Source organism: Oncorhynchus kisutch, linkage group LG29 (assembly GCF_002021735.2).
Source record: "Oncorhynchus kisutch isolate 150728-3 linkage group LG29, Okis_V2, whole genome shotgun sequence".
Lineage (NCBI taxonomy): Eukaryota > Metazoa > Chordata > Actinopteri > Salmoniformes > Salmonidae > Oncorhynchus > Oncorhynchus kisutch.
Window position 1 is genome coordinate 32,536,317 of NC_034202.2, and position 71,606 is coordinate 32,607,922.

Here is a 71,606-nt window from a genome sequence, read left to right on the forward strand (position 1 = left end):
AATACTATAGACATCAAGAAAGCCAGTCAGTTGATTATTGGCAATTTTTTTTCAACACTTTTGATAAACAGGGTAAAATAGAAATAGGACCAGCTTGAATCCCCCTTTAAATAAAGTACGAACCATGGCTGCCTTCCAAGCAATGGGAACCTCCCCAGAAAGGAGAGACAGGTTAAAAAGGTCAGAGATAGGCTTGGCGATGATAGGGGCAGCAACCTTAAAGAAGAAAGGGTCTAAACCATCTGACCCAGATGTTTTTTGGGGGTCAAGTTTAAGGAGCTCCTTTAGCACCTCGAACTCAGTGACTGCCTGCAGGGAGAAACTTTGTAGCGGGGCAGGGGAAAAAGAGGGAGAAGCAGTGGGGATAGCCGCATTAGAAGGGGTGGGAGATGAGGAAATGTTGGACGGGCAAGGAGGCATGGCTGAGTCAAATAGGAAACCTGACTTAATGAAGTGGTGATTAAAGAGCTCAGCCATGTTCTTCATGTCAGTAATAACAACATCATTAACATTAAGGGGCATGGGAAGCTGTGAAGAGGAGGGTTTATTTAACTGTTCTTCAGAACCTCTTGGGGTTAGACCCACAGAGAGAGAACTGCTCCTTAAAGTAACTAACTTTGGCCTTTCAGATAGCCTGAGTGCACTTATTTCTTATTTGCCTGAACGAGAGCCAGTCAGCCTAAGTATGCGCGTGCCAAGCTTTTCGCCAAATGCAATTCTTGAGGTGGAGTAACTCTGCACGATCACGGTCGAACCAGGGGCTGAACCTATTTTTAATCTTCATTTTCTTTATGGGGGCATGTTTGTTAACAATACCACCTAAAATATAAAAAGGGGGGGATCAAGCTTATTCTATACCTGTTCATGAAGGGAGGCTTGCTCATTAAAGTTTTTTAGCAAGCGTCTATGACAACTGACGGATATTATCACAACTGAGCAAGAGGACAAGTACATTAGAGTGTCTAGTTTGAGAAACAGACGCCTCACAAGTCCTCAACTGGCAGCTTCATTAAATAGTATCCGCAAAACACCAGTCTCAACGTCAACAGTGAAGATGCGACTCCGGGATGCTGACCTTTTAGGTAGAGTTCCTCTGTCCAGTGTCTGTGTTCTTAATCTTTTATTTTTATTGGCCAGTCTGAGATATGGCTTTTTCTTTGCAACTCTGCCTAGAAGGCCAGCCACTTCTACATTAATGTGGATGCTACCATTATTAGGAATAATCCTGAATTAATCGTGAATAATGATGAGTGAAAAAATTACATATGCACAAATACCATACCCCCAAAGAATTCTGTCATGTCTTTGGGGTAGGATATATAAACTCACTCATCATTATTCACGATTCATTCAGGATTTTCCGTTAATGTAGAAGTGTTTAGAAGCATATTCTATTCTTATTTACAAAATGACACAATACATTATTTACCATTAATTTCTATTGGGGACAAAATCATCTGAAACACAACCAAAACAAACAGCAAATGCATCTAACAGATGTGTAGTCACAAGCTTGATGTAGTCATTGTGTGTTATGAATATGGGACCAAAGACTTTACTTTTTACTACTTTAATAGACATATAAGAGAATTTGTCCCAATACTTTTAGCCCACTAAAATGGAGGGGACTAAGTACAAAAAGTGCTTTAATTTCTAAACGGTTCACCAGATTTGGATGAAAATACCCTCAATTTAAAGTTGACAGTCTGAACTTTAACCTCAAAGTCCTTCTATCATTTCAAATCCAAAGTGTGGGAGTACAGAGCCAAAACAACAACCAAACATACTTTGGAGCTCAATGTACCACTAATACAAATTGAAACTAATAAAGCTGAATTATTCAGTCCTGTGAGATAAGCCTAAAACAGCCTTTGTCTGACTGTGAATGTAGGCCTGCCTTATAGACATGGGAAGTAGGGGTGCTGCTGCAACCCCCTGAAAAATCGGAATAATGACAACAACAAAACCGACATAGCCATCTGCAGTGCGGGCAAAAAGTTTCCCCCGTCAGACTTCTATGGCCTCCATCCTTCCATCAGGCTTTATGCCTTGGTGATAAATGTGCACCTTTTACATCTTATTATTTTTAACAACCACAACAACAGAGCAAATAATAAGCCATTTGTTTTGCTTGCCATTCATTTAATATTATTGATGTAGCCTATTGAATACATTTCAATACAAAAATACACAAACATTTGAAAACTAAATGGACTTCTATAACGCCAGAAAAACATATTGTATGGTCGAGTAATAACAATACAATTGTGGAAATGGTAGCCTATGCAGAACGTGTTCAACTGACCACTTTCCCATTGAAAGTCTTGGTCACTCTGAAAACCTGTTCTAATACTGCATGTCCATGTAACGTAAAACCATGAAGAGGTGCATTCTGAGATACAGATATTCATGGATGTTTAGATGGCTTCATGACCACCAGTCAGTTTGAAGAAGAGCTCCTGGTTCAACACCACGGCCTGCTCTTTGGTGCGTGTGGCCATGAAGATGTAGCCCCCAATGTACTCGTGCACAATCTTGCAGGTTGCAGTCACACAGCTGAAGGCAATGTTCACATTACCATTGAACTCAATGGCCATCTGGAATAAAGAAAAGAGGTTTAACAATCGATTCCACTTATAGGTCTTCTTCAGATAAACATTTAAGTCATAATTAGTTGGTACATATTTGATACAATACAGTAGACAGACCTAGTAAGATATAGATGAAGACACATTAGGCAGACAGTGAGATGTCTCACCTGTTGAATATCCCAGTTGACATTCCACTGCCTCATGGTGTTGTATCTCCATGTCTTCACCACATCTCCTATGCTGAGGTCAATGCGGATGAGACGGTTGTTGGTGACCCCAAGGACTTCATCTTTACGGCCTCCCTTAAATCTGTGATTATACAGGAAATGTGTAGAACTTGGGTCATTTCAAGTGAGAAAAGATGTAGTGCTATGCTGACAAGGCGGATAGATGGAAAATATTTGACAAAAGGACAAGTACTCACCTCACCACAAAATAGGACACCCCAAAGTCAGGTAGACCCTGCCAGATTTGAAGAAACCTGAGGAGGGCATCTGTTAGAGGGAGCTGGGCCACATTCTGATAGGCTTCCAGGATGCGTGGAGTTAGCTGACAGAACAGAGGAATGGTTAGAATCACTGGAGTCAAGTTTGAACGTTATGGTTGATTCTATTATCGTACATTCTGTAATATTACACGAGTTTCCCCCAGATCGCCATGACTCTTACCTGTTTGGCTTTGTACTTTTTGTGGTAGCGTGGGGATACAAGGCTGTATGTGTTGATGCTGTCATCAGTCTGTGCAGTATTGGCCCCAGGGTTGGTTCGCTGCATGGCCAGGAAGGACTGGATATTCTGCACCTCACTAGAGAAAGAGCTGTCTGCTAGTGTCTTCCCTTTGGAGGCTAAACGGCAAGCTGCCATCCACCTGCTGTACTGCAGCTCCTAGTGACAGGAGATTAATGGACATAAGATGGAAATATACCATAGCCGAGCATGACATAGCAGGACTTAGTACATTTATATGTAGCAGTTGAGTCTATTCCTTGGAAAAGGCTGCATAGGATGATATGAATAGCTTCTCATTCATGGGAAGACTTCTCTAAACAGAGTGAGCTGAGAGTTGAGTTCCTTACATTCTCACAGCGTAGGTAGACTTCGTTCATGCCCTCAGCCCCAGGGATCAGCAGTCTGATGCAGAACTTCTGACCAGCCACACTAACGTCTGGGGCCACCTCACAGCCTGGGGAGCACAACAGTGTCTTAAGTGGCCAGGTTAGACTCACTTGGCTTATTGAAGTCATCAGCGATTCATTATATCTACAATAATATTGATTGACCCAGAAGTGAAATCTTGTGTCAAACGTCATTTCTGAAGCTCTACGTACTAGAATGGATGCTGTATGTACACATCTTTGCAGTGGTATAAGCTTGTGTGGTTGCGAAAATGTGGGCTGAGTGCATGTGCATGTAGCTAGGTGTGCAGTTTCCCAACAGCGTATGTCAGTGCATTTTACCTTTGAGGTTCATCTGCTGAATGGGTTCCTTGAGGCTCTCCTCTTTACTCTTGTAGTAGGAGATGGATGTGTTGTTGAATGCGAACCAGAACTGTTTATAGCCCTTTAGTGTCAGTCTTTTTGGTCTAGGTCGGAGAAAGTGAGATAAAACAAAGTACTACTAAAATGCTAACGTTTTTCTGCAACATTGGAAAGGGTATGCAGTTGAATGTGTGTGAGTGTGCATGTCAATATAACTGTGGCTGCATCGGAGTGTGTGTTTGCTTGGGAGTGTGTGGGTGAGTATGCGTATGTCTCATAGAAACTCCTCAAGACTATCCGAAAGTCTCATATATCTTGCGTGATCGATATCCAATCTAAAATCCAAGGCAGGAAAAGGTTGTCACCGGCAGAAAGATGGATCTGAAATCAGAGGGCATTCAGCCAGCCAACAATGATGTACATTGTCAACCCATCTTACCTGAAGATTTTCAAGTAGTCCTGCAGCTCTGGTGCTACTGTCATTGTTTCCTGTGTAGAGATAAAATCACGTGTCTATTTTGTGTTTTCATGTGCAGTTGCAATTCAACTTCTTTCCTGCTGCCTTACAAATCGGCTATGGCCACAGCTACAGACCGTTACAGTATAGTGTTTTGCATGTCAACAATCAAGTTTTCAAGATATAGAACTTTAAAAATACTGAAATACAGCCTGTATGATGCATTTAGCATCATATGATGCAATATGATGCTAAATGCATCATACCGGCTAAATGCATCATACCGCTGTATTTCTGCATTTTGAAAGTTCTATATCTTGAAAATTTGATTGTTGACATGCAAAACATTTTGGGACGATATCAACAATGGACTAATGAAACAAATACCTAACCTTAACCTTAACCAAACCCTTAACCTTAACCCTAACCTCATTTGAACCAATTCTGAGATGAAAAATTGGTTTGCAGGTCAGGAGTGTCCGTATAGCCTTTACCGACTCAGAGGGACTAACCAGCATGTCCGCAGTGATACTCTCCTCCGCTTCCATCTTCACCTCCAAACACTGAAGGGCAGAGTCAAGATCATCCATGGCAGGACATGATGTCATCGGCTGGGGCTCTGACAGAGACACCTTACCAATGTGGTACTGAGGATAGTGTACACACACACAAAGCACATACACAAACGTATAACATTGTGAAAGAGAAGGGAAGCAATGTGTCACAGACAGGGAAAAACCTTTGGTGACATTTCAATCAGTCATTGTTTACCTGAAGGGCAGCAAAGAGCATCATCTCTTCCTCTGTGCAGTCAACATCCTCCAGCAAGATGGCCCAGCGAGCCTGCTCATACAGCTGGGTCAGACGGACCGCATCATACTGGAGACGGAGACAAGGCAGATAAAGTGACAGATTACACACAGCCAAATTCATGGCCACCATGAGGTAAACAAAGGAAATAATCGATAGCCCCTCAGAAAGTGTGGTGCAGGCCTACCTTGGGATCCAGATCATGGAAGCAGTAGTATTTGAAGCGTAGTAGCAGCCTGTCATGCTCCTGCACTCCCTGTTGGAGCAGAGAACGAGACGAATCCAGCCATCTAATGAAATTAAGAAAACACAGATTTAATTACACCCTCTATCGCACAGAGTAACCTACATAAACATATCTATGTGTGCTGTGCCCACATAAACAAGACACGCACCTGCTGTGAACTTGTGCCTTGTCCATAAGGCTGGTGGGACGGGGCATCTTGGTGATAGTCTCAGGAGCAGGTGCAGGTAGGCTGACAGACAACATCTTATACACAGCCTCAGTCTGCAGTGAGTCAGCAAAGTGCATAGGCATGCCATTGGACAGGGTGTGAGCTGGACCTGTCGTTATTACATATGCAGTTAGGATATGTTACACAGTATTTGGTATGTGCTGTACAGTGAAAGATACTGTACGGAATGTTACTCAGCCATTTAGAAATTTGAAGTGTACCTCCAATTCGACTGGACCTACCTGATGAGGTCCGAAGGCCTGTTAGATCGTATACTACTTCCTCTTCTGCCTCCTTGTCTTTTTTCTTTTTCTTCACCTCCATTGGCCGTAACAACGACAGCTCCTCTGGGTGACGCAGGTCTGAGGATGACCAGAGGGAAGCAGTGTAAGGGGCTACGGATTAACATCTGCAACAATAAGAAGAATCTCTTACTTTATTTAGGTGGGAACTCTTCTTCATATATTTACTTACTCAGCAAATGACAGACCCCCATGACCGTTTGGAAGACTGGACGAGAGAAGCAGGCCTGAAGCCTCAGGGTGGTTCCGTTGGGTAGCCCCAGTCTTAGAGGCTTGTGCTGGCGGGTGAGGCTCAGGCGAGCGTCGGCATGGATTTCATACTTCTCAAGGGTCCAGGATGGTCGGAGCAGCCACTGCTGCTTCTGTTCCCACCACAGGGCATGGTCTGACCAATCCTTCTTTATCTCTGGAGTGGACAGAGAGGTGTCTGGCCATGATGTATATGAACACATCTATGGTGCCTGGTGGTGATCATATTTCACACTCCAAATACAGTACAGTCTGTTGTTTTCATTTGCATAGATATCTTGAATGTTGTTTTGTCTGACTTACAGATGTTATGGAGTATGAAGGAATAATAACTTAATACTCTACACCCCACGGTTGTATATGAAATAGATGTTCATATGCAATCTGAAATTATAAACTGGGTGGTTCAAGCCCTGAATGCTGATTGGCTGACAGCCGTGGTATATCAGACCATGTACTACGGGTATGACAAAACATTAATTTTTACTGTTCTAATTACGTTGGTAACCAGTTTATAATAGCAATAAGGCACCTCAGGGGTTTGGGATATATGGCCAATATAACACAGCTAAGAGCTGTGTCCAGGCACTTGTGTCATGCCTAAGAACAGCCCTTAGCTGTGGTATATTGGTCATATAACACAACCCCTCGGGCCTTGTTGCTTAAATATACTATTATCTTTAATATACTACCAAGATGGATGGAAGTTGAAGTGTACATTGGTAGGGAACTCACGTGTCTTCTCCACAATTTTGAGAATGACGCCACCAATGTGCAGGTCTGAGGTCACGCTAACTTTGAGGGGTGGGGCCTCTGGGCCAAGCTCCTCCACTGTCACAGACAGATCCCAGGCAGCCATACTTACAGAGAGGGAAAATATAGCACTCATCATCACAGTGAACAATTATCACTCAATTATCAGGTGTTAATTGTGATAGCTGATGCTACATCATAGAACTAACGATCAACTCTCATTTCTAAGGTATTATAGTGGTAATAAATCCATCTGTATTAACACATTTAAGATAGAAACACCCAATATTAAAATACTTTTCAATTAAAGCAAAAATGATTGTTTTCTCATTGAAAGTGAAATACTGAACATTGATAGACAATGTATGGTTATTAGATCAGACAAAAAAGTGTGAGATCAGGTAATACAGTGAATAAAACTACAGGAAAAATCATGTCTGCTCTGCACGTGACCTTCTTAGCAAACCCCCACATTAAAATATATTGAAATGAAGTACTCCACCAGCATAAACCTCATTATGTTGTAATTATAAGATAGGAAACCAAAACCGTATTACTTCCTGTAAATGAATGACCCCTTTCTCAATCATCTGTGAAATAACACCCATACTCCTATCCAATCTTTTCTATCTTTCCTTTCTTTACTTTTAGACTATCATAGGCATAATAAAATGTTACATCAGTAATTAACTATTCAGAATCTGTTCCTCAACATCACCCTGTCTTCATTTTCATATAGCATACTTGTACTCTCTGCCCTGACAGGACATTGTTGTTCCCTTACCTAGTTGTGAGTCCCAAACTAATTTTCTTCAGTCAAACAATAGGTGCCCTCTGCCTTTCTTTGCAGCTTGTGAAATCTGCCTGTTACTTCCTCCCGTCTCTCTCACAACGTCTTAGTTGCTGCGGTCTCATCCTGTGTGTGAGCAAATGTCAAGAGAGCGGCAACTGTTCCGCTTTTACATGCCATTTTTCTTTAAGGGGGAGTTTATCATCAGATATTGTTTCTGAGAAACATGTGAGTCAATAGTTACGCATATGATATACAAATCAAATCAACTAGTAAACACATATTGGAATTGGGATAGTTAGAACACCTTGATTAGTTGCCATCTAAAATATGTATGCTACCATTTTTTATATCATGATGAGAACTTGGCTAGTTTGTGAACGGGTAGGTAGGGTGAATTTGAGACACTCCTGAGGGCTTGGTGAGTAATGCCCTCTAGTGGTTAATGAGAGGCAAATCATGAGTTTAAGATAGATCCAAGGTTAAGATGCATAAAAATGGCAAGTCTTGTCATAAGGTCAAGGTTTGTTTTCAGGGCATTGGATAAATACTTCTCATACATTTATACTGAACAAAAATATAAACACATGTAATGTTTCATGAGCTGAAATAAAAGATCCTGGACATTTCCATATTAACAAAATTCATATTTCTCAGATTTTGTGCACACATTTGTTTTAGTCCCTGTTAGTGAACCTTTCTCCTTTGCCAAGATAATACATCCACCTGGCAGGTGTGGCATATGAAGAAGCTGATTAAACAGCATGATAATTATACAGGTGCCCCTTTTGCTGGGGACAATAAAAGGCCAATCACGTGCAGTAGTCACACAACACCACAGATGTCTCAAGTTGAGGGAGTGTGCTATTGGCATGCTGATTGCAAGAATGTCCACCACAGCTGTTGTCAGATAATTGAATGTTCATTTCTCTATCATAAACAGCCTCCAATGTCATTTTAGAGTATTTGGCAGTACGTCCAAACGGTCTCATGACCTCAGACCACGCCAGCCCAGGACCTCCACATCCGCCCTCTTCACCTGCAGGATCATCTGAAAATGAGGTCTAATTCTGTCTATAAAAGTTTTTTTGTGGGGAAAAACTCATTCTGATTGGCTGGGCCTATACCCTGCCCAGTCGTGAAATCCAGATTAGGGCCTAATGAACTTGTTTAAATGGATTGATTTCCTTATATGAACTGTAACTTAATAAAACCTTTTAAATTAGTGCATGTTGCATTTATATTTTTGTTCAGTTTAAAAAGTGGGATTTTTTAATTAAGCAGTCTGCAAATCCATGCAGATGAACACAATCTGAATATGCTTTGAGGGGTCTCCCCGTTGGAAGAGTAAGGACATAACCACAGACACAAATTAACTTAAAAATACATTCAGATATATTTTGCAGAACAGGATTCAATTTCACTTGTACATTACACTTCTGGGGATTTGTCTTGACATAAAGCATGTGTGGGTGCCACTTCTGATAATGGACTGGTTGTGTAATCACAGACTCAAATCTGCCATGTCTAGTCTACTGGCACCCAGAGTCCTGAAGAACTCTAGCATAGCAAGGCTATGGTGAAATGTGAAAGAAAAAAAATAAGCTTGGGGAACAGTACATATATTTTAACACAACCCTCCCACATTACTGTCAGAACCTGACAAACAAAACATCCTTGAGTATGACATTAAAGGTCTTAAGAAACAATATCCTGCAGTTGTTGGCTGGCAGATTTTTTGTGCACCATGTGAAGCAGAAGAGCTTTAATACAAGCGCCAACTAGAGATGATACTTCTCTCTGCTCTGTATTACCAGTCAAAGGGGTTTAATGACAAGAGAAGATATTCAAAAAAGTTAAATCACCATTTAACTTCCACAGCTGTAATCCAATGCGGATCCCAAGATCAGTACTTCTATGACCAAGCAACATTCATTTCTAAAGATCTGGAAAGCACAGTATTGTGAGCTCGTAAGCCTGTACACCAGTAGCACAACTACATTGACCTGAATTTATGAAAGATATCCTGTCCAGAAAGGGAGAAATCTTAGTCAGGCGCCCTACACAGTTATTTAAGGCTGCTGGTCTCAGCAGGTCTTAAAATAAACAAAGGAAGAGAAAAATGAAGCAGTCATATTGCACCTTGACATCATGGTTCAACACCCAAATAGAACTTTACTTGTTTTGTTATAAGCTGCAGCACTGATATGAATGCAGTGTCATTGTGCCAACCAAAGCTCTAGCCTGGTCTGCTGCTCCAGTAATAGGTGTTTGATAAGTTTGCCCAATCAAATGATTTGTTTCAGAGAGTTCTGTGATGAGGAAGACACTAAGTACAATTTCATTAAGGCCGTAAAAATGGACAAAGAAAATGAAACCCTTTGTTGGTTGAAGTTTGGGCGAGATGGCATACAGTATCATTTTGAGGGTATAAGGGAGAGGGGGGGGGGTTATATCTTAAGGGAATGGCATCTTGATCCTCTGGTCTTGCGGTTGGTTCTTCATGGGTTCTGGCCCTGTTCTCCTCACTCATCACCGGATGGCTATCAGTCCCACATCTATCAGTTTCTGGATCTTCTGAGCAATGCCTGGATTCTTAAGGTGACTGAAAGGGTCCAGGGAGAAAGAGAGAACAAATTAACTCAATTTCAAGCTCATTTGGCCAATTACAGTGTGTGATTATGGTGCATGCGTTGTATACTATGTAGACAGTGAGTGTGTAAAATGTGTAGCTGCGGAGCTGGCCTGCTTACTCGCTGAGTGCCTGTGGGTCCTTCTGCATCTGCTCTAGTATCATGCGCATGGCTGGGTCACTCATGATCTGCTGCACCTCCGGGTCAGCCATGGCCCTCCTCTTCACGTCCTCTGGACTGTCGTCATTCCTCACGTGCTGGCTCATCATGCAGCGCTGGATGCCCTCCGTGGCCTCCTGCACTCGGAACAGAGATGGTTTAACTGTTAGCCTCAGTCCGCTCAGTGACACCAACAAAACAAGGTAGAAGGACCATAAGCCATGGCTTAATATTTAATAGAAACCGCATACAAAATAAACTTCACTTTCAGTTTCTTTTAGAGTTGGTTGGTAAAGGAGATCATGCTAGTGCACCAATGTAAATCTGTCATACTGTACCTTGGAAGTAGAGTCCAGCTCCAGAGCCTTCTCGTAGGCAACCATCGCTTTAGAGAAATCTTTCATGGCCTCCAAAGCAGCGGCCTTGCGCGTGTACCCTTTTACTGTGAAGAGAAGTTAGATGAAGTCTATGCTTTTAAAGGGCCTAAGTTTGATACAGTTCAAACAATTGCACATCAGCAGTCAAGTTTTCAAGATGCAATTTATCTTCAGTTTTCTGATGACCAAAATCAAGTAAGAGCAAAACATAAACATGGCTGCTATTAGAAAAGCTAGGAGGCCTGTATGTACTAAATCAATTAAATGGTGTACTGACCATTTCATTTTAAAGTAAAAAGGTTTAAGTTCAATACGTACTGAAGGTAGGATCAAGTTTGATACAGTCCTCACAATCCTAAAAAGAGAGAAAAAAATATCAGTCCTAGTCCTTTGACTGATAAACACTTGATATCCACTTTATTAGTTAGTAATGAGGATAAAGCTCATATACATGCATGGCACCACAGTAGTCAGGTGTGCTGTACCTTTAGGGCAAGCTGGAACTCCAGCAGCTTCGTGTAGCAGGCAGCTCTGTTGCTGAAGAGCTTGGCGTCATTGGGGTTCCTCTTGATGGCCTCAGAGTAATGTCTCATGGCTGAAGGATAGTCTCCTGTAGAACAGAGAATAAACACAGCATGTCAGATATCCTAACACTACCAGAATCTAAAATGGTATGAAGACAACTAGAGAAACCTTACCACTAAGAGTACACACAGGCATGACACATATTTAATACTTTCAACCGCCGTAGACCCTCCATTTCACAGACACACACCTTTCTGGAAGGACTCGTTGCCCTTGTTCTTCTCTTCCAAGGCCTGATCTGGGTTGATGTAGGCCAGCTTCTCCTGCTCCTTCAATACCTTCTCCGCCTGCAGACATAGAAGGGATGGCGAGAGTGACAGGACAGTGATTAACAGACTGGTTAAAGAGTCGTTATCGAACCCAGCATAATCTACCCTGACAGTCCTCATTCAATAGGGTCAACACTCTCTGTACCTGCTGGCACTTCTTAAGGACATCAGGGGTACGATGCTCTGTCAGACTCTTGTTGTAAAACTGAACTGCTTCCTTGTATTTCTCCTGCTTGAAGTATGAGTTGCCAACCCTAGCCAAGGCCCTGAGAGAGGAGGATAGGGATAGAGACATTAAGCACAGATGACTCAAGCTCTGACATTCCATTTCGCCGGTTTGTAGCAGAGCCCACCATTACCGAAATGTGACCTGCCAATGGTGAATACAAGGATTTAATTGGCTGCTTATTCAGGAGACCTAATCTCTCCTCATACGCCATGTGCAACAGTCCCCTTCAGACTCCCAGCAGTTTATACCCTAGAGGGTGACTCACGCGTAATTATTTTCAGTGAATTGACGAGGAACTCACTTGGCAATGTGTCTGTAGTCCTCCCGGTTCTCTCTGCCCACCTCGATGGCCTTGTCACACAGCTCCCTGCACATCTCATACTCAGCCTTCTCAAAGAACACAGCTGGGATGGGAAAACGGACAAATGCAGACACCTTAGAAAGCACCTCATTATCCAATCAAATATTACAGATCATAAAAACTACGCATATAAGAATCATATGACATTGTCTGCATGATGGTAAGCTAAGATAGTATTTTATTAGATCCCCATAAACTACTGCTATGGTAGCAGGACAAATCTTAAAAGCAGGACAAATCTATTCTGAAAAATGACTTGAGGACCCACACAAATTGGTAAAATGCTATGCTGCTTTATCTGCCCTTAATCGTATGGAAATAGAAAATTGTACCCAGGATTAGGGGGTAGAGATATTCACTCAGTTAATCGCATTTGATTCTGATCAAGCCAATTAGTTCTATCATGGATATAATATGACGTAATTTTCCCCATATACATACTTCTGAGATAAATACAACTTGACAATTTGTTAAATGGAGGAAAACTACAAGTTTAACTCATTAAATATGAACCTCTATTAGCATATTTAAGACAACTGTAAATAGGAGCCCAACAAGGCACTGAGTTGGGAAGATTCTAGAATTCAATCAATGTATAATATTAAGATATCAATTTAGAATCGTCTGATTTTAATTAGATCTTCAAGGCCATTTTATCAATCCAACAGTATTTTTCATTTAGAGATCCTTTTTATTTTATTTAACTAGGCAAGTCAGTTAAGAACAAGTTCTTATTTACAATGACAGCCTACCCCGGCCAAACTCTAACGACGCTGGGCCAATTGTGCGCCACCCTATGGGACTCCCAATCATGGCTGGTGTAGTGACGCCTCTAGCACTGAAATGCAGTGCCTTAGACCACTGCGCCACTCGGAAGCCCCTTTCATGTGTCCTACCAATTATTATTGGATTATTCACCATAGCAACCACTCGTTAGCATAATTATATTTTTTTTAAATCTCAGTTCGTTGGCTTTCTTGGAGATCTAACGTTTTAATTTGCAGGGATATTTGTTTTTGTAAGTCAGAAAAAAATACTTATTTAACTTTTATAATATTCCTGTAGCTATTGTTATATGTACATACAATAAATGTGTATGTAGAGGAGTAAGTTTCTTCACCAATTCCCTTACCATTTTGTACAATTATGTGATTAGCCTACCAGTTGGTGTAACTAATGTTAATTCTCGAGAGGAATTATGGTGTGTTAATTTTCTCTTTTTTTAACTTGCGTATAGAAATTGCTGACATGACTGTTTAATGTAATATTGTTTATTGGATTTACATTATAGTAATTTTCTATTTATTTTACTACAGCAGCATACCACCCTGCATCCCACTGCTGGCTTGCTTCTGAAGCTGGGCGGGGTTGTTCCTGGTCAATCACTAGATGGGAGACCAGATGTTGCTGGAAGTGGTGTTGGAGGGCCAGTAGGAGGCACTCTTTCCTCAGGTCTAAAAAAACTAACATGCCACTGCCCTGTGTAGGGTGCTGTCTTTCGGATGGGATGTTAAACGGGTGTCCTGACTCTCTGTGTTCATTAAAGAGCCCATGGCACTTATTTAAGAGTAGGGGCGTTAACCCTGGTGTCCTGGCTAAATTACCAAGCTGTCCCTCATACCATCATGGTCACCTAATCATCCCCAGCTTACAATTGGCTCATTCATCCCCTTCCTCTCCCCTGTACCTAATCCCCAGGTTGTTGCTGTAAATGAGAATGTGTTCTCAGTCAACTTATCTGGTAAAAAAAAAAACATGTATACTCTGTTTCATAATTAAACTACTGGGCTTCTGTGTCTGTCATCACTTTGACCAGATTGCAGTCGTATCCATTTACTCCCAGTGGCCTATCCACACAGAACACCAGACTCTGTTTTACACAATATTATCTGTCTCTGTTTGTATACACAATGATGATTGTATACCTGCTTGGTTAGAAAGATATGTCATGTTGGTTGGGTCATGCTTGAGGGCTTCTTCATAATGTTCCAGTGCAGTGGTAAAGTCTTTTTTCTTGTACGCCTCGTTGCCCAGCTCCTTCTCCTTTAGAGCCTATGGAAGCACAATGGACATTTAAGCTGTTAAAAACAATGCTGAGAGGGCAAGAAATCCCACAAATCGGTGTGGGTGCTGAGGAGATACATGCACAAATTACCATTGTCCCAGACTGTGAAGGACTATAGGATTACTTATAATGCAATATATTTACTTGTCTCTTGTTCGCAGGCAAGTCTTCCTCTTTGGGAGGGGGTGGCTGAGTCTCTTTGGGTTTGGGAGGTGGGGGAGGAGTAGGCTCTTCCTCTTCATCCATGCCAGCCAAGTCTAACCCCAGCAGGACCGACAGGGTGGTCATTACTCTAGGGTCCTGGAGCTTCCTACAGGTTGAAGGACAGACAGTGTACTTGAATTAGATCACCGGAAATTCACAAGCGCTACAAAAGGAATGTTGTGTTCTGGTACTTATTACTACAGTCAGACAAGATAAAAACTGAAAAGCATGAAAGAATGCAGTAAATTTCTAAATGTACAGGTGCAACAAGACAAAAGGCGTCCACAGAAATACTCACGAGCCAAGCATAGACGGTTTATCCCTGAGCTGCTCCAAAAGCGCTCTGTACTCTGGATCTTTCATCAGGGCATGGGTTCGAGAGTCGCTCTCCAGCTTTTCAAACATGTTGGGCATGGAGAAGGGGTTCATCATCTTTTTTTCTGGTGAGGCAAGAGGTGAAATTCACAACACAGGGAAAACGCATGATAAGCAAACAAAATCCCATTGTTGTTTTTATAATGTAAGTGAAAGTGTGACAGGTTCAAATATTTCTACCTGCTAACCGGGCTTCTATGTTCTGCAGCCCCTCCTTCAGCTGCTGATTAGTGGGCTCCTGTCTGAATCCCTCTTGGTACGTCAATTTTGCATCCTCAAACTGTCCAAGGAACTCCTGGGCTGCCGCTTTCCTTGAGTAGCCCTGTGCAAGCACAAATCATGGTGATGAGGCTTGTCACTTTTGACAATAACTAGTGCAAATACAAGCCACCCTCTCTGGACAACTGTGCTGTGACATCGTCTCACCTTTCCCCAGTCAGGTTTAATCTTGATGGTCTGACAGGCGTCCTCCAGAGCACTCTCGTAGTTGCCCTTCTTGGCATGGGCAGCCGAGCGGTTGCTGAAGAGGACATGGTTTGAGGGATCGAGGGCCAACGCTTCTGTGTAGCAGCGTATGGCCTCGTCGATCTTCCCGGCACTCAGTGCCTTGTTGCCCTGATCCTTCAACTGTGACACCTGAGGGGAAAGAGGGACCTGAATAAATTCACTGTATTCAAATCTGTTTTAATATATTGCTTTTTTATTATATTGATTTTCTACTAAACAAGTAAAGAAATACTGCCATCGTGATTTGTCCAATTTGAGCTCTATAAACAATCTGATTCCTAAAGCAGCCATGGTCTAACGTTAGGAGCCAGCAGTCAGGTTAAACCAAATAAGCCTAGACACCTACATGCTATGAGGCCATTACATATTGCAGAACCTTGCCATGTTTCAGCTAAACGGATATAGACTGCTAGCTGAACCACTAAGATGTTAAAGGTGGTTTACTGAGTTGAACTAGCTACTGCTATATGATAGATAGCAAGTTTGATTGCTGACTGACTTGTAGTCCTGCCCAACGCTTAACTTAACTTGCTGGTTAACTTGCCAGTCATGTCCTAACTTAGTAGTCAGATAACTAACTAGTAATTTGGAGAAGCTAGCTAGATAGCCATGTTAGTAAACGTGAAAAAGTTAACTAGCAGCAATGTTAGCAATTTCACAGCATGAAGTCATTCGTGCCTGCACTTTGTATTCTTTTCTGATGATCGACAGACCATGCGTATGTAATATTAGCTAGGAAACTAGCTAGCCATAATAGCTGATTAGCTAGCTAACTACCGGTAGTTAAATCGGCTGGCTACTAATACACACGGTTCTGGACCAAACATATTTGCCGGCTAATTAGCCAACTACAATTGAAAGCGATTTTGTAAGCTAATGTGCTAACATGACCGGTTAGCTACATAGCTAATACGCTAACATTACCGGTTAGCTAGCTAGCCAGCCAACTAGCTACCGTTACATGGCGAGCTAGTAACAATGAAGTCCGCATTGAGTAAAGCGAGGTAGAAAAATTTAACTAGTTTGCTGGCTAGCTATCGATCTTCAAATAGGACAAACGTGTTACAATTGACCACCATACACAAACGGTGCGACAATAATGTAAATATTGCAGAAGAAACCGTTTTTTGACCCGAATATCGATGAGTTGCTACTCACTTTCTCCATGGTATAACCATGAGGTTCCAGAAACTACTGTGAGACGAAAGCACCGCCCCTGCACAATATGGAGCTAGGTTGCCAGATTATGTACAAAGAAAGCGAAGACCTGAGATCAAAAATGTTTTGTGGCAGTTTCCTTTAGGATGTTTTTTATTGTTTGTTAAATATATATATGTGTATTAGATAATTTATCAATATAAACGTGTTTATGAAGTTGATTGATAACCAAACTGTGTTACTCTAAGCTCCTGCTTGCATACATGGCAACCCAAGTGCTTACCCATATAGTTCAGTAATATTTATGGCTTTATGCGCACTGGTGTATGATTGGTTCAGCTTGGTTAAGCGAGAAAAGCTCAGCAAATCAAAGGCTAGTTCGCGTTGAGTACGATGAGTAAACCAACAAACGTCGAGTCAAGGAACATTACCATATTCATTCTAGTTCTAGAAGGATCGATCTGATTCATCTCTTCTCTAGAACATTCTGGATATTGGGAAACGCTTGCTGTTGTTTATATAATCATCAGTTGAGTGTGATATGCTGTCAGTGGACCTGGTATGACAAAAGGAACATAAGGACAAAATTAGTTATGAGAGAAATCTCCCCTTAGAAAGCCCTGGGTTATAATAAAGAATGGAAGCTGCATACAGTGCATTCTGAAAGTATTCAGACCCCTTGACTTTTTTCACGTTTTGTTATGTTACAGCCTTATTCTAAAATGGATTAAATTGTAATTTGTTCTAATCAATCTACACAGAATAACCCATAATGACAAAGCAAAAGGTTTAGAAATGTTGGCAAAAAAGTGAAAAAAATAGAATTACATTTACAGAAGTATTCAGACCCTTTACTCAGTACTTTGTTGAAGCACATTTGGCAGGGATTAAAGCCTTGAGTTTTCTTGGGTATGGTGCTACAAGCTTGGCACACCTGTATTTGGGGAGTTTCTTCCATTCTTCTCTGCAGATCCTCTCAAGCTCTGTCAGGTTGGATGTGGGAGTGTCGCTGCACAGCTATTTTCAGGTCTCTCCAGAGATGTTTGATCAGGTTCAAGCCCAGGCTCTGGCTGGGCCAGTCAAGGACATTCAGAGACTTGTCCCGAAGCCACTCCTGCGTTTTCTTGACTGTGTGCTTAGGACCGTTGTCCTGTTGGAAGGTGAACCTTCACCACAGTCTGAAGTCTTGAATGCTCTGGAGCAGGTTTTCATCAAGGATCTATATTTTGCTCCGTTCATCTTTTACCCAATCCTGACTAGGCTCCCAGTCCCTGCTGCTGAAAAACATCCCCACAGCATGATGCTGGCACCACCATGCTTCACCGTAGCGGGCTGTCATGTGCCTTTTACTGAGGAGTGGCTTCCATCTGGCCACTCTACCATAAATTACTGATTGGTGGAGTGCTGCAGAGATGGTCCTTTTGGAAGGTTTTCCCATCTCCACAGAGGAACTCTGGAGCTCTGTCTGAGTGACCATCGGGTTCTTGGTCACCTGAATGACCAAGGCCCCCGATTGCTTAGTTTAGCCTTGCGGGCAGCTCTAGGAAGAGTCTTGTTGGTTCCAAACTTCTTCCATTTAAGAATGATGGATGCCACGGTGTTCTTGGGGAACTTCAATGCTGCAGAATTCTTTTGGTACCCTTCCCTAGATCTCTGCCTCTACGGACAATTCCTTCAACCTCATGAATTGGTTTTTGCTCTGACTTGCTTATATAGACAAGTGTGTGCCTTTCCAAATCATGTCCAATCAAGTTGTAGAAACATCTCAAGGATGATCAATGGAAACAGGATGCACCTGAGCTCAATTTCGAGTCTCATAGCAAAGGGTCTGAATACTTATGTAAATAAGGTATTTCTATTTCTAGAAACCTGTTTACACTGTCATTATTGGGGTATTATCAAATCAAATCAAATTTTATTTGTCACATACACATGGTTAGCAGATGTTAATACGAGTGTAGCGAAATGCTTGTGCTTCTAGTTCCGACAATGCAGTAATAACCAACAAATAATCTAGCTAACAATTCCAACTACTACCTTATAGACACAAGTGTAAGGGGATAAAGAATATGTACATAAAGATATATGAATGAGTGATGGTACAGAGCGGCATAGGCAAGATACAGTAGATGGTATTGAGTGCAGTATATACATATGAGATGAGTATGTAAACAAAGTGGCATAGTTAAAGTGGCTAGTGATACATGTATTACATAAAGATGCAGTAGATGATATAGAGTACAGTATATACGTATACATATGAGATTAATAATGTAGGGTATGTAAACATTATATTAGGTAGCATTGTTTAAAGTGGCTAGTGATATATTTTACATAATTTCCCATCAATTCCCATTATTAAAGTGGCTGGAGTTGAGTCAGTGTGTTGGCAGCAGCCACTCAATGTTAGTGGTGGCTGTTTAACAGACTGATGGCCTTGAGATAGAAGCTGTTTTTCAGTCTCTCGGTCCCATCTTTGATGCACCTGTACTGACCTCGCCTTCTGGATGATAGCGGGGTGAACAGGCAGTGGCTCGGGTGGTTGTTGTCCTTGATGATCTTTATGGCCTTCCTGTGACATCGGGTGGTGTAGGTGTCCTGGAGGGCAGGTAGTTTGCCCCCGGTGATGCGTTGTGCAGACCTCACTACCCTCTGGAGAGCCTTACGGTTGTGGGCGGAGCATTTGCCGTACCAGGCGGTGATACAGCCCGACAGGGTGCTCTCGATTGTGCATCTGTAGAAGTTTGTGAGTGCTTTTGGTGACAAGCCGAATTTCTTCAGCCTCCTGAGGTTGAAGAGGCGCTGCTGCGCCTTCTTCACGATGCTGTCTGTGTGGGTGGACCAATTCAGTTTGTCTGTGATGTGTACGCCGAGGAACTTAAAACTTACTACCCTCTCCACTACTGTTCCATCGATGTGGATAGGGGGGTGTGCCCTCTGCTGTTTCCTGAAGTCCACAATCATCTCCTTAGTTTTGTTGACGTTGAGTGTGAGGTTATTTTCCTGACACCACACTCCGAGGGCCCTCACCTCCTCCCTGTAGGCTTTCTCGTCGTTGTTGGTAATCAAACCTACCACTGTTGTGTCGTCCGCAAACTTGATGATTGAGTTGGAGGCGTGCGTGGCCACGCAGTCGTGGGTGAACAGGGAGTACAGGAGAGGGCTCAGAACGCACCCTTGTGGGGCCCCAGTGTTGAGGATCAGCGGGGTGGAGATGTTGTTGCCTACCCTCACCACCTGGGGGCGGCCCGTCAGGATCTCGAGCTTGATGACGAGCTTGGAGGGCACTATGGTGTTAAATGCCGAGCTGTAGTCGATGAACAGCATTCTCACATAGTTATTCCTCTTGTCCAGATGGGTTAGGGCAGTGTGCAGTGTGGTTGAGATTGCATCGTCTGTGGACCTATTTGGGCGGTAAGCAAATTGGAGTGGGTCTAGGGTGTCAGGTAGGGTGGAGGTGATATGGTCCTTGACTACTCTCTCAAAGCACTTCATGATGATGGAAGTGAGTGCTACGGGGCGGTAGTCGTTTAGCTCAGTTACCTTAGCTTTCTTGGGAACAGGAACAATGGTGGCCCTCTTGAAGCATGTGGGAACAACAGACTGGGATAGGGATTGATTGAATATGTCCGTAAACACACCATGGGGTATTGATGAGGAAAATTATTTATTTAATCAATTTTAGAATAAGGCTGTAATGTAACAAAATGTGGAAAAAGTCAAGGGATCTGAATACTTCCTGAATGCACTGTATATGTGATGTTATTCCTTTCCTATTGTTGTAACGTTAAATAAATTAATGAATAGCAATGAAGTCATTAATAAATATAGTGGTAACCTATAAACTATCTTAGATTCGTGTTGTAAAAAATAACATTTATTTTCTTTAATTCATTAATATGAATGGATACTTACACGATAACATGATCAACTCTATTAATATTATCATACTGCTATACTTTTTTCCACAAGGGATGTTAGAGTATTAAAATATATTCAATATTTCTGAAGGGTGGATATATCATCTTTGCAGTAGACATGGAATCCATAGTAACACACAGTATAATGAGCTTGAACACCAAGTGGTAAGGATTTAATAATAATAGGCAAAGAAGTAGCCTACACATATGTTTAATGTATGGGTTAAGGTGATCTCATTCCCCTTCCATACTCACACCATGATGATTGTAATTACCTGTCCTTGTGAGACGTCCCTGCAGCACCAGAGCTGCCTGATTGAGCTGCAGCTTTTTGTTTTGGTCCCCTTGCTCAGATATTGCATGCATCAAACAATGGTTGGGTGCCACTTCATCGACTGTGTCAACGACTATCAGATTGCCATAACATATGATGTGGTTACCTGAAACTTAAAATGCCTATCCAGACGTTGTAAGATCTGGCATGCGTCAGCGACGCCTGAGCAAAGGAACATTACCAAATCACATTTATTTATAAAGCCCTTCTTACATCAGCTGATATCTCAAAGTGCTGTACAGAAACCCAGCCTAAAACCCCAAACAGCAAGCAATGCAGGTGTAGAAGCACGGTGGCTAGGAAACTCCCTAGAAAGGCCAGAACCTAGGAAGAAACCTAGAGAGTCTCTAGAGAGTTGAAAACAGCAGGTCTGGGACAGGTAGCATGTCCGGTGAACAGGTCAGGGTTCCATAGCCGCAGGCAGAACAGTTGAAACTGGAGCAACAGCACGGCCAGGTGGACTGGGGACAGCAAGGAGTCATCATGCCAGGTAGTCCTGAGGCATGGTCCTAGGTCTCAGGTCCAAAGAAAGAAAGAAAGAAAGAAAGAAAGAAAATTAGAGAGAGCATACTTAAATTCACACACGACACCGGATAAGACAGGAGAAATACTCCAGATATAACAGACTGACCCTAGCTCCCCGACACATAAACTACTGCAGCATAAATACTGGAGGCTGAAACAGGAGGGGTCGGGAGACACTGTGTGTTACGGCTTTCTAGTTGTGATGAAGGAGAGTCGGACCAAACTGCAGCGTGTCGATTGCGATCCATGTTTATTTAAACAAACGTAAACACGACTAAACACGAACACTACAATAAACGAAAACCGAAAACAGCCTATACTTGTGCAAACTAACAGAGAGTACACATAGGACAGATAGGACAATCACCCACGAAATACAAACTCAGGCTACCTAAATACGGTTCCCAATCCGAGACAACGAGAATCACCTGACTCAGATTGAGAACCGCCTCAGGCAGCCAAGCCTATACAAGACACACCCCTAATCAACCACAAATCCCAATGCCTACAAAAAACCCAATAGGACAATACAATAACCCCATGTCACACCCTGGCCTGAACAAATAATAAAGATAAACACAAAATACTATGACCAGGGCGTGACAGAACCCCCCCCCCCCCCCCCCCCTAAGATGCGGACTCCCGAACGCACCTCAAAACAATAGGGAGGGTCCGGGTGGGCGTCTGTCCATGGTGGCGGCTCCGGCGCGGGACGAGGACCCCACTCAGTCAACGTCTTAATCCCCTCTCCCTTCGTCCCTGGATAGTCCACCCTCTCCGCCGACCATGGCCTAGTAGTCCTCACCCAGAAACCCACTGGACTGAGGAGCAGATCGGGACTGAAGGACAGCTCGGGACTGAGGGGAAGCTCGGGAGTGAGAGAAAGCTCAGGAGTGAGAGAAAGCTCAGGAGTGAGAGGAAGCTCAGGAATGAGAGGAAGCTCAGGAGTGAGAGGAAGCTCAGGAGTGAGAGGAAGCTCAGGAGTGAGAGGAAGCTCAGGCAGGTAGGTAGATCTACCAGATCCTGGCTGGTTGGCAGATCCTGGCCGACTGGCGGATCCTGGCCGACTGGCAGATCTGGAAGAGTCTGGCTGACTGGCAGATCTGGAAGAGTCTGGCAGATCTGGAAGAGTCTGGTTGACTGGCAGATCTGGAAGAGTCTGGTTGACTGGCAGATCTGGAAGAGTCTGGTTGACTGGCAGATCTGGAAGAGTCTGGTTGACTGGCAGATCTGGAAGAGTCTGGTTGACTGGCAGATCTGGAAGAGTCTGGTTGACTGGCAGCGCTGGGCAGACTGGCGGCGCTGGGCAGACTGGCGACGCTGGGCAGACTGGCGACGCTGGGCAGACTGGCGACGCTGGGCAGACTGGCGGTGCTGGGCAGACTGGCGATGCTGGGCAGACTGGCGACGCTGGGCAGACTGGCGACGCTGGGCAGACTGGCGACGCTGGGCAGACTGGCGACGCTGGGCAGACTGGGGGCACTGGCGGAGCTGGGCAGACTGGCGGCACTGGCGGCGCTGGGCAGACTGGCGGCACTGGCTGCTCCATATAGGCTGACAGCTCTGGCGGCTTCTTACAGACTGACAGCTCTGGCGGCTCCGTGCTGACTGGCAGCTCCTTGCAGACTGGCAGCTCCTTACAGACTGACAGCTCCTTGCAGACTGACAGCTCTGTGCAGACTGACAGCTCCTTGCAGACTGACAGCTCCTTGCAGACTGACAGCTCCTTGCAGACTGACAGCTCGGGCTGCTTCATGCAGACTGACAGCTCTGGCTGCTCCATGCAGACTGACAGCTCTGGCTGCTCCATGCAGACTGACAGCTCTGGCTGCTCCATGCAGGCTGGCAGCTCTGGCTTCTCCATGCAGGCTGGAAGCTCCAGCTGCTCCATGCAGACTGACAGCTCTGGCTGCTCCATGCAGGCTGGCAGCTCTGGCTTCTCCATGCAGGCTGGCAGCTCCAGCTGCTCCATGCAGACTGACAGCTCTGGCTGCTCCATGCAGGCTGGCAGCTCTGGCCTCTCCATGCAGGCTGGAAGCTCCAGCTGCTCCATGCAGGCTGACAGCTCTGGCTGCTCCATGCAGGCTGGCAGCTCTGGCTTCTCCATGCAGGCTGGCAGCTCCAGCTGCTCCATGCAGGCTGGCAGCTCTGTCTGCGCTGAACAGGCGGGAGACTCCGGCAGCGCAGGAGAGGAGAGAGGCTCTGGCAGCGCTGAACAGGCGGGAGACTCCGGCAGCGCAGGAGAGGAGAAAGGCTCTAGCTGCGCTGAACAGGCGGGAGACTCCAGCAGTGCTGCGGAGGAGAAAGGCTCTGGCTGCGCTGAACAGGCGGGAGACTCCAGCAGCGCTGTAGAGGAGAAAGGCTCTGGCAGCGCTGAACAGGCGGGAGACTCCGGCAGCGCAGGAGAGGAGAAAGGCTCTAGCTGCGCTAAACAGGCGGGAGACTCCAGCAGCGCAGGAGAGGAGAAAAGCGCTGGCTGCGCTGAACAGGCGAGAGACTCCGGCAGCGCAGGAGAGGAGAAAGGCTCTAGCTGCGCTAAACAGGCGGGAGACTCCAGCAGCGCAGGAGAGGAGAAAAGCGCTTGCTGCGCTGAACAGGCGAGGCGCACTGAAGGCCTGGTGCGTAGTGCTGGAACTGGTGGTACTGGATCGAGGACACGCACAGGAAGCCTGGTGCGGGGAGCTGCTACCGGAGGACTGGAGTGTGGAGGTGGCACAGGATGGGCTAGACCGTGAAGGCGTACTGGAGATCTTGAGAGCAGTGTTGGCACAGGACGTGCAAGGCTAGGGATGTGCACAGGAGGCCTGGTGCGTGAGGCTGGCACCAACTTCAACAGCTGACTAACACGCACCTCAGGACGAGTATGGAGCGCTAACCCAGGTGCCATCAAATCCCCAACACGTTCCGTCGGGCGAATCCCATGCAAAAAGCACCAACACAGCAACTCCCTCATTTCTCTCTCCTCCAATTTCCCCATTAACTCCTTCACAGTCTCTGTTTCGCTCACCTCCAACACCGGCTCTGGTTCTGGTCTCCTCCTTGGCTCCTCACGATAAACAGGGAGAGTTGGCTCAGGTCTATCTCCTGACTCAGCCACTCTCCCTCTGAGCCCCCCCCCAATACATTTCTTGGGGTGACTTTCGGGTTTCGCTCTGCGCCGCCGTGTCTGTTTCTCCAACTCCATTCGCCTATAGCCCTCTTCGCACTGCTCTAGCGAATCCCAGGCGGGCTCAGGCACTCTCTCTGGGTCGGCCGCCCACCTGTCTATTTCATCCCACGTCGTATACTCCATGCTTCTGCTGTCCATAACCTCCTCATAACACCGCTGTTGCTGCCTTTGTTGCCTCTCCTCTTTCGGCTGCTCCTGCCTGTTGACACGCCGCTTGGTCCGTTGGTGGTGGGTGATTCTGTTATGGCTTTCTAGTTGTGATGAAGGAGAGTCGGACCAAACTGCAGCGTGTCGATTGCGATCCATGTTTATTTAAACAAACGTAAACACGACTAAACACGAACACTACAAAACAATAAACGAAAACCGAAAACAGCCTATACTTGTGCAAACTAACAGAGAGTACACATAGGACAGATAGGACAATCACCCACGAAATACAAAGTGAAACTCAGGCTACCTAAATACGGTTCCCAATCCGAGACAACGAGAATCACCTGACTCAGATTGAGAACCGCCTCAGGCAGCCAAGCCTATACAAGACACACCCCTAATCAACCACAAATCCCAATGCCTACAAAAAACCCAATAGGACAATACAATAACCCCATGTCACACCCTGGCCTGAACAAATAATAAAGATAAACACAAAATACTTTGACCAGGGCGTGACACTGTGGCTTCATCCGATGATACCCCGGACAGGGCCTGTTTCAGCCTCCAGTATTTATGCTGCAGTAGTAACCCCACCCCAGTATTTATGCTGCAGTAGTAACCCCACCCACTTTATGCTGCAGTAGTAACCCCACCCACTTTGCCAAAGCACAGCCCTCACACCACTAGAGGGATATCTTCAATCACCAACTTCAACCACCACAAGGCCAAGTATAGCCCACAAAGATCTCCGCCACAGCACAACCCAAGGGGGGGCGCCAACCCAGACAGGAAAATCACGTCAGTGACTCAACCCACTCAAGTGACACACCCCTCCTAGGAACGGCATGGAAGAGCACCAGTAAGCCAGTGACTCAGCCCCCATAATAGGATTAGAGGCAGAGAATCCCAGTGGAGATTCATATTCTACTTGAATCAGACTCCTCTGGAGAAAAACATCAATCAATCAATCACATTTATTTATAAAGCCCTTTTTTACATCAGCAGATGTCACAAAGTGCTTAAACTTCAGTCCTAATCCCCAACAAAGCATTGAGTTTCAGGACAACATGTTAATGAACACATTTAAAGTAATGCTGATATTTCCGATTTCACTGGATGTTTTGTAGGATTTTTTGGGAAGTTTATGATTCATCATAAATGATCATATAATCATTACTTAATTAATCTATCTGCTTGCCATCACAGTTCAATTCAGCAACAGTGTGGATTTTTTAAAGCACATGTGATGTAGGATCCTTTTGTTATGTTGTCATTAATCCTTTGCAGTGCCTTGCTGAGTTGCAGTTACCCCTGTGTGTCGGCTGATGGCAGCAGGAGCTTAGCATCGCTCAGCGTACACTGCTGGGTGTTGCCGACCCAACCCCTGGATTCTTCTTTGAAAAAATGTTGTTAATTTATGATGACCTTAGTAAGAGATACTGTATGTGTGAATGTGTGTGTGGGTGGGTGGGAAGCTGGGGCGAGCCGGACATAAACCAGCAACCGTGAACAAGGTTCTCTCCCGCTGCTACACGCCAATAGTCTAAATCACCTGTCAAACTCATTCCGAGGGCCGAATGTCTCAGTGTTTTAGCTCCTCCCTTGTACTTGAATTAAGGTCATTGGTTAGTTAGGAACTCCCCTCATCTGGTTGTGTAGGTCTTAATTGGACACAAATTGAAAGGAAACGCCAAAAACCAGCAGACACTCGGCCCTCCATGAAATGAGTTTGACTCCCCTGGTCTAAATGATCCCATCCTAAATGTGATTTGTGCCATTTCCAAGCCCTTTAGAAAACACACTGAATAGCTTGGCAGAAAAAAATAATGAAAAGGGCAATGAACGTTTGGCTCTGCGTGAGAGAACTATTGTAAAATATATATATATATATATATATATATATATATATATATATATGTCCATGACTCTGCCTATTCATAAAAATGTCTTATGTCCCATCACCCCTATGGCCCAAAAGCTGCTGAATCAACCTACATAACTTTTATGTGACAGATAATGAAATTGGAGAGCAGGTGTGTGTATGAGAGTGTCAGCATAAGAACGAGTGTCTATATATACATATCCGTGTATGTGTTTGCGTGTGTGTATATTGGTGTGCATGCATTTGTGAGTGAGGGAGCGAGAGAGAGAGAGTCTTTCACAGCTCACTGCACAGCTAGATTGTCTGCAGAAGAGGTGACAAATTAGAGAGGCAGTGTCAAAAGAGAAGAGAGCAACATCACCCAAAGAAGTGGTAAGGATGGGTGGAGAGAATGTGATATGTGAAATTACATGGGATTTGATGTGATGTGATGCTCTGTAATGACATGAAGCAAGCACATGAATCACTGAGAGAATAGTGAATACAGGATATTGAAAGCAGTGGCGCTGTCAGAGCAGAAGGGGCGACTGTAATGACAAAGACGCAGACGAGAGGTCAGCCTGAGAGCTGAGGAGGTGTGGAGCGAAACAACAACAGGGAAGGTTGTGGGTAGACCAGGGGAGTCAGTTTGTGTGGCAGTGGTATCAATTGATTTATTCCTTCTGTATCGATCAGCCGACAGCCCTGTCCATGAAGGAAAGCATGAGGATTATTGCATTGGCTTTTGTAATGAATGGGGCTCCTGGAGTGGGGAGAGAGGGGCTGGCACTAAATCAGTATGGTGTTGATCATCCAGATGGGCCCAAGAAAGCATGAAATAGGTACAGCAAGGTGTGTGTGTGTGTGTGTATGTAAGAATGCTGTTCATAGACTACAACTCAGCATTCAACACCATAGTCCCCCCCAAGCTCATCAAGATGGGAGACCCTGGGACTGAACACCTCCCTCTGCAACTGGACTCTGGACTTCCTGACGGGCAGGCTCCAGGTGGTGAGGGTAGGCAACAACACCTCCGCCATGCTGACTCTCAACACAAGGGCCCCATGGGTGTGTGTGCTTAGTCCCCACCTGTACTCCCTGTTCACCCACGACTGTGAGGCCCCGCACGACTCCCACACCATCATCAAGTTTGCTGATGACACAATGGTGGTAAGCCACTACAACAACCTTTCCCTCAACGCCAGTGAGACCAAGGAGCTGATAGTGGACTGCAGCAGAATGAGGGGAGAGCACGCCCCGATCCACATCGACAGAGATCATCACTAAGGACTTAACAAGGTCCACATATACCTGCAAAGTCAGGAAAAGGGCACAACAGCGCCACTTCCCCCTCAAGAGGCTGAAAAGATTTAGCATGGGCCCTCGGATCCTCAAAATGTTATACAGCTGCCCCATCGAGAGCATCTTGACTGGTTGCATCACCACTTGGTATGGCAAATGCACTGCCTTCAACCGCAAAGTGTTACAGATGGTGGTGTGGAAAGCCCAGTAGATCACCGGGGCCTAGCTCCCTGCTGTCCAGGACCTCTATATCAGGCAGTGTCAGACACCCCAGCTCCAGACACCCCAGCTATAGACTGTTCACACTGATACCGTCCGGGAAATGGTACCGAAGCATCGGCTCTCGGACCAACAGGCTCTGAGACAGCTTCTACTAAATAGCCATCAGACTGCTAAATAGTGAATTAAATAGTTACCTGGACTATCTGCACTGACCATATCTTGCACTGACTATATATACATTCACAAGATTATATATGCACACTATATACACACTCACTCACTCACACACACTACACTGACACTCACACGAACCCACACACATTCACATACACTACATACGCACACACACATAACACACACGCATACGGACACAACACAAATATACATTCACACGCACACACAAATACACACACACCATTACACTCATCATATGCTGCTGCTACTCTGTTTTTATTTTACTCTTATTATCCAATGAGTGTACAAAACATTTCCACGACATAGACTGACCAGGTGAATCTGGTTAAAAGCTAAGATCCCTTATTGATGTCACTTGCTCAATCCACTTCAATCAGTGTAGATGCAGGATTGTGTACAGCCAGATCACCCATGATACAAGTCCGTATTCAACATCCATCCATGTCTGACGACGTCGGGAGATGGCATGGAAACGAGCCACTAGGGGCATCAGTGAGCTCCGTTGCCTTAATCTGTTCTGGATTTGCTACGGCGTTGTGTATGGGCGTAAGCATTTGCCTCTGATTCCAATGATTAAGGTAAGAGTTAAGGTTTGGGATACGGTTATGAATGGTTAAGGTAAGAGTTAAGGTTTGGGATAGGGTTATGAATGGTTAAGGTAAGAGTTAAGGTTTGGGATAGGGTTATGAATGGTTAAGGTAAGAGTTAAGGTTTGGGATAGGGTTATGAATGGTTAAGGTAAGAGTTAAGGTTTGGGATAGGGTTATGAATGATTAAGATAAGAGTTAAGGTTTGGGAAAAGCTTAAAACTAAAATCTCCAAAATGACTTTCTATCGTTGGATTTCAACTAGCAACCTTTGGAATCAGAAGCATCAACAACTAAACCTTAACCCTTACCTTAACCATTTTGAGTTAATGCCTAACCTTAAGATTTCTGAGTTAATGCCTAACCTTAAGATTTCTGAGTTAATGCCAGAACTTAACCCTAACCTTCAAAATTAGGAGTTAATGCCTAAACTTAACCTTAAACAACTTGAAATGTTATGTTTGCAACAACTTCTAAATTTGATGTTTGAAAATCATGGATGAATGTTTAATTCTGACACAAAGTTGTGAGAGCTAGTTGATTGTGTATGTGTGCCATTCAGAGGGTGAATGGGCAAGACAAAATTGTGGGAAGCATTGGAGTCGACATGGGCCAGCATCCCTGTGCAACACTTTAGATACCTTATAGAGTCCATGATCCCGACGAATTGAGGCTGTTCTGAGGGCAAAAGGGGGTGCAACGCAATATTAGGATCGTGTTCCTAATGTTTTGTACACTCAGTGCATATCCTGATACCTAGTCACTTTAACCTGCCTTGTTCATGTCTATCTCAAATACCCCGTACCCCTGCACATTGATCTTGTACTGGTACTCCCTGTATATAGCTCCACATTGATCTGGTACTCGTACTCCCTGTATATAGCTCCACATTGATCTGGTACTCGTACTCCCTGTATATAGCTCCACATTGATCTGGTACTCGTACTCCCTGTATATAGCTCCACATTGATCTGGTACTCCCTGTATATAGCTCCACATTGATCTGGTACTGGTACTCCCTGTATATAGCTCCTCATTGAGCTGGTAGTAGTGTAACAGATGTGAAACGGCTAGCTAGTTAGCGGTGGTGCGTGCTAAATAGCGTTTCAATCGGTGAAGTCACTTGCTCGCCAACAAAACAATAACCAACTAAACGAACGTGAAGCTCTGTAAGGCTATACATGCCACTAACAAAGACAACAACCCACAAATAAGAAAAGTAAAAAAGGCTGCCTAAGTATGATTCCCAATCAGAGACAACGATAGACAGTTGTCCCTGATTGAGAATCATACCCGGCCAAAAACAAAGAACCAGAAAGCATAGACTTTCCCACCCGAGTCACACCCTGACCAAACAAACATAGAGAATAAAAGGATCTCTACAGTCAGGGCGTGACACTGTCTAAACCAGCGTGCAGTCAGAGCAGGCCAAAGCCGTCCCTTCCCAGTGAGTCAGTCCCCATGCAGACTGCTTGCTTAGGTCGGGTGACCCTCAACCCGCCTTAGACACCAACACAGCTGATTACACACTTATTATTACAATTGCATTTGATGCAGTTGAGAACTTGTACCTGCGCTTCATTTCTCCTAATTTGACTTCTTTACAACAAATCGTTTGCCCTGTATCTAAGAATCAAGCAAAATTGTATATCTTAATTCAATCCACGATCGCAATCGCAATATGATTTGGAACGTAATTAGACACTGGATTCCGTTACTTTTCCAGAGCAATGGCTTGAAGGCAGGTCCGTTGGGCTTTGCTCGGAATAAAATTGGATTGACTGATTGATTCATGTATGTCAAATGAAGGACACACACACAGACAAAGAGAAATTCCACACAGAGCGAGAGAGGGAAAGAGGAGGGGAATCACGGATGGATGGATGAAGCAGAGGCAGTGGATGGGGTGGTTGGGTATAGAAAGAGACAGAGACAAATGGAGTGTGTGAGACAGAGGGAAAGAAGTGAGACGCATGCCTACTGACCTCCCCCTACTCTCAGCTAATCCATACAGAAGAGGGGAGGAGGTGGAGGGGAGGGCTGTTTGTGTCACTCCCAATAAAGATAGGAAATACAGTGACATTGGCTCGCCCCTGTCTCACTCCCCCCCACCCCTCCAACCTTTTGACATGCTTCTATTTAATATGGTGCCCTGGAAATCCTATAAAAGACATGAGGCCTGGAGCACTTAGGCTGTCCTCTAGAGGAGGGGTGGATAGGGGACACAACGTAACTCCTGTACAAATAACTGTTTCCTTGGGCCTGCATGTCTCTCTCTATTTGCCCAACTTGTTTCCTTTTGCAGTCAGGATTGTTCCACGGACTAAAACCACAGTAATGCATACCGCTAATGTGTACACCTCTGCCTCAGACTATCAAATCCAAAATGGTTCCTTCCTCTTTCAGACCAGCTAGGCAGACAACTAGAGGAAAGAAACAGATGCCTTAAAACATAAACAACATTTATTTTCCCAACTAAATGAGTTCATCGGAAAGTTCCTACTGTTCTTAGCTGCTTATTGTCCCAGTAGACTAATTCCCGTGTTACTCATAGTCAGCCAGCACTGCTGTGATAATGTCTCTTCAGTATTAGTGCATCCAGCAGCCATGGACATAGTTTAAAGACGCTCATGAACAGGCCAGTATGAATGTGAGAGCAGGTTAATGCTGGCCCATCTGTTCTAGGAGCTGCTTGTTTTTGAACAGGGGAGGAAATAAAGAACAGCGAGAGAAGACAATGAGTGCAATGGTAATCATTGTAGGTCTATCAGCTGTGTAGATGTGTGTGTGTGTGTGTGTGTGTGTGTGTGTGTGTGTGTGTGTGTGTGTGTGTGTGTGTGTGTGTGTGTGTGTGTGTGTGTGTGTGTGTGTGTGTGTGTGTGTGTGTGTGTATTTGCCTGTGGGATATGAGGGGGCCAAAGCAGTGGAAATCAATACATCTGTACCACAGCCAACAAGCTGCTTGGCTTGGGTTTAGACCCCTGTGTGCTAGGACACAACTTTAACGAGGAACAGGTACACTCAAACAGACACAAACACACTAATGCTAGACAGACAGACTGAAATACACACAGTAACACACACGCTCACTCACACAAATACATGGACTCCACACACACACAAATAAATGGACTCCACAAGGCTTTGCACATTTCCCCTTTAATCACATTGAAAAGAGACATCTTTTATACAAAATAGTTCATTTTTTTCTCAGTATAACACAGAGTCCAACAAAGGAAGAGAGAGCGATGTTTCAACAGCAGCAACTTACAAAAAACACAGGAACAATATGGAGGGGTAGACAAAAAAATAACATTAAAATGATTTTTAAAGCATAAAACCACAGACCATTGCCTAGAATTTCGTGTGTTATGCCGTGTTCATGTCATGTTGGAAACTCGGGACCTTAGAGTTAAAATTAACGTAAGTTATTTGCGTAGAACTTCCTGTTGGTTGATTCTGTATCATCTTTCTACAATGAATAAGCAAGTCGGAAATCTCAAGAGTTCCCAAGTTTCCGACATGATGTGAAAGTGGCACAAGTTGGCGCCTGAAACCTGGATCCACTCAGCATACCAAAGGTTTCCAAATATTGTGTGGGTTGGGTGATGGGCACTCTACTAAGAGAAGGGGCATGAAGAGGGCGCACTGAATGTGGATGGGAATGTGCAATAATTGATGATAATGATAATAATGATGAGCACCATTTCACCCAGAAAGCATTAGAAAGTGTGCTCGGTGACGGATCCCCAGCTGACCCTGTTTTCGCTCTCTGTTATTGTGCAGCTAGCATCGATCTGAGCACAGAGAGGAGTGTTTTTTTTTTTTTTAGAAACACAGACTATGCAAACAGGGCCTTTCGGTGGAGCCAGGGCAGTCCAGGCAGGGAGGGGAAGACATCTGTGTTAATGGGCTGCAGGTGGAACAACTGCTGGTCTGAGTCGGCAGGAGCCACACAATCTGACACACAAACAAACACCAACTGCTGGTCTGAGTCGGCAGAGAAGTAAAATCGGCAGATGGTCTAAAAAAATGAAACAAAATTACCGTAAGTGCTCCCTGCGATTACTGTGATGCACACAAGCTGCATACTTACTATGGTTCTCTCTCTCTCTCTCTCTCTCTCTCTCTCTCTCTCTCTCTCTCCCTTCTCTCTCTCTCTCTCTCTCCCTTTCTCTCTCTCTCTCTCTCTCTCCCTTTCTCTCTCTCTCTCTCTCTCCCTTTCGCTCTCTCTCTCTCTCCCTTTCTCTCTCTCTCTCTCTCTCTCCCTTTCTCTCTCTCTCTCTCTCTCCCTTTCGCTCTCTCTCTCTCTCTCTCTCTCTCTCTCCCTTTCTCTCTCGCTCTCTCCCTTTCTCTCTCTCTCTCCCTTTCTCTCTCTCTCTCTCTCCCTTTCTCTCTCTCTCTCTCTCTCCCTTTCTCTCTCTCTCTCTCTCTCTCTCACTCTCTCTCTCTCTTTCTCCCTTTCTCTCTCTCTCTCTCTCTCTCTCTCTCTCTCTCTCTCCCCCCCCCCTCTCTCTCTCTCTCTCTCTCTTCCTTTCTCTCAAACATACACATCTAGGCATGCAAGCTCAACTAGAAACAATAATTGAAAAAAATATATATATTATCACATAGGTGCAGTGAAATTTGGTGTTTTACAGGGTCAGCCATAGTAAAGCAAATTAGGGTTAAGTGCCTTGCTCATTTTTCACCTTGATGGCTTGATGGCTTGATAACTGGTGCAACCCTCTAAGCACTATGCTACCTGCCGTAATAGCTGCATACCAAATAAATACACTATGTTTTATAGGAGAGAGAGGGAATTACAGTAAAACATGCAGGCCTGGTTTCTGTATGTACGCTGGTTACCTGTGATATGATTCTTCCCCTCACTATTACCCCTATGTGTGGTTACTTAAAAAAATAAAATATATATATTTCAACAGTTATTTGTGCTCTTACATATGGTGAAATGGCGACATTGTTGCTGTAATGTGATAGATTATACTGTATTATTACCACTCTCTGAGAATTGATTTCTCAAGGTGTACACTCAATTAGGGACCCTACCACAAAAAATGTGCACACTTTTAAAAGGCTCAGTATTTCATTTTTCCTGTAGAGACAGGTGTGGATGGTATCTCAAAGTGGAAATTAGTGGATGTCATGGTAACAGCATAAGAAGAATAAACAAACAAAAATAACAATTATGTTTATCAATATTTTCTCAAATAAAAACCTGCCACCAACAGCATCATTTGTTCCAGTTTCACATGTTGTATTCAAAATCAAATAAAATGAATGCTCCTTTGACATATTGTTTGACAGTCAACCTACTAGGAAATCCTAACAGACAAAACAGCCAAGGAATCACGATTTGTTTCCACCATGGAAACAGCAAAGTGATAAACAATCAATGGAGAATATTAAAGCAATGTGGAGTAGCAGGCTATGACAAACAGGTTTATGCATGGGTTAACTCCGTCGTTCCAGAGCCATCATTTCTGTGTCTTCTTTCGCTCTCTTTTCCTCTGTGTCTCTCTAGGTCTCCCTGTCTGTCATTATCCCCTCATTCACTGCCTGTTATGTAGCTGTAAGTGCTGATTCATTTACATTTGTAGTGCTGCTGGGTGTAGGGGAAGTGGACTGAGTAGCAGGGTTGGGCTCAATTCGAAATGAAGGCAGTCAATTCAAGAAGTAAACTAAAATTACAATCTAATAATCTAAATAAGGGCATTTATTTTCAATGACTTCTCAAAAAACTGAAAAGCTATTTATTTCAAGAGTTTTAAATTCAAATCACTTCCTGAATTGACTGCCTTCAATTCGAATTGAGCCCAACCCAGCTGAGCAGAGGATTATCATCAGTGCCCACACAAAGGAAAATAGAACTCACCACATTGTCGCCTCACCCCACCTCCTCGGATCCTCGACCTACTCACTCCCTCCCACAGTGCAGGTCCACAGTGTTACGGTTTGATAATCTACCTGATATCCTCTAGCTGTTTACATACTAATTTTCTGGTTCACACTTACATGACTGCTGTGTCTGTCCACAGGATGCTCCACAGAAGTCCTCTGTCATGTTGGGAATCGGCCCACTAGTGAACAACTACAAAGCCATCTAGTACCAAGCAGAGGCCCCCCTTCTCACCGGAACACCACCACCTTCTAAGGTAACTTGATAACTACACAGAGGGAGAAATGGAGGGTTGACTCTTAAGTCTCAAAGTAGTGATTTGTCAGTCTTGGCAGGGTACTCTATAATTAACCAAGTCTTGTAAACTGATAATGTCTCTTTTGCTTCAGATAGTTTTCATTGAAGAGGTGTACATAACACAAACATTCACGCTGGTGCAGTCAAGAGAATTCTAATCTTCAGAGTTTTTTTATTTTTATTTTTCCATCTTCTTCTTGCTCAAAAATGACCTACAACAAATCCATCATCCCCATCAAGGGTGAAATTAGAGTAATTTCCCCATCAAAAATGTCTATGCCCAGCTCCAAAAAAACGCACTGAAAACAAAACCAATAAATAAGGGTAGCAATGAGGGACTGGTCAAAGCACCAGCTTTGATTAGTGGATGTCTATCTAAGTAAAGTATCTACAAGCCTGGGCTGCATTGAATTCAATGCATTGTTCCGTTATAGAATTTAGCCAGAGTCATCAAGGATATCTTCAGGGACAGCCACCCCTGGGCCCCGACAAGACCCTCACCCTGTGGAACCACTGGATCAGACTACAACTAGTCTGCTTTAAGACAAGCGGTTATGTGGGCCGTTTGAAAAATAACCATTCACAGCTTTAAAGAGCCCTGTCTTCAGGTAACTGATAGGACAAAATGGGCACATCAGGATAGTTGAGGCATTTAAACGGATGAGCCAAGAGGGCAAAATATGGCCAGTGGGCAAGGGATGCATATCAGTCTGTCTCTCTGACCCTTTCTGGACTTTTTAACCTTACAGCTTTGTTAGTGTGACGTTCCCATACATATGCCCTGAAATGGAACTGTACTGTTTGTGAAAATATCTTGCCGTTTCAACACAGCATGTCTCACTGAGAGAGGGAGCAGTGATCAACAAGTACACTGACCGTTACTAACGGTGTGAAGAAGCAGTCCGTATCAACACCTGTAATGGGACGTTCGTTAGTCCCTGCTGCTGTGTACCAGGAGCGGTTACCTGCAGGCATCCCAACCAATTCATCAAATAGTGTCAGTGCAGTAAACAGCAGGCTTAGCTGGAATGGGAGACTAGAAGAGGAAGGCACAAAAGGGGGTGCTTCAGAAGAACCCATGCGGACAAAAAAAACTGTGCATCTATACAGTACACCTAGAACAGTGTGGAACTGGCCAGGACTATCACGTGTAACAGTAGTCTATATCTGGGATCCCTCCTTCTCTATAGCCTCGGTTGGTGCCATACCCTGCATTGGACACTTGGTGGGCACCTTTGTAGAGGCCGGTGCCATTGGAGGGGAATATAGTGTGGATGATGTAATCCTCCCGGAGGGGCATGGGTTGCAGCGGCTGGTGGGTAACCATGGGTGTCATCTGGAACCCTGGGCCTCGGATCTCCAGGATGGTGGTGTCCTTCTTTGTGCCTGACTCAATGTAGTCATCGTAGTGCTTGCTCTTTCTGGCGCTGCCACGGCTGTATTGATCACGAGAAGACAGGCGTCCGGCCCGATGCCTGTACCAGCAAAAGACGGCAACTATGAGCGCCAGAGAGACGATGGCCGTAGCTCCTCCAATGATCCCAGCCAGAGGTAGAGTAGCCATGTGTTCAGGGTCCTGGTTGTCCTCCTGGCCCACATCTGGCTGACTGGGGTCTGACGTCTCAGCTTTAGCGCACACTGGAGCTTCATCTGAGTCAGTGTTTCCACCTGCCATGACTCCTTTACCCCCGGAGCTGGCCGCCAGGGGCACCATGCAGATGATGTAGCTGGAGTGGGGGTGCAGGGAAGTGAGCAGGTACTCTCTGCGGTCTCCTCTCACCAGGGTCTCTGTGATGGAGCCCATGGCAGCGCTGGTTCCCAGCCGCAGCCAACTGAGTCTGAAGGAGGAGGTGGGCTGGGCCACGCTCCAGGTGACACGAATACTGTCGGGGGCCAAGGGCTTGACATTCAGTGCCAGGCTCTTACCTACTCCACTGCTGCCCAGTGTGTAGTCTAGACCTGAGTCTGGTAGCCCCAGGCCGGGCCGCTTGGAGCGCAGGGTGAAAAGGGAGCCCTGTGGAGGGGCGAGGGTGGTGGCGCTAGCAGCAACCCCTCCTACGTCTGCTCCACCCCCTCTGTCTCTGGTCTCACTTCCTGTGGCCCCGACCCCAGCCCCGACAGCCACTATGCCTGGGACTTCACACTCCTCCATCTGACTGGTCAGGTCCTTAAGGGCCATGTCTCGAACCTTGTCAGGCCCCTGGCAGGTGAGGCCCCTCACCGTGATGGAGTTACCCCTAGCATGAAGCCAGTCATGTAACCAGCGCAGGTTACAGCCACAGTGCCAGGGATTCCCCCGCACCAGCAGTTGTCCCAGGCTGTCCAGGTCTTTGAACAGGCCCCGAGGCAGGGTGGTCAGGTTGTTGCCAGACAGGTCCAGTCTCTGGAGCCTCCTCATGCCATCCAGGGAGCCACGGGGAATGTGGATCAGAGCGTTGTCCTGCAGAGAGAGACGCTGCAGGTGGGTACTGGGCAGGTTGAGTGGCGGGGTCAGGAGGGAGTTACGCACCAATGAAAGCTCTGTCAGGTTGGAGAGGCGGGAGAAGGTGTCGTCTGCGATGCGCTGGTTGGCCAGGAGGTTCCCGTCCAGAACGAGGCGTCGCAGAGAGGAGAGGCCACGGAAGGCGTGGGTGGGGATGGTGGAGATGCGGTTGTCGTCCAGCCTCAGTTCCTCCAGAGAGGCCGGGAGCCCAGAGGGGATGCTGGACAGGTGGTTACGTGACAGGAAAAGCAGGCGCAGCCGTGGGTTGTCAACGAAGGCCTGGTCCTCGATGCTGACGGTGGAGACAGAGTTGTCGTCCAGGTGCAGCTTCTCCAGTAGAGGCATGCGGGCCAAGGTGGCGCGGGGAAGCGTACGGATGTTGTTGTCCTGCAGGTGCAGCTCCCGGAGGGAAGGGGGCAGGTGCATGGGGAAGTCATCCAGCTCGTTATCGTACAGGTAGACCACTCGGATGGTGAGTTGACGCTCTAGGGAGGTGGGGAGCCCGGCGTTGTCTATGTGGTTGTTCTGAAGGTAGAGCACAGTGGCAGAGGGGGGCAGAGGGGGGATAGAGCTCAGGCCACGGTCGTTGCAGTAGATGAAGTCCTCGTCACATCGGCAGACAGAGGGGCACACTGGGTCTCCCTCCTCATCGTACCCTGTGGCTGCAGCAATCTCCAGCACCTCGGCCAACAGAGTTAGGCAGAGCATGAGCAGGAACAGCCAATCACGCAGCTCGACCACTCCCTCAGACGCCATGGTGCTGATGACGAACGTCCCTTCCTCTCGACCTCAACTTCCTGGATCCTTGAATCCTAAGGATAAGCTCAAACCAGGCTGTCTCCTTCAGCCCTAGATAGACTGAAAAGGATACAGGTTTTAGTTAACAATTAGCTCAAGTGACCAGATCACTAAGGTTTAATTGAAATTCCCAAATCACTGAAATGCCAGAATACAACAAGCTTGACAATGTACCCTTATTTCATTATGCCTAAACCATATCACACAAATTATACATGGTCACATGGAAATTGAACCACTACAGCATACTAATCCCTCTAAGGGTCTATATCTCGACTTCAATCCCCTTGTCATGTTGAAGTGGCAGTAATCTGCTTCCAGCAGGAGTTGGAGGAAAGGAGAGGATTTTTCTTCAAATCAATTTCAGTAAAATAAACCGTGGCCAAACCTGTTTGAAAATATTGAACATAATTAAATATATCAAATCATTTTTTTGTCAAACAGTGTTCCTAGAGGGAAATTACTATTCCAAAAATACAGTTTTTCCAGACCATATGGTCTGTCCACTGAAAGAATCCAAAAACTAGGGCCTAATATTTCTGGTCTGACCACAAATCTCCTGGCCCTATAACAGTGTAATAGAGTATTTATTTGAATTCTCCCAAATACTAAGCAGATTAGGTATACAGTACATCCCACTCTTTCTGCATTCACTACGGAATATTGATAAACTAAGCTACGAGTGTGCATATGTGCATATGTGTGTATATGCATGAGCATATTGTATGTATGTGTGTATATATGCTGTGAGTGTACTATATGTGTGTGTGTGGCAGAGTAGAGTGAGGGATTGAGTGTGTTTTTTTAGTCTGAGCAGCTGTGCAAAGAAGTCCGTCAAACAGAGGGGAGTATTTGGGTCAGTTCCTTCAAAGGCAAGATAGAAGGAGAGTGAGATCGATGTGGTGGAGAGAGTGGGAGGGATTAGTGGAACATATGGAGTTGTGATTGGGTGGATTAACAAAGAATGGCACATAGATAGATCTTAAACACTTTCTACAGTTACTTTAGTTTCTCCCTCCCATGGTTACTAATTTGGCTTACACTAGCAGGGCTGGTCTAATCCACAGACGTTATGACATCAATTACAGTGCCTTCAGAAAGTATTCATACCCCTTGATTTATTCAAAAGAAAAATTGTGTTACAGCCTGAATTTGAAATTGATTCAATATATTTTTTTTCTCAGCCATTTACACACACTACCCCATAATTAGAAAGTGAAAGCATGTTTTTAGACATTTTTGCAAATGTATTGAAAATGAAATACAGAAATATCTAATTTGCATAACTATTCACACCCCTCAGTCAATACATGTTAGTATCACCTTTGGCAGCGATTACAGCTGTGAGTCTTAATGGGAAGACTCTAAGAGCTTTGCACACCTGGATTGTACAATATTTGCACATTATTCTTTTAAAAATTCTTCAAGCTCCCTCAAGTTGGCTGTTGATCATTGCTAGACAGCCATTTTCAAGCCAAAACTGTAACTAGGCCACATTCACTGTCTTCTTGGTAAGCAACTCCAGTGTAGATTTGTCCTGTTTTAGGTTATTGTCCTGCTGAAAAGTGAATTTGTCTCCCAGTGTCTGGTGTAAAGCAGACTGAACCAGGTTTTGCTCTAGGATTTTGCCTGTGCGTATCTCTATTCTGTTTCTATTCTTTGCTGATTACAAGCATACTCATAACATGATGCACCCACCACCATGATTGAAAATATGAAGCGTGGTACTCAGTGATGTGTTGTGTTGGATTTGCTCCAAACTTAACGCTTTGTATTCAGGACATAAAGTTGATTTATTTGACCATTATTTGTACAGTTTTTCTTTAGTGCCTTATTGCAAACAGGATGCATGTTTTGGAATATGTTTTATTCTGTACAGGGATCCTTCTTTCACTCTGTCATTTAGGTTAGCATTGTGGAGTAACTACAACACTGTTGATTCATCCTCAGTTTCCTATCACAGCCATTAAACTCTGTAACTGTTTTAAAGTCACCATTGGCCTCATGGTGAAATCCCTGAGCGGTTTCCTTCCTGACCGGCTACTGAGTTAGGAAGGACAACTGTATCGGTGTAGTACAGAGTGTATTGATACACCATCCAAAGTGTAATTAATAACTTCACCATGCTCAAAGGGATATTCAATTTCTCCCTGCTCACTGCTCAACTGAGAGACTTTACAGATAATTGTACTTTATGTGTGGGGTGTAGAGATGTGGTAGTAATTTAGAAATAATGTTAAACACTATTATTGCACACAGAGTGAGCCTATGCAACTTATTATGTGACTTGTTAAATACATTTTTACTCCTGAATTTATTTAGGTTTGCCATAACAAAGGGGTTGAATACTTGTTGACTGAAGACATTTCAGCATTTTATTTTTTATTAATTTGTAAACATTTCTAAAAACATAATTCCACTGACATTATGGAGTATTGTGTGTAGGCCAGTGACACAACATCTCAATTGAATCAATTTTAAATTCAGGCTGTAACCCCAAAAAATGTGAAAAAAGTAAAGGGGTATGAATACATATAATACTGTGAAGGTATTATATGTCTATGGTGCAGATCCATTGAGGGTGTGAGAGTGTGTGTGTGGATGTAATTGTAGAGTACAGTGACAGAAGTATATAGATGTGTGTGTGCGTGAGCCAGACTGTACAGGATGCGTGTGTGTGTCCACAAATTGTTGCAGTCAAAGTTGCAGTCATCTGTATTCGGGAGATGTCAGACAATGCGGGGCTGTGTGGAGGGGAGGAGGAGGGGGTTGGTGTGGAAATGGTCTGGCCAGACAGACAGTCGCCTAAGGCAGGGAGGGTACAGTACACAAAACAGCCCTACACTTTCCAATACTGGAGCAAGAAGTAGAGGATCAATTTACATAGAGAGATAGAGAGAATGAGAGAGGGGTGGTGGAGAGAGAGAGAGAGAGAGAGAGAGAGACAGAGAGCCACCGAGAGAGAGAGAGAGAGAGTAGATCTAAAATGACAGCATTGACTGTTGCTACAGTATCTTCACCATGAAATCCACTACAGAAACCGTAACTGGCAGCAGTCATATCCACATATTTATTATAAAAGAGGAAAATCTGGGAATGATTACCAAAGCGGGTGCTGGTGTATCGGGGAAATCCACTCTATTGATGGCATGGTAGAGATAACACTGGCACGAAGCTTATCTTACATGCCTATGTCCATGAATGTCATTTAAAATGTAGTGATTGGTGCTTGGGAAGGAGTGATGCAAGCAAGAGATGGCCATGGTGCTGAAGGGGATAAATGGATCAAAGGATGAAGAAATGAAACACAAAAATAGAGGATGAAGAGTCTGAGGAAAAGAAATATATACAAGAAAAAAACGATGACCTATTTACTTTTATTGTGCTACAATACGGCCATGCTCAATCATTGTTGTTCTATCAACTCTCCAAAATGTTATTTCCATATATTATTATTTGTATGTATCTCAGTATACAGTGCATTTGGAAAGTATTCAGACCCTTTGACTTTTTTAAAACATTTTGTTACTTTACAGCCTTATTCTAAAATGAATTTAAAAAAATAATCCTCATCAATCTACACACAATACCCCATAATGACAAAGCAAAAACCGTTTTTTTTTTTTACAATTTAGCAAATGTATTTAAAAAATGTAAATGAAAATATCACATGTACATACAGTACCAGTCAAAAGTTTGGACACACCTACTCATTCAAGGGTTTTTCTTTATTTTTTAAACTATTTTATACATTGTAGAATAATAGTGAAGACATCAAAACTATGAAATAACACATTTGGAATCATGTAGTAAACAAAAAAGTGTTAAACAAATCAAAATATATTTGATATTAGCTTTTTTTCAAAGTTGCCACCCTTTGCCTTGATGACAGCTTTGCATACTCTTGGCATTCTCTCAACCAGCTTCACCTGGAATGGACAGATTTCTACTGGTCTAATGTCCATTGCTCGTGTTTCTTAGCCCAAGCAAGTCTCCACTTCTTATTGGCGTGCTTTAGTAGTGGTTTCTTTGCAGCAATTCGATCATGAAGGCCTGAATCACGCAGTCTCTTCTGAACAGTTGATGTTGAGATGTGTCTGTTACTTGAACACTCTGAAGTGGCAATCCCCATGAGAGCCAGTTTCATCATAGTGCTTGACGGTTTTTGCGACTGCACACAAAGTTCTTGAAATTTTCCGTATTGGCTGACCTTCATGTATAAAGGAAAAAATTGACTGTCATTTCTATTTGCTTATTTGAGCTGTTCTTGCCATATATATATATATATATCATTTTTTATTTTAATTGAACCTTAATTGAACTAGGCAAGTCAGTTAGGAACAAATTCTTATTTACAATGATGGCCTAGGAACAGTGGGCTAACTGCTTTGTTCAGGGGCAGAACGACAGATTTTTACCTTGTCAGTTCGGGGATTCGGTAAAGATCTGTCGTTCTGCCTCTAAACAAGGCAGTTAACCCACTGTTCCTAGGCCATCATTGTAAATAAGGATTTGTTCTTAACTGACTTGCCTAGTTCAATAAAGCTTAAATTAAAATGTACAAATAAATAATAATATTATGTCAAGAACAGCTCAAATAAGCAAAGAGAAACGACAGTCCATGGACTTGGTCTTTAACCAAATAGGGCTATCTGTATACCACCCCTACCTTGTCACAACACAACTGATTTGCTCAAACGCATTAAGAAGGAAAGAAATTCCACAAATTAACTTTTAACAAGGCACACCTGTTAATTGAAATGCATTCCAGGTGACTACATCATGAAGCTGGTTGAGATAATGCCAAGATTGTGCAATGCTGTCATCAAGGCAAAGGGTGGCTACTTTGAAGAATCTCAAAAATAAAATCTATTTTGATTTGTTTCACACGTTTTTGGTTACTACATGATTCCATATGTGTCATTTCATAGTTTTGATGCCTTCACTGTTATTCTACAATGTAGAAAAATAAAGAAAAACCCTTGAAGGAGTAGGTGTGTCCAAACGTTTGACTGGTAATGTAAGTATTCAGACCCTTTACTCAGTAATTTGTTGAATCACCTTTGGCAGCGATGACAGCCTAGAGTCTTCTTGGGTATGACACTACAAGCTTGGTACACCTGTATTTGGGGAGTTTCTCCCATTCTTCTCTGCAAATCCCCTCAAGCTCTGTCAGGTTGGATGGGGAGCGTCGTTGCACTCTTCTCTGTTCGATGGGTTCAAGTCCGGGCTCTGGCTGGGTCACTCAAGGACATTCAGAGACTTGTCCCAAAGCCACTCCTGCCTTGTCTTGGCTGTGTGCTTAGGGTCGTTGTCCTGTTGGAAGGTGAAGATTCACTCCAGTCTGAGGTCCTGAGCACTCTGGAGCAGGTTTTCATCAAGGATCTCTCTGTACTTTGCTCCATCCATATTTTCCTCGATCTTGACTAGTCTCCCAGTCCTGCCTCTGAAAAACATCCCCACAGCATGATGCTGCCACCACCATGCTTCACCGTAGGGATGGTGCCAGGTTTCCTCCAGACGTGACGCTTGGCATTCAGGCCAAAGAGTTCAATCTTGGCTTCATCAAAACAGAGAATCTTGTTTCTCATGATCTGAGAGTCTTTAGGTGCCTTTTGGCAAACTCCAAGCGGGCTGTCATGTGCCTTTTACTGAGGAGTGGCTTCCGTCTGGCCTGATTGGTGGAGTGCTGCAGAGATGGTTGTCCTTATGGAAAGTTCTCCCATCTCCACAGAGGAACTCTGGAGCTCTGTCAGAGTGACTATCGGGTTCTTGGTCACCTCCCTGACCAAGGTCCTCCCCCGATTGCTCAGTCCAACTCTAGGAAAAGTCTTGTTGGTTCCAAACTTCTTCCATTTAAGAATGATGGAGGCCACTGTGTTCTTGGGGACCTTCAATGCTGCAGAAATGTTTTGGTACCCTTCCCCAGTTCTGTGCCTCAACACAATCCTGTCTCGGAGCTCAACGTACAATTCCTTTGACCTCATGGCTTAGTTTTTGCACCGACATGCACTGTCAACTGTGGGACCTTATATAGACAGGTGTGTGCCTTTCCAAATCATGTCCAAACAATTGCAATTACCACAGGTGGACTCATATCAAGTTGTAGAAACATCAAGGATGATCGATGGAAACAGGATGCACCTGAGCTCAATTTTGAGTCTCATAGCAAAGGGTCTGAATACTTATGTAAATAAGGTATTTCTGTTTAAAAAATGTTATAATGTGCAAACATTTCTAAAAACGTGTTTTCGCTTTGTCATTATCGGGTATTATCAGGATTGATGACGAAGAAAAAAACAATTCTATCCGTTTTAGAATAAGGCTGGAAAATGTAGAAAAAGTCAAGGTGTCTGATACTTTCCGAAAGCACTGTTGGACCAATCTGCAAGACTTTTAATAGTTTAAATACTGTGTCTTTGGCAGTACTGTATATAGTTGTTTCTGTGAGAGAAAAACTATTAGAAGCAGTCCATTGTGCTTGAGTCAGCAGAGTGCAATCAGTGAGCTTCATTGCTTGTCTGGAACAGACCCTAGGCCTCTTCAAAGTCATTAGCTCTGAACTGATGTTACCGCTACTAAATCTGAATCAGCTGCCTTCAAAATGTCCAGTAGGGTACAAACCAACCTAATGCTGCAAAACACATGATTGTATTAAAAACAATTAAACTAATTATTAATGGCTTAAAAGACAATAATCATCAATTTATCAATAATGACATTAAATTAACATATTACCTAATCCACTCAATCTATAAATTCAGAGCAGATGCTTTAATCAAAGTAACGTACAAACAGTACTGTTACCCTATTGTACATTTAATGTGAAAACTTGATTAGGGCCGTATCCTAAAATGAGATGCACGCATCATAATGTAAACTTTAACTCAAATCTCCGAGGGACATCTATACATGATTTCTGTGAATGTTTCAGTAACAGCCGTGAATGTTAAATTAGAAGGTTACCCATGAGCCATTGAGGTTAAGTGCCTTGATATGAGCACTACATCACTATGACATGTTCCTCCTGGGATTTGAGACAGCATCCGTCTTGTCGCTAGTCCATTTTCCTACCCACTCTGCTGCTGCTACTACTGTCGCTGCTGCTGCTGTTACTACTGTTGCTGTTACTACTTTTACTACTGTCGCTGCAGCTGCTGCTGTTACTACTGTTGCTGCTGCTGCTGTTACTACTGTTGCTGTTGCTGCTTTTACTACTGTTGCTGCTGCTACTGTTACTAATGTTGCTGCTGCTGTTAGTGCTGTTGCTGCTTTTACTACTGTCGATGCTGCTGCTGTTACTACTGTTGCTGCTGATGTTACTGCTGTTGCTGCTGCTGCTGCTATTACTACTGTTGCTGTTGCTGCTATTACTAATGTTGCTGCTGCTGTCACTACTGTTGCTGCTGCTGTTACTACTGTTGCTACTGCTGCTGTTACTGCTGTTATTGCTGCTGCTGTTACTACTGTTGCTGCTGCTGTTATTGCTGTTACTACTGTTGCTGCTGTTGCTGTTACGGCTGTTGCTGCTGTTGCTGTTACTACTGTCGCTGCTGCTGCTGTTACTACTGTCGCTGCTGCTGCTGTTATTGCTGTTACTACTGTTGCTGCTGCTGCTGTTACTACTGTTGCTGCTGTTGCTGTTACGGCTGTTGCTGCTGTTGCTGTTATTACTGTTGCTGCTGCTGCTGTTACTACTGTTGCTGCTGCTGTTACTACTGTTGCGGATGCTGCTGTTACTACTATTGCTGCTGTAACTACTGTTGCTGCTGCTGCTGCACTACTGTTGCTGCTGCTGTCACTACTGTTGCTGCTGCTGTTAATACTGTTGGTGCTGCTGCTGTCACTAATGTTGCCTCTGCTGTTACTACTGTCGCTGCTGCTGCTGTTACTACTGTCGCCGCTGCTGCTGTTACTACTTTTGCTTCTGCAGCTACTATTCCTGTTGCTGCTGCTGTTATTACTGTTGCTGTTGCTGCTACTATTCCTGTTGGTGCTGCTGTTACTACTGTTGCTGCTGCTGCTGTTATTACTGTTGCTGCTGCTGTTACTACTGTTGCTGCTGCTGCTGTTACTACTGTCGCTGCAGCTGCTGCTGCTGTTACTACTGTTGCTGCTGCTGCTCTTATTACTGTTGCTGCTGCTGCTGCTGCTACTGCTGCTACTGTTACTACTGTCGCTGCTGCTGCTGTTACTACTGTCGCTGCTGCTACTGCTTCTGCTGCTACTGTTACTACTGTCGCTGCTGCTGCTGTTACTACTGTTGCTGCTGCTACTACTGTCGCTGCTGCTACTGTTGCTGCTGCTGCTGTTATTACTGTTGATGCTGCTGCTGTTGCTACTTTCGCTGCTGCTGCTGTCACTACTATTGCTGCTGCTGTTATTACTGTTGCTGCTGTTACTACTGCCGCTGCTGCTGCTATTACTACTGTTGCTGCTGCTGCTGTTACTACTGTTGCTGCTGTTACTACTGCCGCTGCTGCTGCTATTACTACTGTTGCTGTTGCTGCTGTTATTACTGTTGCTGCTATTACTACTGTTGCTGCTGCTGCTGTTACTACTGTTGCTACTGTTGCTGTTACTACTGTTACTACTGTCGCTGCAGCTGCTGCTGCTGTTACTACTGTTGCTGCTGTTACTACTGTTGCTGCTTTTACTACTGTTGCTGCTGCTACTGTTACACATGTTGCTACTGCTGTTACTACTGTTGCTGCTGTTACTACTGTCGCTGCTGCTGATACTACTGTTGCCGCTGCTGCTGCTGCTGTTACTACTGTCGCTGCTGCTGCTGCTGTTACTACTGTCACTGCTGCTGCTGTTACTACTATTGCTGCTGTAACTACTGTTGCTGCTGCTGCTGCACTACTGTTGCTGCTGCTGTCACTACTGTTGCTGCTGCTGCTGTTACTACTGTTGCTGCTGCTGTTATTACTGTTGCTGCTGCTGCTGTCACTATTGTTGCTGCTGCTGCTGTTATTACTGTTGCTGCTGCTGTTACTACTGTCGCTGCTGCTACTACTGTTGCTGCTGCTGTTACTACTGTTGCTGCTGCTGCTGTTATTACTGTTGCTGCTGCTGCTGTTACTACTGTCGCTGCTGTTACTACTGTTGCTGCTGCTGCTACTATTCCTGTTGCTGCTGCTGGACTACTGTTGCTGCTGCTACTGATTCTGCTGCTGCTGCTACTGTTACTACTGCTGCTGCTGCTGCTGTTACTACTGTTACTACTGTCGCTGCAGTTACTACTGTTGCTGCTGCTGCTACTATTCCTGTTGCTGCTGCTGCTGTTACTACTGTTACTACTGTCGCTGCAGTTACTACTGTTGCTGCTGCTGCTACTATTCCTGTTGCTGCTGCTGGACTACTGTTGCTGCTGCTACTGATTCTGCTGCTGCTGCTACTGTTACTACTGCTGCTGCTGTTGCTATTGTTGCTGCTGCTACTACTGTCGCTGCTGCTGCTGTTACTACTGTTACTGCTGCTGCTACTATTCCTGTTGGTGCTGCTGTTACTACTGTTGCTGCTGCTGCTATTACTACTGTTGCTGCTGCTGTTACTACTGTTGCTGCTGCTGCTGTTACTACTGTTGCTGCTGCTGCTGTTATTACTGGTGATGCTGCTGCTGTTACTACTGTCGCTGCTGCTGTTATTACTGTTGCTGCTGTCACTACTGTTGCTGCTGCTGTTATTACTGTTGCTGCTGTCACTACTGTTGCTGCTGCTGCTACTACTGTTGCTGTTATTACTGTTGATGCTGCTGCTGTTACTACTGTCGCTGCTGCTGCTGTCACTACTGTTGCTGCTGCTGTTACTACTGTTGCTGCTGCTGCTGTTTCTACTGTTGCTGCTGCTGTTACTACTGTTGTTGCTGCTGCTGCTGCTGCTGTCACTACTATTGCTGCTGCTGCTGTTACTACTGTTGCTGCTGCTGCTGTTACTACTGTCGATGCTGCTGCTGTTACTACTGTCGCTGCTGCTGCTGTTACTACGGTTGCTGCTGTAGCTGTTACTAGTGTTGCTGCTGCTGCTGTTACTACTGTTGCTGCTGTTATTACTGTTGCTGCTGTTACTACTGTTGCTGCTCCTGCTACTATTCCTGTTGCTGCTGCTGGACTACTGTTGCTGCTGCTACTGATTCTGCTGCTGCTGCTACTGTTACTACTGCTGCTGCTGCTGCTGTTACTACTGTTGCTGCTGCTACTACTGTCGCTGCTGCTACTGTTACTACTGCTGCTGCTACTGTTACTACTGCTGCTGCTGCTGCTGTTACTACTGTCGCTGCTGCTACTGTTACTACTGCTGCTGCTGCTACTGTTACTACTGTTGCTGCCGCTGTTACTACTGTTGCTGCTGCTGCTGTTATTACTGTTGATGCTGCTGCTGTTACTACTGTCGCTGCTGCTGCTGTCACTACTGTTGCTGCTGCTGTTATTGCTGTTGCTGCTGTCACTACTGTTGCTGCTGCTGTTATTACTGTTGCTGCTGCTGCTGCTGTTATTACTGTTGCTGCTGCTGCTGTTACTAATGTTGCTGCTGCTGCTGCTATTACTGTTGCTGCTGTTGCTGCTGCTGCTGTCACTAATGTTGCTGCTGCTGCTGTTATTACTGTTGCTGCTGCTGCTGTTACTACTGTTGCTGCTGCTGTTATTACTGTCACTACTGTTGCTGCTGCTGTTACTACTGTTGCTGCTGCTTCTGTTATTACTGTTGCTGCTGCTGCTGTTACTACTATTGCGGCTGTTACTATTGTCACTGCTGCTGCTGTCACTAATGTTGCTGCTGCTGCTGTCACTACTGTCGATGCTGCTGCTGTTACTACTGTTGCTGCTGCTGCTGTTACTACTATTGCTGCTGTTACTATTGTCACTGCTGCTGCTGTCACTAATGTTGCTGCTGCTGCTGTCACTACTGTCGATGCTGCTGCTGTTACTACTGTTGCTGCTGCTGCTGCTGTCACTACTGTTGCTGCTGCTGCTGTTACAACTGTTGCTGCTGTTACTACTGCTGTTGCTGTTGCTGCTACTACTGTTGCTGCTGCTACTACTATCGCTGCTGCTACTGTTACTACTGTTGTTGCTGCTGTTACTACTGTTGCTGCTGCTGCTGTTATTACTGTTGATGCTGCTGCTGCTGCTGTCACTACTACTGTTGCTGCTGCTACTACTGTTGCTGCTGCTACTACTGTTGCTGCTGTTACTACTGTTGCTGCTGCTGCTGTTACTACTGTTGCTGCTGCTACTACTATCGCTGCTGCTACTGTTACTACTGTTGTTGCTGCTGTTACTACTGCCGCTGCTGCTGCTATTACTACTGTTGCTGCTGCTGCTGTTACTACTGTTGCTACTGTTGCTGTTAATACTGTTACTACTGTCGCTGCAGCTGCTGCTGCTGTTACTACTGTTGCTGCTTTTACTACTGTTGCTGCTGCTACTGTTACAAATGTTGCTACTGCTGTTACTACTGTCGCTGCTGCTGCTGTCACTACTATTGCTGCTGCTGTTATTACTGTTGTTGCTGTTATTACTGCCGCTGCTGCTGCTACTACTGTCGCTGCTGTTGCTGTTACTACTGTTGCTGCTGCTGCTGTTACTACTGTTACTACTGTTGCTGTTACTACTGTTACTACTGTCGCTGCAGCTGCTGCTGCTGTTACTACTGTTGCTGCTGCTGCTCTTATTACTGTTGCTGCTGCTGCTGTTACTACTGTCGCTGCTGCTACTGCTTCTGCTGCTACTGTTACTACTGTCGCTGCTGCTGCTGTTACTACTGTTGCTGCTGCTACTACTGTCGCTGCTGCTACTGTTACTACTGTTGCTGCTGCTGTTACTACTGTTGCTGCTGCTGCTGTTATTACTGTTGATGCTGCTGCTGTTGCTACTGTCGCTGCTGCTGCTGTCACTACTATTGCTGCTGCTGTTATGACTGTTGCTGCTGTTACTACTGCCGCTGCTGCTGCTATTACTACTGTTGCTGCTGCTGCTGTTACTACTGTTGCTGCTGTTACTACTGTTGCTGCTGCTGCTGTTACTACTGTTGCTGTTACTACTGTTACTACTGTCGCTGCAGCTGCTGCTGCTGTTACTACTGTTGCTGCTGTTACTACTGTTGCTGCTTTTACTACTGTTGCTGCTGCTACTGTTACAAATGTTGCTACTGCTGTTACTACTGTTGCTGCTGTTACTACTGTCGCTGCTGCTGATACTACTGTTGCCGCTGCTGCTGCTGCTGTTACTACTGTCGCTGCTGCTGCTGCTGTTACTACTGTCACTGCTGCTGCTGTTACTACTGTTGCGGATGCTGCTGCACTACTGTTGCTGCTGCTGTCACTACTGTTGCTGCTGCTGTTATTACTGTTGCTGCTGCTGCTGTTACTACTGTTGCTGCTGCTGCTGTTACTACTGTTGCTGCTGCTGCTGCTGTTATTACTGTTGCTGCTGCTGCTGTCACTATTGTTGCTGCTGCTGCTGTTAATACTGTTGCTGTTGCTGCTGCTGTTAATACTGTCGCTGCTGCTGTACTACTGTTGCTGCTGCTGCTACTATTCCTGTTGCTGCTGCTGTTACTACTGTTGCTGCTGCTGCTGTTATTACTGTTGCTGCTGCTGCTGTTACTACTGTCGCTGCTGTTACTACTGTTGCTGCTGCTGCTGCTACTATTCCTGTTGCTGCTGCTGTTACTACTGTTGCTGCTGCTGCTGTTATTACTGTTGCTGCTGCTGCTGTTACTACTGTTACTACTGTCGCTGCAGTTACTACTGTTGCTGCTGCTGCTACTATTCCTGTTGCTGCTGCTGGACTACTGTTGCTGCTGCTACTGATTCTGCTGCTGCTGCTACTGTTACTACTCCTGCTGCTGTTGCTATTGTTGCTGCTGCTACTACTGTCGCTGCTGCTGCTGTTACTACTGTTACTGCTGCTGCTACTATTCCTGTTGGTGCTGCTGTTACTACTGTTGCTGCTGCTGCTATTACTACTGTTGCTGCTGCTGTTACTACTGTTGCTGCTGCTGCTGTTACTACTGTTGCTGCTGCTGCTGTTATTACTGGTGATGCTGCTGCTGTTACTACTGTCGCTGCTGCTGTTATTACTGTTGCTGCTGTCACTACTGTTGCTGCTGCTGTTATTACTGTTGCTGCTGTCACTACTGTTGCTGCTGCTGTTACTACTGTTGCTGCTGCTGCTGTTATTACTGTTGATGCTGCTGCTGTTACTACTGTCGCTGCTGCTGCTGTCACTACTGTTGCTGCTGCTGTTACTACTGTTGCTGCTGCTGCTGTTACTACTGTTGCTGCTGCTGTTACTACTGTTGTTGCTGCTGCTGCTGCTGTCACTACTGTTGCTGCTGCTGCTGTTACTACTGTTGCTGCTGCTGTTACTACTGTCGATGCTGCTGCTGTTACTACTGTCGCTGCTGCTGCTGTTACTAGTGTTGCTGCTGCTGCTGTTACTACTGTTGCTGCTCCTGCTACTATTCCTGTTGCTGCTGCTGGACTACTGTTGCTGCTGCTACTGATTCTGCTGCTGCTGCTACTGTTACTACTGCTGCTGCTGCTGCTGTTACTACTGTTGCTGCTGCTACTACTGTCGCTGCTGCTACTGTTACTACTGCTGCTGCTGTTACTACTGTTGCTGCTGCTACTACTGTCGCTGCTGCTACTGTTACTACTGCTGCTGCTGCTACTGTTACTACTGTTGCTGCTGCTGTTACTACTGTTGCTGCTGCTGCTGATATTACTGTTGATGCTGCTGCTGTTACTACTGTCGCTGCTGCTGCTGTCACTACTGTTGCTGCTGCTGTTATTACTGTTGCTGCTGTCACTACTGTTGCTGCTGCTGTTACTACTGTTGCTGCTGCTGCTGTTATTACTGTTGCTGCTGCTGCTGTTACTAATGTTGCTGCTGCTATTACTGTTGCTGCTGCTGTCACTAATGTTGCTGCTGCTGCTGTTATTACTGTTGCTGCTGCTGCTGTTACTACTGTTGCTGCTGCTGCTGTTATTACTGTCACTACTGTTGCTGCTGCTGTTACTACTGTTGCTGCTGCTTCTGTTATTACTGTTGCTGCTGCTGCTGTTACTACTATTGCTGCTGTTACTATTGTCACTGCTGCTTCTGTCACTAATGTTGCTGCTGCTGCTGTCACTACTGTCGATGCTGCTGCTGTTACTACTGTTGCTGCTGCTGCTGTTACAACTGTTGCTGCTGTTACTACTGCTGTTGCTGTTGCTGCTACTACTGTTGCTGCTGCTACTACTTTTGCTGCTGTTACTACTGTTGCTGCTGTTACTACTGCTGTTGCTGCTGCAGCTTTTACAAATTTCGCTGCTGCTGTTACTACTGTCGCTGTTGCAGCTGTTACTACTGTTGTTGCTGCTGCTGCTGTTACTACTGTTGTTGCTGCTGCTGTTACTACTGTTGTTGCTGCTGCTGTTACTACTATTGTTGCTGCTGCTGTTACTACTGTGCTGCTGCTGCTGTTACTACTGCTGCTGCTGCTGCTGTTACTACTGTCACTGCTGCTGTTACTACTGTCACTACTGCTGCTGCTGTTACTACTGCTGCTGCTGTTACTACTGCTGCTGCTGTTACTACTGCTGCTGCTGCTGTCACTACTGCTGCTGCTGTTACTACTGCTGCTGCTGTTACTACTGCTGCTGCTGTTACTACTGCTGCTGCTGCTGTCACTACTGCTGCTGCTGTCACTACTGCTGCTGCTGTCACTACTGCTGCTGCTGTCACTACTGCTGCTGCTGTTACTACTGCTGCTGCTGTTACTACTGTTGTTGCTGCTGCTGCTGTTACTACTGTTGTTGCTGCTGCTGTTACTACTGTTGTTGCTGCTGCTGTTACTACTATTGTTGCTGCTGCTGTTACTACTGTGCTGCTGCTGCTGTTACTACTGCTGCTGCTGCTGCTGTTACTACTGTCACTGCTGCTGTTACTACTGTCACTACTGCTGCTGCTGTTACTACTGCTGCTGCTGTTACTACTGCTGCTGCTGTTACTACTGCTGCTGCTGTTACTACTGCTGCTGCTGCTGTCACTACTGCTGCTGCTGTCACTACTGCTGCTGCTGTCACTACTGCTGCTGCTGTCACTACTGCTGCTGCTGTTACTACTGCTGCTGCTGTTACTACTGCTGCTGCTGTTACTACTGCTGCTGCTGTTACTACTGCTGCTGCTGCTGTCACTACTGCTGCTGCTGTCACTACTGCTGCTGCTGTCACTACTGCTGCTGCTGTCACTACTGCTGCTGCTGTTACTACTGCTGCTGCTGTTACTACTGCTGCTGCTGTTACTACTGCTGCTGCTGCCATATGAATTAATTTGGCTCCGTGTCTCTTCCACAGGAATCCCAGATTAAAAGTAAATCCACTAAGCATTAACAGAGGAGTCGTGGCCCCCTGCAGCAAAATGCTGTTGCATGGAATGGAGGGCCACTCTGCCACATAAGAGGAGACGATTACCAGATACATCAAATTATATAAAATAGGAATATATGAACGTGAAAATGGGGTGTGTGATTTCTGGGTCTGATGATTTCAGTGAATTCCTGACTGTAATATCGCCAGGTTGGCTGTCAGATTAGATCTGACATGAAAGAGGTGCTACATCATCATGGAAGAGGTGCTACATCATCATGGAAGAGGTGCTACATCATCATGGAAGAGGTGCTACATCATCATGGAAGAGGTGCTACATCATCATGGAAGAGGTGCTACATCATCATGGAAGCTTTGCCATGTTGGCATTTCACTCTCCCTGTTATTGCATTTCCCAGTCAGTCTATCAGTACTGTAGTGGATTCACACAGCCTGCTATAGAATCGACTAGCTTGCAAGGCAATACTGCACACACATGATTTTTTGAAAACTCAATATACATGCATTAACCTTTTTTATACAGTTATGTTACTTGGCAAATACAGGAAAGACTCTAGACTTAAAACACTTTAAATTCCTTTTCTTTCTTGCTCCGTTTCTATAACAATATTTCCATCTCAATCACTTCTATTTACCCTATAACTAGCCATGTTGATATTACATCAAAATGGTTCAGGAAATACGGGAGTACATTTTTTATAAGTTGAGTTGGCCCCTACAACACATCCAGTTGAACTAAAGTATAAATTAAAAGCAGAGAATACCCATTAATAAATAAAAATCCACAATTTAGAATTGAGGACAAGGTTTGTTTAGCTAGCACTGGGTAATTGTTGGATGTGGCAGCATATATATTTTAAATGGATTAGTGTACTTGGAATAGTTTTTTGCTACTGTCACTCTGTTCTTGCTTCTCAGTTAGAGCATGGTGGTGGTTGGGAGTGAAGTTGAAATGGACATGCAGACGCGAGGCGAGGCAGAGCCAGCCTGTATCATCTGTTGAGACCATAAGCCACCCACTCCTCCTGCTCACGCTCCCTCCCTCCTCTCTCTGTTGGAATGATGTGCACATCGTCACATACCCTGGCCGGTATCACAGTTTAGAGATACAATAGGCTTTTCTTTTTGTTGCTGTTATTGTTTGTGTATTGTTGTATTTTACATGTGTGTGACTGTCCTTGTCTATCAGTGGTTTGTTGCTTGTCATGTTTTGTGTTTTTTGTGGACCTTAGGAAGAGTAGCTGCTGCTTCTGCAAACGCTAATGCGGATCCTAATAAGCAAACAAATAAATACAAATAGCACAGGAAATGACCTCTCCACCTGCATGCCTGCATGCACGTTTATATTCGCCTTTGTTTATGTAAGTGTGGGGAGGACTGAATTTGTATTCAGGCCAATATTCTAGTATGCAATATAATGAGTTAGCTTTGTGTATCACTTCAAATTGAAGACGCCCTCTCTCTTTTTTCTCTTCCTGCCTCTCGGCCTCGCTTCCTTGTCACACTCTCCTCTCCTCTCCTGCACTTGTCCTGCGTGAACAATGAGGCAGCTGATTGAGTCACAATTTCTCCCCCCCCCCTCTCTCTCTCTCTCTCTCTCTCACTCCCTCTCCCACACACACACATACACACAAGCCCTTCCACTCCCTCTGTTGCTTCTCTGTTTCACAACCTCTCTCTCTTCCCCCTCCATCCTCTTCCCTTTCCCTTAAGCTTGCTATTCACTCTGCTTTCTCTCCCTACACTTACATGTATTTATTTATTTCAAAACATTTCATAATCTTTCCTTCTCTCTTAGTCTTCTTAGTAAGTCTCTCCTTCCCCTCTTCCTTTGATTCATCCATGTCATCTGTCTCTCTTCCTCTCTCTGCATATTTCTCTGCATCTTTTGGTCTGTGAGCAGTGCACTACTCGCTCCTCTCTTCCTCGCTCTCTTTTTCTCTCTCACTTTTTCTCATTCTCTCTCTCTCTCTCTCTGGTCTACAGCAGTGATTCTTTAATCCCTTCTTACACGATCTCTTTCTCCTTCAGCTGATGAAAACCTAAAAGAGTAAGAACATGAAAACCCTCCCTATGACAAACCCTCCCAGTAAACAAACGCTGGATAATAACCTTCAGAATCTCGTACAGTCCTGTATACTAATTGTTATCGCACCAATGAGGAAATCACAACACAATTCATCCTTCATTTAGCCGACTACAGGAAGATTTTCTATATAAATGTGGATAAATGTGAATAAAAACACACCTTGTGTTGTAAAAGATACAGATCTGAAGCTGTGAGTCTGTCTCCTCTGGAGTTGTGAGTCTGTCTCCTCTGGAGTTGTGAGTCTGTCCCCTCTGGAACGTGTGGGTCCTGCAGCATGTGGGTCCTGCAGAGTGTGGGTCCTGCAGCATGTGGGTCCTGCAGGATGTGGGTCCTGGAAAGTGTAGGTCCTGGAGCGTGTGGGTCCTGCAGCGTGTGGGTCCTGCAGGGTGTGGGTCCTGGAAAGTGTAGGTCCTGGAGCGTGTGGGTTCTCCAGCGTGTGGGTCCTGGAAAGTGTAGGTCCTGGAGCGTGTGGGTCCTGGAGCGTGTGGGTCCTGGAAAGTGTAGGTCCTGGAGCGTGTGGGTCCTGCAGCGTGTGGGTCCTGGAAAGTGTAGATCCTGGAGCGTGTGGGTCCTGCAGCGTGTGGGTCCTGGAAAGTGTAGGTCCTGGAGCGTGTGGGTCCTGCAGCGTGTGGGTCCTGGAAAGTGTAGGTCCTGGAGCTTGTGGGTCCTGGAGCGTGTGGGTTCTGGAGTGTGTGGGTCCTGGAAAGTGTAGGTCCTGGAGCGTGTGGGTCCTGCAGCATGTGGGTCCTGGAAAGTGTAGGTCCTGTAGCCTGTGGGTCCTGCAGCGTGTGGGTCCTGGAGCGTGTGGGTTCTGGAGTGTGTGGGTCCTGGAGCGTGTGGGTTCTGGAGTGTGTAGGTCCTGGAGCGTGTGGGTCCTGGAGCGTGTGGGTCCTGGTGCAGTGGATGAAAAGAACAGTTCACCTCAAGGATTCAGACCACCACGCTTGCAGGCAGCCCTACTGTACACTTGCCTTAGGCCTTGGTGTGGGCTTGAATTTTCCCATTAAAAAAATCACTGAGTAAATGCTGCTGGCTGTGTGAGTACCAGGGTATACTCTATCCCAGTAGAGCCCTCGCGTTGATTCCCGGAATGTCTGATCTCAAAGCCATATCCAGATCGGAACTGAGACTCATTCTCAGCTGAGTCCACATCATCTTGTCCATTTCCCTCTCAAAGCTGGGCGGAAGGGGCTGGAATATATTTAGGAGACTGGATATTTTTGACTGATCTAAAAAGAGAAGAAGTGGGTTGCTATATCAGGGTTTAGCCTCGGGTAAGATCCTGTTGCCGCATTCTATACCTCTGTTCCTTTACCAAAAATGAATCCCACCAAGTACTTTAATCTTCTACGAAGACAGAAATGTGTTCTTGAATTAACAGCATTGGGAGCATTAAACCCTGGCCGTGTCAACCACTGGACTTGTTATTCTAAAAACAAACTGAGGCCAATCACAAGACATGATACTCAGTCTACTTCAAAGACTTGATATCTTCAGCCTTGCTTGTATGAGGGTAGCGTTCTTGAAACTTTTGTGAAAGTTTATTTTAGGTGGTCTTGTTCTGACATCAGTAGAGACAGCTCCCTCTCTGTGCTGATCAGAGTGGCTGAAATCTCTCTCCAGCCACACCTGTGGTTTGGTGCGATGCGGAAGCGTCAGTCTCTGACAGTCTGTGAAGAAAACAGACACAGGCATGTGTAAGCGCTGTGCTGATAATAAAGTACAATCATAATATAAAATACAAATACATTTCATTTATACAGAGCTTTTCATTACAGTCTTATCTCAAAGCTCTACATAGGCAAAAATACAATCATAACAATTAATATACTATAAATACATCATACATTTAGAATGAAGACAGACAATGTCATCCAATCATGTTCAAAATGCTGCTAGAACTTGAGAAGGGGTCACAGGTTAGAATTTGTATTGTGACAAAATGACGTGTTACGGGGATTAATGAATGGTGAAAAGCGCAATAAGATACTGCATTAATCGGAATAAATGCTAGAGAATCATTTGACCATCTATCCCTCCATTCATTGATCATTGGTTGTACTTATAGTGTGAACCCTTCCAGGTGTCGGTTATAACACTCAGTAATAATACCACACGGAGCTCTGGAGGAAGCTATTGGTGTGAGAGCAGAAACAGTCTTGATGCAAGAACTATTTAAATCTTTTCACATAGGTTTGGTCCTTTATATTTCAGAGATTTAGCAGAAGTAAATGCCCTTTATGCACCTTTCAATACAGTGAACAGCATTTAGCCAACGCTCCTATGGGTAATGGGTCATGGCGAGCGGGAAACGATGAGCACATTGGAGAATTAGCATTTAAATGTATTCAGAATGCAGACCCATGTCTCACATTGGACTGCAATGATGTGTGAGAAACACCTGTGATAACACCCTTTCTAAGTAGTGGGAAGCATGAAAGAGACTTGAACAACATTCACATATATGTGTGTGAATAAAACTGCATTTATGTAGGGCTATAGCTGTGAGGGTGAATATGTGAGTGTGTGTGTGTGTGTGTGCGTGTGTGTGTGTGTGTGTGTGTGTGTGTGTGTGTGTGTGTGTGTGTGTGTGTGTGTGTGTGTGTGTGTGTGTGTGTGTGTGTGTGTGAGTGTGTGTGATCCTTGCTCTAGCAGTTGAACTATTCTGCACACACCACTGCCTCATCTCTGCCTCTCAATTGATCATTTAGTGAGGGATGGAAGGGAGAAGGAGGTGGAGTGAGAGAGGGAGAGAGAGAAGGAGTGACAGAGGGAGTGACAGAGAGGGAGTGACAGAGGGAGTGACAGAGGGAGAGAGAGGGAGTGACAGATTGAGAGGGAGGGAGAGAGAGAGGGAGTGAGAGATGGAGTGAGAGAGAGAGGGAGAGAGAGAGGGAGTGAGAGATGGAGTGAGAGAGAGAGAGAGAGAGAGAGAGAGAGAGGGAGCAGGAAAGGGAGATGACAGGGAAGAGAGGAGGGGGTCATGAACTCATTGGAGAATAAGTTGGAGGCAGAAATTGCTGTCAGCTTGAGCAATGGTTCACCTAATTGGAGACTGAGGTCAACCAGGGACAGGGAAGGGGCACTGGTCAATTCTGAGGAGAACCCAACGCTGCTCAAACACAATCCTTAACACGTCCGGCTGTGTGTGAAGGGGTATTATCAATGTGATTTTGTGGAAGATTGCTTTGGTATTTGTTGAGTCTATGTGCTCTAAATGTGTGATGGAGATGCTGTGAATTGCTTACATATGTTTTATATGTGGGGCTTCTGCATCTTGTGTACAGTATGTGATTGTGAATACATGTGAATGTGATAATGTTGTGATTGTCTGAATTAGTCAGTCCAGAGTCATATACTGTATATATACACTCTTAGAAAAAAAGGTGCTATCTAGAACCTAAAAGGATTCATTAGCTGTCCCAACACGAGAATCCATTGAAGAACCCTTTTTGGTTCCATGTAGAACTCTTTTGGTTCCAGGTAGAACTCTTTTGGGTTCCAGGTAGAACTCTTTCCACACAGGGTTCTACCAGGAACCCAAAAGGCGTCTCCTATGGTGCAGCCGAAGAACCCTTTCAGAACCCTTTTTTCTAAGAGTGTAGAGAGCTCAGCCAGGTGTTAGAATGGCTGCCATGTTAGAGCCTCTTTTATCAAAATGTTTGTAATGTAACAATATGAAAGCACCTCTGACAGTTCCCTATGAAAGGACCAATGATGTATATAAACCCTGGAATGATGATGGTATGTATTGGCCATTGAGGCTTTGAAGCCACCGATCGGCCATATTGGCACTCCCCAGTAGGAGCTGTCCTCCATAGGAATGAATGGAATTCTACAGTACTTCAATTAAATGTTTCAAGCACAAAAGTACATGTTACAGTTTGTAGTGGGGACAGTAACATTAGTAATCTAAAAAAATGAGACTTTCAGGGAAATGTTGTTCGATATTTTTTCATCTGTTTTTAAAAAATGTTTAGCTCACATAATATAATTTCAAAGTAGGCATTAAGATATCTGTTATATAGTAAATGTGACAAAAAAATGAAAGTAGAATAATAAATGCATTTCTATTGCTTCCAAAATATTTTGTACAATGCTGAGGAAGATTTCAACACAGTGGCCACTATCAGTCGTCTAGTGTACATATAAATCATCGTAGAGGAGCCGCTGGAAACACAAAACAGAGCAGCGAATTCAACAGATTATTCATTCATTGGCATTGGGGAGAATGTGTATCCAAGTCTGTACTGTGTGTTTGTGGCAACAAATTGCATATCCGCTTTCACTGGACATCATCATAGGTTTTGGAAACTACCAGAAATAAACAGCACAACGCAGAAGTGTCAATTATCACTTCGCAACCGTGATGGAGGAGAAAGGGGCTCTCTCGAAACATTCAGACAGAAACCTCATTGGCCCAACTCTCTCTATATGGTTTGAAGGATGTGGATGATGTGTGGGTGATGTGTGGGTGATGTGTGGATGATGTGTGGATGATGTGTGGGTGATGTGTGGGTGATGTGTGGATGATGTGTGGGTACTGTATGCAGAACAGCCACCCAGAGACAGTTAGTCGTCAACTGTCAGCAGTAAAATGTGAGGATGTGCCGGTTTTATTACTCAGTGTTTAATAGCTTATTCTATTATTAAAATTCCATTATAAGCTGGGTAGTTCCAACCACCGAATGCTGATTGGCTGACAGTCGGGGTATACAGGTATGACAAAACATTTATTTTTACTGCTCTAATTACGTTAATAATAGCAGTAAGGCACCTCAGGGGTTTGTGGTATATGGCCAATATACCACGTTGCGTTGTGCCTAAGAACAGCCCTTAGCCGTGGTATGTTGGCTATATACCACACCCCCTCGGGCCTTATTGCTTAATTGAAGCATCACAGCCCTCTCTTCCCTTCTGTCTGCCTTTCTCTTCCCCTCTCTCCTTCCTGCCTATATTATTCCCAAGGGGTATTACAGAAGAGTAAAATCCTTTATGTGTCGAGTACATAAATTGACAATACAATACAGTGTGCGTCGATTTGTGTGTGTGTGTGTGTGTGTGTGTGTGTGTGTGTGTGTGTGTGTGTGTGTGTGTGTGTGTGTGTGTGTGTGTCCGTTTATTAGTCACTCTGATTTAATATGAATCAATGACTGGAGACAGAGGAGGCGCAGTAACCTGAAATTATTGGACACACAGACAATACTCTTACACACAGACAATACTCTCACACACAGACACGCTGCGATGTGACTGGACTTTTAACACTGTGTTACACATTACATCTATTCACTGGCAGTGGAGTAAGGGAGAGGGAGAGGGAGAGGGAGAGGGAGAGGGAGAGGGAGAGGGAGAGGGAGAGGGAGAGGGAGAGGGAGAGGGAGAGGGAGAGGGAGAGGGAGAGGGAGAGGGAGGGAGAGGGAGAGGGAGAGAGAGAGGGAGAGGGAGAGGGAGAGGGAGAGGGAGAGGGAGAGGGAGAGGGAGAGGGAGAGGGAGAGGGAGAGGGAGAGAGGGAGGGAGGGAGGGAGGGAGGGAGGGAGGGAGGGAGGGAGGGAGGGAGGGAGGGAGGGAGGGAGGGAGGGAGGGAGGGAGGGAGGGAGGGAGGGAGGGAGGGAGGGAGGGAGAGGGATGGAGGGAGGGAGGAAGAGAGAGGGAGAGGGAGGGAGAGAGGGATGGAGGGAGGAAGAGAGAGAGAGGGAGAGGGAGAGAGAGAGATATGGAGGGAGGAAGAGAGAGAGTGAGGGAGAGAGAGAGAGAGATAGAGAGGGATGGAGGGAGGGAGGAAGAGAGAGAGAGGGAGAGGGAGAGAGAGAGAGAGAGAGAGAGAGAGAGAGAGAGAGAGATAGAGATAGAGAGGGAGAGGGAGAGGGATGGAGGGAGGGAGGGAGGGAGGAAGAGAGAGGGGGGGGGAGTGGGGGATTTAAAAAAGGATAAATACAGAGCAAAGTGATAAACTAAGTTAGATGAACTGACATTAAAAGATGGCCTCAGACTTTTCTTCTTTCCTGCTAAAGACAACATTTCTTTCTGATTCCCTGTCTCTCCCCTTTTCTCTGTGTCTGTGAGGCTGGGCTGAATGTGCAGCTGAAGGAGAGTGTTTTCTCTTCCTCCCTCCACTGTAGAGCATCAGTCCTAATAAGAAAGCTTTTAACACAGTTAATTAAGAGACCCATATGCAGTACATATGCAGTACATCTCATTTTACCCTCTCTCATTCTCTCTGTCTCCCGCCCTCTCCACCTCTCTCTAAACTCATTCAGAATCATTATCGCTGACTCCCTTTCTCCTTATCTGTGGATTTCTCTCCATAAAATGATATTTCCATCCCCCTGCTCTGTCTGCAGCCCCGGTACCATTTTCAGCCCTTCAGACGGTTCCATCCTCTATTCCCCTCTCCGATCAGTCGCCTCTCTAAACGTTCAACTGGATGATCTTTGACGTGCCTAATTCAGGTAGAGGAGAGAAGAGAGGGGGGGAAGGAGAGAGTGGTTGCGGGAGAGATGTGAGGAGCGGAAGAGGTGGGAGAAATATTAAGTGATGAGATAGCGGCAGGAGAGCAGTCTTTGTCGGAAACACAAATATTGGTGCGAACTGAGCCAAGTGGAGTAGCCAGTGAGACTCATGTAAAGACAGGAGGGAGGATAGAGGAGGAGGAAGAGAGGAGAAAGAGGGAGTGAAAATAGAGGGACAAGGAATGATGAGGGTGTGGGTTTTGAGGGTCAAGAGGGAAAGACAGGCCATGTTCTAAAGGATATGAGAATGGAGAGATTGATAGAAGAGGAGAGAAACGGAGGGGGTGATAGAGGGGGAGCTGTTTAAACGTTCCTCCTTGTGATGGAGCTCTAATTAACAGTCTCAGGTTCATTATCAGATGATTCATTATTTCACTGGTCATAAAAGAGCTGTGTGTGCATCCCTGGGGGACGAAGACAGGTCAATAAACCTGTCACACACACACACGCACACACACACGATCCATGCACCACAAGCTAATATACTGTACACAGAGAGCAGTGGAGGCTGCTGAGGGGAGGACGGCTCATAATAATGTCTGGAATGGAGCGAATGGAATGGCATCAAACACATGGAAATCACGTTTGATGTATTTGATACCATTCCACCTATTCCGCTCCAGCTATTATCACGATCCCGTCCTCCCCAATTAAGGTGCCACCAACCTCCTGTGACACAGAGGTAAGCCAACCAGTAAGATTTGTGGTTGAAGAGACCATCCCCCTACTAAAATAATCAGCGTGTGATTGCTTTGCTCCAAGCATGTGATCAATAAACAATCAAGTTGGCACGAGGACAAGTTATTCTAATCTAATGAGCATGTTTCCTCTATCTTACAGGACTGAGCTGTTTCTGAAGACTATTTCTGTCTATGATTGGCTATTCACTAGTTGATTAAAAGCACTGCTTGTTTTGACGTTTTCAAGACAGGGTTCAAACACAATGCTGTCAAATCCTAGCTTCTTTACAAAGAGACATTTCTCAAACAATAATTTTGCTAAGACTGTTTGGGAGGGGTCTGAGTGGGGAGGGGGAAACTGAAAACTAGCCGTTATTGGCAAAGGTTTGGAACTCTCTTTATTGGTCTATTAACTAATTTACCGGCTGATGATGTCACCAGCACGGTCAAAAATCCCTCCCACCAAAACAGGCTGAAATTTCATGCAGTCTTTTGAAACAGCTCTCACACTAAAAGTGAATTATCCTCATTATTCCAACCTCATAGTGTGTATAGAAAACACAGGAAAATATGTTTTGACTGCACTGGGCCTTTAGCATATCAGCTGCTTTTTCACCCCCTAATAACAGGCATCATCACTTGCCAATGTGCTGAATGATTGCACTCAGCAAAGTAATTAAGTAGTATTCATTAAGAATCCCTAATGCAACTTCCTTCTCAGATGATGGGTTCAGCTCCTGTCCTTCTGTCCTTCTGTAAATCAGAAGATCCACCATTCCCTTTGCATTTACTGGCTCTTATACCTGTGTAGTAACACTGTAATAATACTATAGTAGCAACAATAAACTATCAACATGTTCTTACATGAAAATATATGAAGCTAAAGTACATGAGAAAAATATCATTACCAGTCATACATGTAACCCTATGAGAATCCACATGACTGAAAAGTGCACAAACCCCATTTGTCCCTATATGATGTGTAGTGGGAGACAAATTGCAGAGTTGCAGGCAAAAATTGTTCATGCCCTCGGCTGAGTTGGATAAATGCTGTCCGCTGAGCTCTACTAATCACTGCAGCCTGTCACATAGCACAGACACGCCCCTTCTCCCCTGAGAGGAGAGATTCTGCTGCCGATCTCAGGGCTGCCACACACTGGCACCCCCTTCAACACACACGCACGCACAAACACACACACACACACAGTGTAATTGATGCGATGACTGGAAATAAACAGGCAATTTAAGTGCTAGACACCTCACTGCTCTCTCTCTCTCTCTCTCTCTCTCTCTCTCTCTCTCTCCATCCTCACTGCTCTCTCTCTCTCTCTCTCTCTCTCCATCCTCACTGCTCTCTCTCTCTCTCTCCATCCTCACTGCTCTCTCTCTCTCTCTCTCTCTCTCTCTCTCTCTCTCCCTCCTCTCAGCTCTATCCCCTCTCTATACATCTCTGCTCTCTCTCCCTCCTCACTGCTCTCTCTCGCCCTCCTCTCTGTCTCCCTATCTCTCCCTCTTCTCAGCTCTATCCCCTCTCTATACATCTCTGCTCTCTCTCCCTCCTCTCAGCTCTATCCCCTCTCTATACATCTCTGCTTCCTCTCTACCTCCCTCCTCTAATGCTGAAGTCACTCAGTCACACACAGGTGGAGCGAGGGAGGGGACAGGGTCAACGCACAGAGAAAAGATTGGGAGGGGGAGACAGAGACGGAGGGAGGGATGGAGCAAGAGGGAGAGAAGCTGGGAGGGTGGCACTGGAGAAGGGAGGTAGGGGGAGAAGGAGGGAGAGAGAGAGCAGAGAGGAGGTAGAGATAGAGCAGAGAGAAGGGAGAGAAGCTGGGAGGCAGGCACTAGGGGAGGGAGGGAGGGAGGGAGGGAGGGAGGGAGGGAGGGAGGGAGGGAGGGAGGGAGGGAGGGAGGGAGGGAGGGAGGGAGGGAGGGAGGGAGGGAGGGAGGGAGGGAGGGAGGGAGGGAGGGAGGGAGGGAGGGAGGGAGGGAGGGAGGGAGGGAGGGAGGGAAAGGGACAGAGGGCGTGCAGAGAACACAGGCTAAGCTCATCTGTGACTCATATTTGGATGACACCTTTAAATTACAACTTTCAACCCCTCAGGAGGGTGACAGGGTGTCATCCACTGAACCATAGTTGTGTTCACAGGTTATTTGATCAATACAGGCTCTGTTTTTGGTCAATTCCACATTTTGGAGGGTGTGAAAAATGACATATCGGCTTCAATTGATGGTGCAGCAAGGTAGAGTGGGAGGAGAGCTGAGTGAGCAGCACTGTCTGTGACTTCCATTTAAAAGGTTGCATCCTCAGCTGTGTGTTATTCTGAGTTAATAATAAATGGGCTCTAATGATTTAATGGGTTTGCATGTTGACACATCCCATAGGCTTTGGGCTACTTGAGCCACCATACTGTACAATACACGCACTAACAGAGAAAGAGAATGAGGGATAGAAAGAGGCAGCAAAGAGAGACAAATGGAAGGAGACGGCAGCAAAGAGAGACAAATGGAAGGAGACGGCAGCAAAGAGAGACAAATGGAAGGAGACGGCAGCAAAGAGAGACAAATGGAGGGAGACGGCAGCAAAGAGAGACAAATGGAAGGAGACGGCAGCAAAGAGAGACAAATGGAAGGAGACGGCAGCAAAGAGAGACAAATGGAAGGAGACGGCAGCAAAGAGAGACAAATGGAAGGAGACGGCAGCAAAGAGAGACAAATGGAAGGAGATGGCAGCAAAGAGAGACAAATGGAAGGAGACGGCAGCAAAGAGAGACAAATGGAAGGAGACGGCAGCAAAGAGAGACAAATGGAAGGAGACGGCAGCAAAGAGAGAATAGGGGGACATTGGGCAGAGTCCCCGTTTAATTCTCGAGGTCCTGATTCTCTCCCTCTGACGTAAAACATCCCTAATGTTTCTACATCTCAGTCTCCACATGCCCACTTGATTGACTTTTTGTCACTCTCCATCTGTCTCTTGTTTCGCTCCCTTTACTCCCCTATTTTTCTCTTTCAATTCCTTTTCTCTCTGCGGTCTACTCCAACAACCCCCCACTCCACTCTAACACTCTCTCTCTCTCTTCCCCCCCCCCTCTCCCCTGTCTCTCTCTGTGTCACCTTTCGTCTTGTGGGTCCTTTCCCACACTGACTACAAGGCAATATTCCATTAGCTATATTGCAGATTTTACAATTGAAAGTGAGTGCGGCTCTTCCTTTAGTTCTTGCTGCTAGTCATAAACCCATTCCCTTAATAACACCGCCACAAAGGCAATGACTTCACTTCAATGTTGAGACAACTTTGTATGTTTGCTAAGCTAGTATTTCTCTAATATTTCCAGACAGCGTGTATGCTGGAACAAGTTCACACTCATATGGCTGACTATGAGTCCTCTACTGAAGCCTGTTAGCTGTCTGACACTTTGGAGAATTGTATATCAAGAATTCAGGTGGCACTCCGTATTATTTCTGTAACATTGAGAATAGACATCTGCTATAGTGACACCACCCCCTCCCACCCCAGCAAGATGAGCTGCACAGTGACAGGCCTGTACAATACATTCTCATAGGTATTCTGGTGATCCACTTTGGTTTTTACCAACGTGTCTCTCTGTGTGACAATAGTATTCACCTGAACCTGACTACACACTGGAACCTTTGTATTAGAGTATTAACAGAAATGCAGCATTCGGGGTCTCCAGAGTGGCGCAACGGTCTAAGGTATTGAATCGCAGTGCTAGAGGCGTCACTACAGACCAGGGTTCGATCCCGGGCTGTGTCGCAGCCAGCCGTGACCGGGAGACCCATGAGATGGCGTACAATTGGCCCAGAGTAGTCCGGGTTAGGGAAGGGTTTGGCCTGCAGGGATATCCTTGTCCCATTGCGCTCTAGTGACTCCTTGTGGTGGCCGGGAGCATGCACACTGACTTCAGGTCGCCAGCTGGACAGTGTTTCCTCCAACACATTGGTGCGGCTGGCTTCCGGGTTAAGCGAGCATTGGGCACAGATGTCTATTTCACGTTGGTTCAATTGAATTGAAATGACGTGGAAACAAACGTTGATTCAACCAGTGTGTTCCCAGTGGGTATGGAATAGAGGTCTTCACAGGTTCAAAAAGTTGGACCTGTTCCGAAATAAACCTGGGGCTTTCCTACCTGGACCCGATATGCATAAATACATTTTTAAATAGAGACACCCATTCCGAATGGACCCGAGGACAGATGGACCCATTCTGTTTAGACCTGGTTGGAGCCAGATCCAATCCAAGTGTGGGAAGCAGCAGAAAAGTACATTTTTAAGCTACTTTATTAACCAGAGCTGATAAAGAGCGAGAGGAGGGAGAGAAGTGCAGTTCTAGCAAGCGGGAAGGGACTATACTGTGAGCGTATAGTATGACACAGGGAGGAGGGAGCAAGAGACGAGAGACAGCAACCAACCAAGACTCACGCTACAGTAGACTAATAGCTGCCATAGCTAGGTTATTTAACATCAAATATAATTACGTTGTAACTGTCTTGACTGCATCAAACCGGGAGAAGCTAGTTAAGCTAGCTAACGTTAGCTAGCTAGCTAGGCTAACTGAGGCTGCAGTGCACGCGCTTTCTCATCCTACAGTTACAAATAACAACAACTCCATTCAGAATATTAAGTAGCACCCTACCATTTTCCATTGATTAGATACAGGGTAGGTGACTTTCTAAATATAATCCGTTACATCGTCCAAAACTGTCATCAGTAACGTAACTTTTGGACGACCCAAACTCAGTAACATAATCTGATTACATTCCGTTACTTTTAGATGACATTCTCCTTAATTAAGAGGAATTAGAAGAAGACAAAAATGTATGTTAGGTACTGAACAACATCTATTGCAGGATAAATACATTTTAAGAGTTTACATAGCTGGCCATATATGGATGTTACATTTTACTTTATAGGTTGGTTATGTAGGCTTCTTCTAACACATCACTTTCTACTACATATAATAATATGATTAAATGATATCTTTACATTAAAAACCAAAGTCAATCAGAATTCCAGTCATTCCAATAAATGTTATACCTCTTGATCTTCAAGAATTGGACTTGGAAATATGAAAGTATAGATCAGCAAAATTGTTTTACATGAGCATGACCCTAAAACGAAGGACTTATTAGCCAGTCCTACTCTGTTGTTTATGATTTTGTTGTCATGGAGGAAATGATTCAAGTTGACAAAGAGATGCTGTGTTCATAAACAACAATGATTGACAGGCATCTTAAACTTCTTGAATTCAACCATTATTGGGTTCAAATACACATTTAGATTTGTGAACAACCATCCACAACAACCACAATCCGTAAGGCGCAAATAACTAAATGAGAGAGCAGCACTATGTAGCTATCAATAATAAGTGATATCCGTATCGCTGTAGACTACACCACTGCTGTCATCCTTACCTCCAAGCATATATTCAAGTTGAATAATCTTTGGATGCCGCCAGCAGTCTCATCATTGGAAGACATAGCTTGGACTGTAGCCTACAAAAGCCTATTCCTGCACTTTTCCCGCGATCTATAAAAAAGAATTGGTGTGTCATCATAGTGATCTCTGACTTTTTCAATGTTGATTTGAATGTCATTTTCCGCAAACATCCTTTCTGAATTTAAAAGTAATCCTCGAAGTAATCATCTAGTTTTTCAAAAGTATCTGTAATCTGATTACAATATTTTTGCTGGTAACGTAACAGATTACAGTTACCATTTTTTGTAATCCCTTACATGTAATCCATTACTCCCCAACCCTGATTAGATATCTCCTAACTTTTGCCACACACGGAGCTAGGCTCTATGACTGTAGCCTATTGCCGCTTTGATGACTCATGATTGGCCAACAACAAGCTACACGCAACACGCTTCACTCTCGTGAAAAGCAAGAGCAGCAGCATAAATTATGAAATTTGTCTCTCTGTCTCTGCTGCAGTAGTCGCATTCGGATCTGTACGGGCCCTTTCAGACAAGTCAGTTAAAACCATATCGGACGCGACCCAAACCCGTGACATTATTTACAATTGTGGATCCGGACCCGCTCGGGTCCCAGATCGGGTCTCGGGTACAGGTGGTTCCGTGAAGACCTCCAGTATGGATACACACCAGACTGAGAAATAAATCATTAGTGGTGGGACATGTCATCCCAAGCCTCGTCCACATTTCACTCCGGCTATACAGGACAGAGAGCAAAAAAAGACATCCAGGAGACACAACAGTGCCAATGAACTCCATTTGAACTCTGCGACATTTTCTGCACAACTGATCATTGTACTTCATTTCACAAACAAGACGAGAGAGTCTGAAGCATAAACGATGACCAGAGAGTCTGAAGCACAGAGATGATTTCTCAATGGCAGGAGGGAACTTGGGATGGATGGAGGGAAGGAGAGAGGAATGAAGCTGTCCAAGGTGCAGGAGGGCCAGGTCTGTGTGGACATGGACCTGTTTCTACTCGTCACACACACACACATACGCCTCTCGGCGCTGCTTTCCGGAAGGCCATCCACCTGCACCTGATCCAGTCTCATCTTCACAACAAACTGTGTTTGAATGGGACTTATTTAATTCAGGCCTGTCTTTGTTGTTGTGAATGCGATCTGCTAATGTAATCCAATTAGGTGCGGTCCTCTGCTTTATCTCATTATGTTAAGCTTCCTGTGACGGCTCATCTACAGCTTAACACACATCATCCACTAAAACATGATTGATCGAGGGGTTGAATTGAAGGAATGATTGATTGGTTGGTTGGTAGAGAATATATCCCCATATGGCAAGTAAAACACAATTGTGTGTATAATTTATTTAGGGTTCAGATGAAGGGCGTAATTTGAGGTAATCCACACAGATGTCTCAGGGGGGAAACATCTGGACAGGCTGTGGGCTCAGTTACCTCGAAATAGCTCTCTAGTCTACATTCAGTCTACTGCCATATCCTCAAACTGTGGCTCAGAATGGGTCTCTCTGGAAAATGGCTGAGAAATAACCAGCTATATAGGGTAACTGATGGATTCCAAGAAACCATTACTCTACACTGCTCACCTTATTTATGAGTACAGGAAAGTTAACTGTGTGATTGGTTGAATGCATTCTTCTTTTCTTTATAACCAAGCATAGGGAATAAATTACTATTATCTACAATTTCCTTAGAAAAAAAACCCAAAAGACATAGTAAATATAATAGTTTTATGAACACAACCTTTGAGTGTTGATCTGTAAGTGTTATAAACATCAGCATTTGATCTATGTTTTTAACCTAAGAACCTATAGAGGTACTGAAGGAGTAGAGGTACTGGAGGAATAGAGGAACTGGAGGAGTAGAGGAACTGGAGGAGTAGAGGTACTGGAGGAATAGAGGAACTGAAGGAGTAGAGGTACTGGAGGAGTAGAGGTACTGGAGGAATAGAGGAACTGAAGGAGTAGAGGTACTGGAGGAGTAGAGGTACTGGAGGAATAGAGGAACTGAAGGAGTAGAGGAACTGGAGGAGTAGAGGTACTGGAGGAATAGAGGAACTGGAGGAGTAGAGGTACTAGAGGAATAGAGGTACTGAAGGAATAGAGGTACTGAAGGAATAGAGGAACTGGAGGAGTAGAGGTACTGGAGGAATAGAGGAACTGGAGGAGTAGAGGTACTGGAGGAATAGAAGTACTGGAGGAATAGAGGTACTGGAGGAGTAGAAGTACTGGAGGAATAGAGGTACTGGAGGAGTAGAGGTACTGGAGGAATAGAGGAACTGGAGGAGTAGAGGTACTGAAGGAATAGAGGTACTGAAGGAATAGAGGTACTGAAGGAATAGAGGAACTGGAGGAATAGAGGTACTGAAGGAATAGAGGAACTGGAGGAGTAGAGGTACTGGAGGAATAGAAGTACTGGAGGAATAGAGGTACTGGAGGAGTAGAGGTACTGAAGGAATAGAGGTACTGGAGGAATAGAGGTACTGAAGGAATAGAGGCACTGGAGGAGTAGAGGTACTGGAGGAATAGAAGTACTGGAGGAATAGAGGTACTGGAGGAGTAGAGGTACTGAAGGAGTAGAGGTACTGGAGGAATAGAGGAACTGAAGGAGTAGAGGTACTGAAGGAGTAGAGGTACTGGAGGAGTAGAGGTACTGGAGGAATAGAGGTACTAGAGGATTAGAGGTACTGAAGGAATAGGGGTACTGGAGGAGTAGAGGTACTGGAGGAATAGAGGTACTAGAGGAGTAGAGGTACTGAAGGAGTAGAGGTACTGGAGGAGTAGAGGTACTGAAGGAGTAGAGGTACTGGAGGAGTAGACGTACTGTAAGCCTCAGGGGAGAAATCAGTGAAATGCAACTCACAACATCTGAATGCCAAGCAAGCCAAATTAGCTCAAACATGCCAGCTCGCC

General features: G+C 44.9%; 3 protein-coding genes across 3 annotated transcripts; all 3 read right to left on the reverse strand.

Annotated features, from left to right (window-relative positions):
• Positions 1-1,554: 1,554 nt before the first annotated feature.
• Positions 1,555-8,242, reverse strand: LOC109874080 (fermitin family homolog 3). Its single transcript, XM_020465837.2, has 15 exons — positions 7,879-8,242; positions 7,077-7,201; positions 6,265-6,498; positions 6,033-6,152; positions 5,731-5,899; positions 5,523-5,625; positions 5,297-5,404; positions 5,038-5,172; positions 4,508-4,557; positions 4,048-4,172; positions 3,667-3,773; positions 3,260-3,475; positions 3,016-3,140; positions 2,759-2,900; positions 1,555-2,597 (listed from the first exon to the last, which is right to left on the reverse strand). Exons 2-15 carry the CDS (start codon positions 7,198-7,200, stop codon positions 2,418-2,420), a joined length of 1,938 nt encoding a protein of 645 aa, XP_020321426.1. The 5' UTR covers position 7,201; positions 7,879-8,242; the 3' UTR covers positions 1,555-2,417.
• A 1,014-nt stretch (positions 8,243-9,256) lies between these two features.
• Positions 9,257-17,083, reverse strand: LOC109873771 (stress-induced-phosphoprotein 1-like). Its single transcript, XM_020465475.2, has 14 exons — positions 16,807-17,083; positions 15,568-15,777; positions 15,322-15,463; positions 15,065-15,206; positions 14,707-14,872; positions 14,423-14,549; positions 12,438-12,540; positions 12,053-12,173; positions 11,829-11,925; positions 11,539-11,663; positions 11,372-11,408; positions 11,015-11,118; positions 10,638-10,813; positions 9,257-10,489 (listed from the first exon to the last, which is right to left on the reverse strand). The coding sequence occupies exons 1-14, from the start codon at positions 16,813-16,815 to the stop codon at positions 10,417-10,419; spliced, it is 1,632 nt and encodes a 543-aa protein (XP_020321064.1). The 5' UTR covers positions 16,816-17,083; the 3' UTR covers positions 9,257-10,416.
• Positions 17,084-32,226: 15,143 nt separating this feature from the next.
• LOC109873681 (leucine-rich repeat transmembrane protein FLRT1-like) lies at positions 32,227-56,292 on the reverse strand. The gene is made up of 2 exons (XM_020465337.2): positions 56,184-56,292; positions 32,227-38,613 (listed from the first exon to the last, which is right to left on the reverse strand). Exon 2 carries the CDS (start codon positions 38,509-38,511, stop codon positions 36,418-36,420), a length of 2,094 nt encoding a protein of 697 aa, XP_020320926.1. The 5' UTR covers positions 38,512-38,613; positions 56,184-56,292; the 3' UTR covers positions 32,227-36,417.
• Positions 56,293-71,606: the final 15,314 nt, after the last annotated feature.

Bases quoted from the DNA above. Each gene is read 5' to 3' on its own strand.
- LOC109874080 (XM_020465837.2), bottom strand. From the start codon at position 7,200: ATGGCTGCCTGGGATCTGTCTGTGACAGTGGAGGAGCTTGGCCCAGAG. The intron at 4,173-4,507 runs GTAAGATGGGTT...TCTCCGACCTAG, and splicing joins GACTACTTGAAAATCTTCAG to ACCAAAAAGACTGACACTAA. The intron at 2,598-2,758 runs GTGAGACATCTC...TCTTTATTCCAG, and splicing joins TCAACTGGGATATTCAACAG to ATGGCCATTGAGTTCAATGG.
- LOC109873771 (XM_020465475.2), bottom strand. The intron at 14,873-15,064 runs GTGAGTATTTCT...TTCAACCTGTAG, and splicing joins AAACCGTCTATGCTTGGCTC to GAAGCTCCAGGACCCTAGAG. The intron at 10,814-11,014 runs GTACAGTATGAC...TTCCGAGTGCAG, and splicing joins AGCTGGACTCTACTTCCAAG to GAGGCCACGGAGGGCATCCA.
- LOC109873681 (XM_020465337.2), bottom strand. From the start codon at position 38,511: ATGGCGTCTGAGGGAGTGGTCGAGCTGCGTGATTGGCTGTTCCTGCTC.